The sequence below is a fragment of the Cynocephalus volans genome, chromosome 4 (assembly GCF_027409185.1).
Source record: "Cynocephalus volans isolate mCynVol1 chromosome 4, mCynVol1.pri, whole genome shotgun sequence".
Taxonomy (NCBI): domain Eukaryota; kingdom Metazoa; phylum Chordata; class Mammalia; order Dermoptera; family Cynocephalidae; genus Cynocephalus; species Cynocephalus volans.
In genome coordinates this window covers 4,247,674-4,319,762 of record NC_084463.1, presented here as the reverse complement: position 1 = coordinate 4,319,762, position 72,089 = coordinate 4,247,674, and the positions used below count along the sequence as shown (strand labels likewise).

Sequence of the window (72,089 nt, the reverse complement as noted above, 5' to 3'; positions counted from 1 at the left end):
AGTGATCTTTTTCCGACAAGACAACATGTACCTCCTCTCCTGGCCACTAGGCCTAAAACTAGGGCTAAGTCACAACAGAACTCAGTCAAGAATGTGCTAGGTCTGACAAGAGAGGAAAGAGACTGTATCCTCAAAGGAGCTACAAGTCTGCTAATATGTGCTGGGGAATTGTGCATGCTTTTGGTTTCTGAAGGTGCTTCATCAGCAGGACAGAATATAGAATAGGGGAAATTTTATTAATTTGGGAGCTCTCTCACAGTTTATTGGATTTAATACTCTGGCAAGAACCCCAGGAAATAATGCCAACTTTCTCCCAGGATGACTTCTAGAACATGGAAAAAGTGATGTCCACACTAAATGAAGTTTGAATGGTAGAATTTCCATGACATATAGTAGAAAAAAGGATTAAAAGTCTCAGAAGTGAGCATGCTGAAATGGATATACTATATAATGTAGGAAATTCTCCAGATGATTATGTTCCACAGAAAGGCCCAGAGGATACTTCATTTACCAAGGCAATAAGAAATGTCCTGGTAAGAAGGCCATTTGTGTCACTCACTAAGAAGGTCAGTTGTTGTTCTCCTCTGTGGGCCAGGGCCGATGGTAGGAGAAGTCATTACAGAACTAGGCTTCCTAATAGGAATGGCAACGATAGGACTCTAAAACAATACAGACTAGGTGGCAACATTGAATCATTAGAAACCATATGGACACAATTATCGTAACACATGTCAAGGTCAGAGAGTTATTTAGGGGCACCTGATCTGCAGAGAATTATAGAGATTGTTTTAGAACATGGTAACTGTGATGGCTAATTTTTAAAATTGAATATTAACAAATTATAATTGTATAAATTTCTGGGATATAAAGTGATGCTATCATACACACACACACACACACACACACACACACACACACACAAAATGTGGAATGATTGAATCATCAATCATTCCATCACCTCAAATACCCATCACCTCAAATACTTATTATTATTATTATTATTTTTTTTTTGGTGGATAGTTGGTTCAGGAGTCTGAACCCTTGACCTTGGTGTTATCAACACTATGCTCTAACCAAGTGAGCTAACTGGCCAGCCTTAAAAACTTCTATTTTATTCCTCCTGTCTAACTGAAACATTGTACCCTTTGGCCAACATCTCCCCATTCCCCCCACCCCCAGTCTCTGGTAATCGCCATTCTGCTCTCTGCTTCTATGGGTTTGATTATTTTAGATTCCACTTATCAGTGAGAACATGCATTATTTGTCTTTCTGTACCTGGCTTATTTCACTTAGCATAATGTCATTCAGGCTCATGTGATGGCTAATTTTATGTGTCAACATAGCTGGGCAGTGAGGTGTCAGATATTTGGTCAAACATCATTTTGGGTGCTTCTTTGATGGTGTGTCTTTGAATGAGACTAACATTTAAATCAGTGGACTTTTATTTTATTTATTTATTTTTTTAAAAGATGACCGGTAAGGGGATCTTAACCCTTGACTTGGTGTTGTCAGCACCAAGCTCACCCAGTGAGCAAACCAACCATCCCTATATGGGATCCGAACCCGTGGCCTTGGTGTTATCAGCACCGCACTCTCCCAAGTGAGCCACAGGCTGGCCCCGTAAATCAGTGGACTTTTAGTAAAGCAGATTACCCTTCATAATGTGGATGGGCCTCTTCCAATCAGTTGAAGGCCTGAATAGAACAAAACAAGTGGCCTCCCTGAGCAAAAGGGAGTTCTTCAGCAGACTGCCTTTGGACTTCACTTGCAACTTTGGCTCTTCCTGGTTCTACAGCAGATGGCCTTCAGATTCCTCCTGCAGCATCGGCTCTCCTGAGTCTCCAGCCTGCCAGCCCACCCAGTAGATTTTGGACTTGCCAGCCTCCATAATCAATTTCTAATAATAAATCTCTCTCTCTATGTATAGACATCCTATTGGTTTTGCTTCTCTGGAGAACCCTGACTAATATAGTGTCCCTGTGGTAGCACAGATGGGCAGCCAAACTGGTATATGCAATCTGTATCATAAAAAGAAATTGAGAGGCCTGGCTGGTTAGCTCAATACACTGCCTTGTAATACCAAGGTCACGGGTTTGGATTTCCATACTGGCCAGCTACCAGAAAAAAAAAAAAAAAAAAAAAAAAGAAAGAAAGAAAAGAAAAGAAAAAGGAAAAGAAATTGAGGATTTATGATCAGAAGGTTAAAGGAAGTCATCCCAATAAAAAGTCGTAATCCACTTGCCTGGTGTTTGAAATTCAATAAGTTTTTATGCCCAGAGACTATTGACTTGAGAAAAGGTAGGGCCCCCAGGAAGAAGGACCCTGCAACACCTCAAAATATGTACACAGTAAGTAATGTTTTCTTCTGTCCTTTCCCAAAGAGATCTGCCACCATTTACTTGGGTAACTATGCACTGGGGACAGGAGTATAACCAAATATTTCAAGGATCACTGGATACAGGGTCCAAGCTAATATTGATATTCAGAGACCTGAACTGCCATCATGGTCCCACTGTTAGAATGGGGTTATACAGAGACCAGGTAATAAAAGAAACCCTTGCTTAGGTCCAGCTCACAGTGGTTCCACTGAATCTACAGACTAACCCAGTGGTCATTTCCCCACTCCTCAAATGTATGTTCAAAATAGACATATCTGGTAGTTGGCACAACTCGCATAATGGATCATTGGCTTGTGGTGTAAAAGCTACATAGTGAGGAAGGCCAAGTAGTAGGTTCTGAATGGCCAAGACAATAAATTTTTTGTTTTGTTTCATTTCGGTGGCTGGCCAGTACAGGGAACTCAACCCTTTAACTTTGGTGTTATAACACTATGCTTTAACCAACTGAGCCAACCAGGCAGCCAAGACAATAAATATTATGTCCTGGGGCAGAGGGTGGAAATTAGGGCTATTCTTAGAAATTTTAGGATTCAGGGGTGCTAATCCTTACCATATCTTCATTTAATTCACAAGTCTTGCCCCTGAAAACACTACACAGATTTTGGAGAATGACAGCAGGCTACTGAACTCAACCAACTTCAGCACCAATAGCAACAATTGTAGCCTTGTCCTGGATATGGAATCTTTGCTAGAATAGATTAACATTTTCCTAGATGCATATGGCTTTTGATTTGGTGAATACGTTCTTTCTTATCCCTATCAGAAAACAAACAAACAAAAAATAAGATGGATCAGAAACAGTTTGCATTCACCTGGAATGGACAACAGCAAAAATTTAGTTTTACCCTAGGGCTATGTACTCTCCTGTCCTCTGTCATACTATTGTCCAAAGAGGTCTGGACTCTCTTAACATCCTGTTGATAAATGGCATCATACTAATCAGGTGGAATGAACAAGAGGTGGCTATTATGATGGAACCTTTGTAAAGACACATGCACTTCAGAGGTGTGAAATAAATCCTATGAGATTCAGAAACCTGCTGCAAGAGTGAAAAATTTTTTAGGGGTCAAATGATCAGGCGCATGCTTGGATATTCCATCTGAAGTAAAGAATAAATTGTTTCATCTTACACATCCTATCATGAAGAAGAAAGAACAAATCCTAGTATGTCTCTTTGGGTTCTGAAAGCAACTTAGTCCACATCAGATAATACTGCTCTGACCTGTACACCAGGTTTCTAAAAATAGGAAAGGGCTCTGTAGCAGGTCCAGATGGTGGTGCAAGAGACCCTGCTGCTTGGCCACCAGCAGACCCCATAGCATTAAACGTATCAGTGATGGGGAAAGACACCTTGTGGAGTTTATGGTGAGACCCAATGGGAGAACCACAGCAGCCCCAAGGTCCTGGATCAAAGTCATTTCATCTGTAGTGGAGAATTATATGCCTTTTTAAGAACAACTCCTGTCATGATACTGGGCAGTGGTAGAGATGAAGAGCCTAACAGTGAAGCACCAAGTGATTATATGGCGACAACTGCCCTTCCTCAGTTGGTTTCCATCGGAGCTGCCAAGCATAGCAAGACTATTTAATGAGATGAAAGTGGTACATCCACAATCAAGCATGAGCCAGACCAGACGCACAAGCACGCTGAGTAGGCAGGAAACTTGGAACCCTATATCATCCAATACTATTGCACCAGTAACTTTCCTGAGCTCATACCCATGGTCTTATGACCAGCTGATAAAGGAGAAAAAAGGCCAAGCTTGATCCATAATGGGTTGTCTCAGTATGTGTGTGCAGTCAAAAATGGACACCAGCTGCTCCAAAGTCTTGAAAGGCAGTTATCAGGGAAAATCCTCCCAGTAGGTAAAGCTTTCAGTGGTGTAATTCTATGTGAGGAGAACATAATAACCACTATGCTACGGAAACTCCCTTGGGTGGTGTACTTTTAATTCTCTCCTTGACCAAAGCCCTGTTCCTCTCTGTGTGACTAGGTCCCATCCTTGGGTATGTCTTAGAGCCCATTTTTAGAGAATCCTGCTAAGTCAGTTTAGCCAGAATCCCCCACCTTTGCTATCTGATCACTCTCCATATCTGATCAAATTCCTCCCCCCTTTATCCTCCCTCATCACCTATCATTCCCCAGACGATATCTGATCATTCTGGCCTGCCTTCAGCAAGAATTCTGTTAGGTCAGGTTAGCCACAATCTCCCTATCTCTGATGTTTTCTCTGAGTAATTTTCCATTCACTGACCCCCACACTGCTCCTTAACTATAAATTCCCACTTTTCTTTTTTGAATTTGGAATTAAGCCTAGTTCTACACTCAGGTCTCTTTCCCCCTATTGCAATAGTTCCTGAGTAAAATCTGTTTTTACCACTTTAACTACTGTCCAGCTCTGGTTTTTCTTTGACACCTTGGTCATTCAACTTGTGTGGAAAGAGAAATGGCACAAGGTTAGAGTATGTGTGCTCCTGGGCAGTGATGAATGTCTTGGCTATCTGATCAGGGGTCTGAAAGGATGACTATTGGGGACAAGTCTACATAGAGGTAGAGAATAAATATGAACACCATCCTCCAGGATGCAAGGTTTACTTTAAATTGAAGACCTGTATATAGTCTGTAAAGGGTGGAAACAGGAGTGGTGTCACTTACCATCATTCCCAGTGATTTACTTGAGGAATTTATCCTTCTCCATCTCTACAATTCTGGACTCTGATGTTAAGAGATCCTATCTCCAGACTTCCATCCCCACCAGGGGGCCATGGGTCTTAGCCCTGCCCCCACCCCACATCCGGGTCAGCAACAGAGCTGGAGCAGACAGCCCTGCCCCGGCCTGCAACCAGATCTTAGAATGTACTTATTACCACCTGTGTTTCTTTGGGGTGTGTGACTTATCTGCTCACGTCCTTCACCAAATTTCTGCTTAGATTTTTCTGATTCATTTTTAAGAGTTCTTTTTGCAATAAGGATGTTAATCTTTGTGTGTTTAAAAAAAAAAAAGTAGAGAGTAGAGTAATGTTTACCACAGGCTGGGAGGGGTGAGAATGGAGGAGAGGATGAGGGGTGAATTAATGGGGACAAAACTATGCTGTCTACCCTAAGTGAATCATTATGCAGTATATGCATGTATTGAAACAACACTCTGTACCCCACAAAAAATATAAATAAAATTGGGAAAAAAAAAAAAAAAGAGAGAGAGAGAGAGAGATCCTGATCTCCAAAGGGGAACACTTCTGCCAGGAGACACAGCAATCATCCTGTTAATTATGAGCTATGCCTGCAGTGGGCACTTTGGCATTTTATGGCAAGGAACCAGCAGGCAAGAAGGAGTCTTCATCCTGGTAAGGGTACTTGCATTTTGTCAGGAGAGGGCAAAGATGAGGTTATGCAGTGGAGCAGGAAACAGTATGTGGATCACTTGGGTGCCTTGTGGGACTCCCTTGTTCAGTTTCATGGTAAAGAGAGAAGTGCAGTGACCTTTATCTGAAAACAGCATATTCTATTAGTTTCCTATTGCTAATATAATAATTTGCTACAAACTCAGTGGCTTAAAATGACACAAGATTGTTATCTTGTAATTCTAGAGGTCAGAAGTTCAGAAATGGGTCATATGGGCTAAAATCAAGACATCAGCAGGGTTGTGTTCCTTTTGGAAGGTCTAGGAGAAAATTGGTTCCTTGCCTTTTCCAACTTCTAGAGGCTACCAGCATCCCTTGGCTTATGGCCCTGTTCCAACAATGATATCACTCTTCTGCTTCCATCGTCATAGCTTCTCTGACTCTCCTGCCTCCCTCTTTCCCTTGTGATAACACTGGACCCACCTGGGTAATCCAGGGTGATCTCCCCACCTCATCATCCTTAATTTAATCACATATTTGCAGGGGGACTGTGCAAAGTCCCTCTAGTCATGTAAGGTAACACAGTCATAGGTTCTGGGGATTCGGATGTAGGCATCATCAGGGATGAGGGTCTGTCTCACCCGACCAGACAAGCCAATGAAATGAGCAGAGGTGCTACATCATGGTGAGGGGAATTCGGATCGGATGGTAGAGGAAGAAGATGACATGTATCAGTTGTGGCCTTGAGACCAGTAGTTGCTGAAGAAACTCCTTTATTTTGTCCCACTAACCTTCCTCTTCTAAGGTTCCTCTACAAGGAGAGGTCCACAGGAATCCTGGAGTGTTGTTCCCAAACATACGTATATGAAGAAGTGGATTGGAGTATGTTTGTCAGTTGTCAATTGATGGCTTCTGGCACCAAATTCAACTCTTTGCGCTGTTTTGTGCTTGGACCCAACAACATGGGCCCCCACTTACCAAGTGGTATAGCTACTGCTACCACTAAATGTCCAATGAAAGAGACCAACATGGGGCCTCTGACTTATCACTGTTCCCGAGGGAGACTGTGTAGAAAAGAGCTAACATAGCAGGCCTGACTTCTATGCTTAGAAAGGCATTCTTACAAGGTCATCTCTGGGCTGGCATCTGGGAACTTGGATTTCAGGAGGGTTCCCACCGTTCCCAGAACTGGTAAGAATGGCTTATTGCCTGGCTACGACAAGGGCTACTGCCAGGCTAATGTCTCAAATCCTGCTCACAGCACCCATTGTCTAGCTCTTAATCCTGTTCGTGACGCCAGTTGTAAAGCTAGGCGACCACACTAGTTGTCGCGGCTCTTTTACCTGCCGGTAATCCTGCACCAACTGGGCCGATGGTTGAGCTAGGGCTGGGTCTGGAGCTCCCAGACCCCTCAAGCCCATTCACAGACTGGGTCACAAACCCTTCACATGCCAGGCTAGGTCACCAGACCCCTCCATGCCAGACTGGATCACCAGACCCCTTCACGCAGGTCGATAAGCTAGGCAACTGGCCACAGGGTCCTTGGAAGCTGCAGGTCTGGAAAAACATGGCTGCACAGGGTGGGCGCCTGAGGCAGTAAAACACCAGCCAAAGCGGCGCAGCCTTGCAGGTGCATTTACTCCGCCCATACACACAATTTTACCCAACCACCCTGAACCGACTCTAAGGCGAGGGGAGCCTGACCAAACTGTTCCATTTTCCCAACACTTATCATAACCAAACAGTACAAACAAATATGGTTTATGCCAAATTCCTGCTTTCCTTCAGGGAGTCTGGAATTTTGGTATGTGCCAGACAGAGACTGTCTATGTGACCAACCCCTAACAAAAACTCCGGGTACTGAGTCTCTAACAAGCTTCTCTAATAGATAACATTTCACAAGTGTTGTTACAACTTGTTGCTGGAAGGATTAAGCACATCCTTAATCTGTCACCTGGAGAGAACCCGTGGAAGTTTGAGTGTTTTCCTCAGACTTTGCCCCATACATATTTTTCCTTGGTGGATTTTGCATTGTGTGCTTTGCTATAACAAATCATACCTGTGAGTGCAGATATATGCTGAGTCCTGTGAATCCTTGTACTGAATCACTGAAACTGGGTGTGGCTTGGGGATCTTGGACACAGGATCAACCAGCCATCCAATGCAGGTTGGTTACATTGGATCTTTTCCACCATGCAAGGGTGGAAATGTGTCCTTACTGGAATAGATATATATTCTGGATGTGATTTCACCTTTGCTGTTTGCAATGCTCTTGGCAACAGTACCATCCTTGAACTTACAGAATTCCATATTGAGGTAATGGCATTACCCATGGCATTGTGTCTGATCAAGACACTCATCTCACAGTAAAGGAAGTGCAGCAGTGGGTCATGGCTTTAGAATTATTTGGTCTTACCACCTACCTCATTACCCAGAAGCAGCTGGCCTAATTGAAAGGTAAAATGTCTTACTAAAGACTCAGTTATGAAGTAATTTAGGAGACAAAGCCTGAAAGGGTGGAAGTATATGCTTTATATGCTTTGAACCAGAGAGATCATTCTATGCTACAGTCTCCCTATAGCCTGAATATATAGATCTGTGAATCATAGAAGTGTGAGTGACTCCTTTCACTAAACAGTGAATTTTTCTTAGTATTATTTTGAACTTACAGATTTTAAAATATTTAATGTTATTTTACACCACTATTATTCATTTTGATTCTCATATCATTCCAGCTTTGGCCTCTTCAGGTTTGCTTCCAAGTCTTTTTGGTATGTCCCTAATATTCTTTGATAGTTTCTTTATTTTCTGGTATGACAAATGTTCAGACTCATTTTATACCTTCTGCCCAGGACCAGGAATCAGCCATTTCACTGAAGAGCCCTGGTTCATTTTAGTGGCAAGTAGTATTTAGAGACCACAGTCTAGGTGCCGGTGGGCATGGGAGGGGCTTATAGCAACTGAATTAGTCATTATCAAACCATATTTTAAAGCTTCAGTAAATAAAAGTGTGGTATTAGCTAAACATTAAACTAATAATCAGTGGATTTGAATAGTCCAGAAACAGATTTTGTATGGACACACAGAGCTGTAAATATCTCTATGCAAATATAGTTTAAGATGGCAGATAAAGATAAATTATAGATAAAGATGGCAATTCAAATGTTTGGAGAAAAGAAGAAATGACATTGGAACTGGACTACTCACTCAGAAAAAATTTCTTATGCCATGCTGTATATAAATAAATTTTGGCACGTAAAGGTATAAACATAAAAAGCAAGATGTAGCAGAGTATTTTATAATTTGGGGCTAGGGAAAAAGTTTCTAATCAAGACATAAGTCCTAGAATACAGAAGGAAAAAAAATAGACTTGAAATTCCTGAAAATGAAAACTTTACAAACAAAAGATAGCATAAACAAAATAAATACACAAACGACTGGCGGAGGTGTAGGGAAGAAGACACAACAATCACAGTTCCTTGAACTTGTTAAGACAAGTGAACAGATACAATGTTGATGGGTGGGAGGGGGGAGAGGGAAGGGGGCGGGAAAAATCGGTAAAGGGACATGAAAATCAACTGCATTGTATATTGATAAAATAAAATTTTTAAAAAAAGTAAAAAAAAAAAGGCAAAAAAAAAAAAAAAAGATAGCATAAACAAGTCTTAAAAGACTGGAAGAAAATACTTTCAACATACAAAACAAAGCATTTCTGTCCATACTATAGAAAGTGTTCCTAAGAAACCAATAAGAAAAATTCTAACAATCCAATAGAAAATTGGAAAAGGATAAAAAATAGGCAATTCATCAAAGAAATACAAATGATCAGTAAATTTATGAAAGCTGATTAGACTCAAAACAGAAAAATGCAAACTAAAGTGAGAACAGTTTTTGCCCATCATTTGATAACATGTTAAATTTTGCCATTATTTAGTATTAATGAGAACCTGAGAAAAACAAATGTTCTCATAAATTCTTTTTGAGAATATTAATTGCCCTACTCTTTAAAAGAGAAATTTGGTGATGGCTACCAAAAAATGTGCAATGCCCTTTAACCCAGCAAGCCCACTTGTAGGAATCCATTATACAAAATTACTCATACTTTTGCCCAAAAATACGTGCACTAAGATGTTCATTGTAATATTGTGTATAATAGAAAAAAAAATTGGAAACAATCTAAATGTCAATTGCTTGAAGTAGTTAAATAAATGGCTTCCCCTCTGTTACAGTACTCTATAAAGATGTCAAAAAGAAAATCTATATATATATATATAGATAGATAGATAGATAGATAGATATGAAGAGATTTTCAAGACCCTATTATGTGCAAAAAGCAAGTTATAGAATGTTATAAACTGATCCAGTTTATGTACCCCCTATTAATAATCGCATACATATGCTATGTGTAAATACATGGGAAAAAGGCATGAATATATAAAACCGTGAGCAGTGTTTTTCTCTAGGAAGGGAATGGAATTGGGGTAGGGTAAAAGGGGGCTTTCACTTCTACTTTATGTATCTCTTATTGGGTTTTTTTCTTTTTACAACATGTCTGTGTTTACTAGGACATACATTAACTATTAAGAACAGTTCTTTTGGGGTGATGGGTCTAATGATGATTTCTCTCTCTATATATATACTTTTTAAAAGATGACTGGTAAGGGGATCTTAACCCTTAATTTGGTGTTGTCAGCACCATGCTCTCCTAAGTGAGCTAACCAGCCATCCCTATATAGGGATCCGAACCCATGCCCTTGGCGTTATCAGCACCACACTCTTCCAAGTGAGCCACGGACTGGCCCTATATTTTTTAATGTATATTTTTATATATCTTAATGATGATTTCTATATTTCTATATTTTTCTATATTTTCCAGATTTTGTACAAGCTAGTATTTATTACATAATAAGAAAAATTTAATTAAAATGATGCTACTGGCTTCTGGTCAGGATGGAGAATAGACAGTCCCTAGCGCCACTCTCTCACACAAATCAACCAATTTACAACTATTAAAAAGCAATGACAAAATGAATAGGGGCCAGCCCGTGGCTCACTTGGGAGAGTGAGGTGCTGATAAGAAACACCAAGTCAAGGGTTAAGATCCTCTTACCGGTCATCTTTAAAAAAAAAAAAAGCAATGAAAAAATGAAAAAAAAAGATTAAAAGAAAAAAAAAAAAAAGCAATGACTGCCAAGCTGGGGCCGCTGGAGCTGAGGGGAAGAGCTGGACAGACCTATGAAGTGCATGAAGGCAGGAGAAGCCATGATGAGAGAAAGAAAGAACCGTTCTGACCATTTTGAGTCCTGGCCACTTCAAGGCTGGAGCTGGTGAGTACTTGGAGCAGGAGTTGGCAAAAGCCACAGCTGTGTCCTCCTATGAAGTTGCTTGGAGACGACAGGGGAGAAGAGGGCCTTGTTGGCCCCCAGGCCAGCAATACCACTAACAGGATTCCTGTGGACCCACACAGGAGCGAGAAGCCACAACAACTGAAAGAAGGAGCCACTCAGAGGCCGGTGAGTCACTACAAGGGGCCTGCACATGGCCTGTCCCATGGGGAGTGTTTGGAGTATGGGGCAGTAGGGGAGATGGGCCCACCGGGGGAACATGGGGGCACAGCATGGACAGCTAATCTGCCCCCCAATCAGCACAGGACCACTCAGTGGAGACTGGTCAGGAATACAGATCTGCAGGGGGAGCACTTTGCTGAAAAGACCCAGGCCCAGACCAGAGTTTCCATACAACCCAGGTGTACCAGATCTCACGAGACCTGGAAGTCAACAATTAAAACCTGAGCTGCACAAAAAGCCTTCCCTAGCGAATCAGCAGCAAAGCAGCAATTTAGCTCAACTACAGGGCTCAAGTGCTGGTCCCCACAGGAAGTTCCTCCATTTCAGAAGTAAGTAAAGAACACCAAATTCGTCCCAGGCAGAGTTTAAGTGGTAGGAACAGCAAATAATCCAACATAAAACTGCAAGAAAAAACAAAATACCCACAGGTCAGAGATAAAGTTTGATATTACCTAGTAAAGCTCTCACATTACTGAAGAACACCTGTAAAACCTAGAAGGACTGGAAGCCCCCTGGACTCTCAAACCAGGTAGCAGCGAGGGGTGGGGGCCTCAGCCACACGCCCCTGACACCCGTAACAAGCCCAGTGACTACCATCGGTCTGCCACAGGAAGTGACCCAGGCTCCTGAGCCAGGGCAGTGGGGGGCTGAGGGCTTCAGCCACATCCCCCTGACATCTGCATCCAGCCCAGCAATGACAGAGCCACTGCTGGAAACCCCCTTGTCTCCCCTGCAGGAGTGAGGGGGGTGTCACAGGCCTCAATCATACCCCCACTCCTTCCTCCATTTCCCAGCCTATTTCCTTTCCCCTTCACCCCTCCCCCACCAACTGCTCCACAACATCTTAGAAGGTAAAAATATAATAATATTAATGAATAAACTTAAAAGAAAATAAAATGATGCTACTAATTTGAAAACATTCTGCTAATTGCAAAAAGTCAGTCATAAAAGGCCACATATTATATGATTCCATTTATATGAAATGCCCAGTATAGGCAAACACAGAGACACAGAAAGTAGATTAGTGGTTGTTTAGGACTTGGGTATCATGGGGAGGAGGGATGCTGGGGTGATAGTTATAGGGTGTGGGGATTTCTATTTGAGGTGATGAAAATGTTCTAAAATTGATTGTAGTGGCGGTTGTGCAACTGAATATATTAAAAACCATCAATTTTTCATTTTAAATGGTTGAATTGTATAACATGTAAATTATATGTCAATAAAGCTGTTACCAAAAAAGATTTTTTAAAATGATGCTACTGATAAATCATTGTATGTAAACTAAAAAAGCCCAATTCTCTGACCCACAGTCCTTACCACACTGGGGACACACACTAACTCTTCCTGGTCGTGACTGTTTCCAGCGCTGCTGTCGAGATGTGTTGGCCTACACTCATTCAAGCCCTGTCCATCCAGTCAGAGGTTGTTGTTGATCACCAGCAATATCCAAGGGCTGTATCATCCTCTCTATGTCCTTTAGGGTAATGCTAAAGCATTCTTCTCTGACTCAAAGAATCAGACCATTTCAAAGAGCCGTGACCATTTAAAATGAACTAGCAAGATGGCCATCATCAATAATTAGTTTCTGGCCGACTATGGAGATTAAAACTGTCTTCTGGAAAACTTGGTGGCTATAGAAAAATAATACTAAAAATAAAAACAAAAATAATAATAAAAGTTGTGTGCCACGCACTGCTGTAAAACATTTCATGTGTAACTGGTTATACATGCAAAAGGTATGAACATTTTCTGTGTAATTTAACAACTCAATTCAAAATTTAATAAGCTCCTACTTATGTGCAGGGCTGAAGAACAACAAAGATGAATCAAGTAAAGTTGCAAATTTTGAGATATCTGTTAAGGCATACTACATTGCCATGATCCCTTGTAAGAAAATAATCTAAGTGATTGATTTTCAGAAATGATTTATCTGAGGGTGTTTTAACTGATTCAGGCCCAGCCCAAAAGTTGTTTGACTGGTCCAGCCCATTCCTGGAGGGTCTCTGAACAGACAGAGCTCTCCTTGAAATGGTAATTGGTTACTAGCGCCCACTGTTTTCTTCATTCCTTGGTGTTTCTCCCTTCACAAGGCTTAAGCAGGCCTTTTTTGCAGGCTTGTCCTGAGCCCCCAGACAAAGGAATTCCTTGCAAGGGGGTAATAAATTTTAGATGTCGTTCAGGAAGATCGTGGCCCCCATAGTACTCTGCCAATGAGGAAGTGGGGGGAAGGACTTGCATACTAGGGAATGAATTGTGTGCTATAGCCCTTTTCCATGTGCCTGCCCTTCACACCTGAACCTTCTAAGGCCGTAATTAAAGTCTCACTTCACTGTACCTCATGTCTCTGAGTCCATCCTTTGGCATTGGATGGGTGAGGGCATTTCTCACCTCCCTTTTCTGCAATTCTGAAATCCAAAAAGCTCTGAAAATCTAAGATTCTTTTTATAACTTATTTGGCAGCAAAAATCTGACCTCAGTTGATGACAGATTAATTATTTTTAGACTTTATCTCTTTTAATGTGAATATTTATACATTTTTCTGTATAAATATTAATGTTTGATTATGGGGTTCTGCCTCACACTCCACCATGGCATAATGTAATAATATAATGGCTTGCAGTTCTCTAATTGATTCCTATTTGCACTTCATTTACGAACACACACAGACACCCACACACACAACTGCAGTTAAATAGTTTGAACTATTTTAAAATGTTTTATAAGCACCACTAAAGATGAATTGCTAAAGATGGATAATGTATCAATCCTGTGACAATCATAGTTCTTATTCTCATTCTTTTTATTTATTATTTAAAATCAACACTAATAACACACTTCAGAAAGTTTATACTGTATCTTACTCCCATTGGTTGTCATTCTGAAAAAAAAGAAGCCGAGAGATAATAGCAAAACATGTGTTTATTCCTCCATGGAATGTAAAAATTAAAACCAAGTATGTGGAACCCACATTTAACAGGATTAATTCAACATAATAACCATCAATTAGTAGTCACTGAATATCACATAAATAAGACAATGTTTTAGGCACTATTAAAAAAAAAAGAAAAAATTTATTTAGAGAGATAACGTCAAGGTACACTAATCTTTAAAATACATTTAAAAATGTTCTTATTTATTTTCTACTGTGATTATGTGCAGTAAGTGAACTAGAATGTGTAATGATTGATATAGATTGTCACAGCTCATCACTCATGTGTCTACTTGCATCAGTTATTAACATTTTAGAAGTACCAGGTCATGCAGCAGTTTGTTTAGGTTCAGAATAGTTTGTTAGTTATTTTAAGATCAGGTGAAGATTGGTTACTCAAGAAAGTTTGGTGAAAACATTGAGATTTAGAAAGATTATAAAGCAGAGATGGCTATTTATCAGCTGCAGAATTTCCAGGAGTTAGCTTCTGGTTGGGAATGTATTCTACTGTTTTAAAATACAAAGAATCTAACTTTAAAGCCTTTAAACAGTCTTTCCCCACCACCCCCTTAAAGTTTACATGTCTCCTTTGCATTTTCAAACTAAATCTTTTCAGGCAGTTGCTAGAAAACAAATGAGTTGGCTTATGAAATGGGTCTTTAGTCTTGCTAGTCCTTCTAACTATATCAGACCTAAGAACATTACTCAAATGCAGGGCATTCTTTGAAGTTAATAAAAGCTTTGTTCTTAATTGAACCAAGGGCAGTATAAAATCTGACAGAAATACTTTAAAAATGATTTTATTAATGCACAGATTTAGTTTCTTAACGATGTAAAGTTGGATAAATAGACTTTGTTCTGGTAAATTACAACAATATAAAAGATTCTTTTAGTGCTCCAAAAAAAAAAAGTCACAGAGTGCTTGAGGCTTTTGGAAACCTACAGTAATTAAGTCTCCAGTCTCAAAAAATCTTGCTTGCTACTATTATGCATATAAAGGCCACATTTAAAGCATTCTTGTTACTTCAACATTTGGCTTAAACTTCCCATTTAACAAATTATCACATCACTACATGCATTGAAAGTGTAAATGCAGCTCAAGATGAACAATTTCTGTCTGGGACAAATTTATTATATGATTGGACAGTTTTCCATTTCCTTTTTTTTTTTTTTTTAAAAAAAGATGACCGGTAAGGGGATCTTAATCCTTGTCTTGGTGTTGTCAGCACCACGCTCAGCCAGTGAGCAAACCGGCCATTGGGATCCGAACCTGGGGCCTTGGTGTTATCAGCACCACACTCTCCCGAGTGAGCCACGGGCTGGCCCTCCATTTCTTTTTAAAAATCATATTTACTCAAACTGTTTAGTAATAAGCTACATCATTCATTAGTTTAAAATTTAAATAAGGTTTAAATTTAAATTAAACAAATTTTAAATAAAAGTAATTTTAATAAAAAATCAAGTATATCTGATTTCTAAGAAACAGTCAAAATGTTTTGTACCTGGAGCAAGCATTTTTACTATTTCGGCATTATTATCCACATTCTCTATAATGATTTGTAAGAAAATATTTTAGCTATTTTACATATACATATAAATGAATAAAGATATCTGGCTAAGGTTATATAGACATTTGGCAATCTTGCATATGAACTCCTATCTTTGCAGTCATTGCTCACTTTACTATTGTTTTTCCACAAACAGCTCCTCTATGATAGAAAAATTATTTAGCTCAATTTTAGTATTTTGTGGATTCAGTTATATTTCCCCTTTCCTTTGTCCTCCCCCACCAACATACACACACAGCACAGCATGGTAATCAAGGTATGAAGAGACCAGAGTTCTAGGTTTGCTTCTGTTCATGTATCAACTTTTTTAGGCCCTGCCCTGTCTCTTCTAGTTCCTTATTTCTATTTTAAATCTTGGAACTATGATATCCTTCAGCTTGAATATTAGTCTCACTCAACATTAGTATTATAAAGGGTGTCCATGAGAAGATATCACATTTTACATTTTAGCTATTTAACTTTACAAGCAGGCACGGGTGACTGTACTTTTAAACTGTTGTTAGAGATTGAATATTTGAGTTTATGACATTTTGGACTGATGGAAAATGTAATATAGGATTTAAAATTGTAACAGTAAAAATAGACTACTTCACATTTAGGGGACAGATATTTTCTCATCTGGTCAATTACAGTTTGAATTTATTCATGTGAAATTAACCTAAGGATATCAAGAAATGTTGACAATAGAAATATTCAAAACTTTTATAATGATGTTATAATCTATATTCTTCTCTCCATAAGCACTATTAAAAATATTTACATGAATTTAGAAAATGTACAGGTATTTGAAAATATAATTAAATATCTACTTCAAAGATGCACATAAAACACGTTCAGACATGACTTTTGATTGAATGAAGTCTCTGGGGACTTCCCTCCCTATCATTTCCACTTTGGAGGAGCAGTGGTTCAGGGTAAACGGTCAGAGGATAACCATCAACCAAGAATTCCCATAGGCCCATGAAAACATGCACTTTCTGCTCCCTCTGCATAGGAATGAAAAAAACATGAGAAAACAAAATTCTCATCCATTGTAAATATAATAGTATGCCTATGAGCAGCTGATATCAATCTCACATTTATATAATGCTTTCTTCATTTACAAAGCTTTTTTATGTGATTTACTTGATTCTCAAAATCATTCATGAAACACAATGAATGGGGTTATTAGCCTTATTTTACAGATGAGAAAAATGTGTAGAGAGGTCAAATGAATTACTCATGGTCAAACATTGGTACAGTAAATGCAAGCTTAGAACCAAGACTTCTGATTTCTTGTTAAATATTCCTTCTACAATACAACTTTGATTTTCAAATAAATAAACCAACTATAGTTTAAAGTAAAAACCTTAAGATTCCAAAAAGGCAGCTTCATTTGGTACCCCTTTGTGACTAGGAATAGTGTACAGAACAGAATAGAAATTTATGTTATAAAATATTTGACACATGATAAAAACGTCCCTTCCAGGAAAAGAGGTTAATCAACAAGTTAAAAATTAGGAAACTCAAAAATCATTTCACTGCCTTACCTGATTATTCTATCTTCACTTGTACTGATGAGATTGTAAAATGCAACTTGAATGCTAAATGTATCAAACATCTAACCAATTTTCCTTGCCCAGAAAAATCTTTTCTAAACTCTTGTACTAGAAATGGGGGGGACATCAGGAAGTTTACCTGGACAAAAATGTTATTACTGAAAACATTCTATATTTACCTCTGTTGATCATTTTGACAATAGTTTGAGGTAAGTTGCGTTTACTTTCTTTGAAAATGTCAGTATATAAATGAATTTTTTCCAGTCTAAATACTGACAATATACTATAACATCAAAATATTTGCTATTGATTGGTGCTTTGTTTTTATTTTTACAAGTATTTGCTTAAAATATTTTGCTTGGATCCTTAGACATTTTAATAAAACATAAAATTTTCAGGAGCAATAAATCAGGAAACAAAAATGAGTATAAAACTTATTTTCTTACGTTCAGGCAAATCTAAGAAAGGATAAATACTTCAGAAAATGGTAAAAAACCTTGTACCTCAAGCAAGGAACTACTATTTAAGTCCTAGTCGATACTTTTGAGATTGTTTACTTTGCAACTGACCAGTACGCTTTTAAATGCACTTTGCTATTCAATAGTAATTAACTCAAGAGAATGTAATTCCTGATAAAATCTTTTCAATCAGATTATATGTGTACAAAAAATCCATTTTGAACTGTCAAGAAAAATGAGTAATAATGACATAGCTGGACATTAAGGTTGACTATATGCTGACAAAGTGAGAATGGAGGTAATTAGTTAGATACTCCAGTTTCAAGAAAAAGTTGTCTGCTTTGCCTAATAATTTAACAAAATACCCAATCTGGTAGCGTAACAAGTAAGCATAGTGCTCTGAATCAAATACCTTATACGGAGCAGCGTTAGTATGGGCTACTAACTTTTTTTCAATGCTTTCATTGCATCATTCTGCTGTTAATGTTGGTATTTATCCTGAAATGACACCCAATCTGTTCTTGTTAGTTCTTTGGCATGTTTGAAGTCAGCAGAAGCACTCTTTCCTGGGCTTGACTGCTTCCTCAGAAGAATGCACAGTATTTGGAACAAAACCACTCTTAACCCCTTCCCAGCCATCCTGAATACAAATTTCTCCCTTTTTAATAAGTTCATATATGTCTCTTGTCAAGATTGTAAAGGATTCCTCAACATTTGTAGCATCTCTTGCAGAGGTTTCTATATACTTCATGCCACAGTCTGCTGACAGTTTTTCAGCTTCTTCCCTTGTAACTTGACGTTGTGAAGCTAAATCACACTTATGTCCCACTAGCAGAAATACAATCCGAAATGGCTGTACATGTAGTTTTGCTTCTTCTAGCCAATCTTTCACATGTTCAAAAGATCGTCGGTTAGTAATGTCAAACACTAAAAATCCACCAACTGAGTTGCGGTAGTAAGATCGAGTTATGGATCTGAAAAATAAAGAGAAGAAAGGTTGTATAAGGACACCTTGTTCTTTTTCCCTCCTTCATACACTGTAGCAGCATAATAAAATCTGAAGAAATCTTTAATATGATTTAACTAGAATTTATAAATCACATACGAGTCTTGTCTTAAGTGAACATAAATATTCTATGAGACTAATATGCAAGTGTCATACACTGACTGCACATTAAAGTAGGAGTTATTTTTAGATAGACAAATAAGCACTTACATGGCATATAATCTTGTATTGTCTTATGATTATTTGTTTTTGTTTTAAAATATCTGCTAGAATAACTATTACATCATTATGGTTAAAAATAAGCATATACAAAGATTGGGTGAAGGGCAGAGGTTACATAGCAAACCAGATCTTAAGAATCTCTTCCTGTTATGTAATGAGCCCATCCATCAATTTAGTAAGAAACAAGGGCAATATTATGGACTGAATGTTTGTGTCCCCCCAAAATTCTTATGTTGAAATCCTAACCCCTAATATGATAGTATCAGGAGGTGGGGCCTTTAGGATGCAGTTTAGGCCTTGAGGGTAAAGCCGTCGTGAATGACATCAGTGCCCTTATAAAAGAGATCCCAGAAGCTCTCTAGTCCTCTTTCCACCATGTGAGGACACAAGAAGATGGCTGGCTGCAACCCAGAAGAGGGCCCTCGCCAGAACCTGACCATGCTGGCACCGTGACCTCAAACTTCCAGCCTCCAGAACAGTGAGAAATAAATTGTATAAATCCTTCCATTCTATGATAATTTGTTATAGCAGCCTGAACTAAGACAGCAGACTTGTTACAGTATTAGTTACAGATAGAGTCCTGTACTATACCTATTCAAGAAACAGGAGATTGTTTGGACATGGGATATGAATTTCAGGTGTGCTAAGGATTCTCTGTTTGCCCCTCCAGATCTATGCTCTTCTCTAGGCCTCAGGAAGATGGCCTTTCTTTAGAGAAAGCTTTTCTAAACTCCCTTACCCTCTGGTTTGCAGTGGGGTTCAGCCAATAGGAGGTGCCTGCTGAGACTGGAGGAAAGAGAAATCAGGGTATTTATCCCTCTCTTTGTCGCCGCTGGGTTGTGGCTTGGCAGTGGTTGTATTCTCTGCTTCTAGTCAAGGTTCCTGTTGGGTAGTTCCTCTCCCTTGGCTACAGCTATCACCAGGTTCTTGTAGTCAGATGGTTAATGGCTTCCCACTGTTGCTATCCCTGAATGATTCACCATCTTTGCTGGCACCTTGACCTTGACCACATCTCTGGAAATAGTCACTTCATTAAACTCTTAAGTTAATCTACAATTATGCCATCTGTTTCCTGGCTGAAACATGACACAAGATGACAAGGCCACACTGTTCTGTGTTTCTTGCCCTTGCATATGTTGTTTTCTCTGCCTAGAATGTCTACTTTTTCTGTCTAACAAACTCCTATTTCTCCTTCAACAGTCAGCTCAGGAGTCATGTCATCTGAGATGCCTTCCCTGATACTCAATTCAAAACTCAACTCAATTCCCATTCAATTCGAAACTCCTTGAGTGTTGTTGGGAAAATATAAGGAAACTGGTCAGGGCCCTGGGGATGTTCGGAGGCTTGCTGAGCATCTGAGTGGGTATGTGTGTGAGCACGTGGGTATGTGTGTGAGCACCTTGTCCTAATGTGATTGAGCTTGTGCATCTGGTTTTTTTTTTGGATTATGGACTTGAGTATAAAGGAGTAACAGCGCAGATGCATGAAGCTTTGAGAGGACAATCCGGGGAGCCATATTGGGTTGGCGGCTCCCAGCTCTAAATGAAGCCTATTATTTCTCCACCCATGGCTCCCAGGACCTTTTCCTATTATTTAGCTTGTGGACCTGCGTGTGGAGGGTTTGTGACCCAGTCTGGACACCGGGCTTGAGGGGTCTGTGAGCCCTAGCCCTAGCTCTACAAGGGTCGAACATTTTTCATCTATGTATCTAACAGTCATAATGGTTGGCAAATGATAGATGTCACTAAATGTCTGTTATATTGAATTAATTAATCATATTAGAGAGGAAAATGTATGAGCCAGAGATCCCATGTGTCTCAGTTTTCAAGTTGTCAGTGATCCTCAGGCAAACTCATCTGACTACTTGCCTGGGACACCAAGATCTTTGTGAAGGGCCAGTGGGTTGTCTGGTATCCTTGTACTCTTCAGTTTTCACATATCGTCACTGTCCTCATTGCTGAAACCAAAGCTCAGTTCAGTGGCCTGATACAAATACCTTTGTGTGAGAGTGTGAAGAAAGTATTTTACCTCCCCTTTCTTTCTGTTTCACCTGCTTCTCTGTTTCTCCTCAGAATTTCTAGCAGAGAGATTCCTAAGTGACTATTTCTAAAAAAATCTTTTCTCAAGGACTGTCGCACCATACAGACATTGACGATAAGAAAAATCTCCCATCATCTTTGGCAGGCTATGAATAATGCAGTTCCATTTAAGTTATTGCTGTTTTTTTTTTAAAGCGATAATTAATTTGTTATTTTTTGCCACTCATCTTTATATGTGAGAATTTAGGCAGATATGCAGTGTCTTAAGAGAAACCTAATTAAGGCTATGTTATTAGACTGAAAGCTTTAATTTGCTCAGCACCAACTCTGCATTATTCTCCCCTCCCTTTTTAATTTAACATTAGTATAATTTTTTAAAAAAGTCTTTTATAGTTGAAACCTCAATGTTGAAATGCTTGTATATTATGCAGAGGCATTACACTGTAGGAAATACAATGTGTTCTAGAACCTTGTATTTAATTTTGAAAACACATTTGGAATACAGTTGGAAAATCATCTTATACAATAAAATTATAGCCAAGTGTATGTAATACACTCTATAAAACAACTCTTATAATAATTAGTTGGAATAAAAGGTCTCAACATGACTTCTGTCATTTTCTATATATTAATTTGATCTCCAGTTTTTGTGTGGGGGTTTGAATATTAGTTTTAGGATTCTGGTCTGTTAGCCTTCAGATTCAGATACAGTTGTCCTGAGGGTAGGGTCTTCCATAAAACAATTGGGCATCCCTGCTGTCAATCATTTGGAGAAAGAGACAGGCTTTCAGATGAAAACTTGAACTTGAAAAGCAGGTCTTACAGAGACGATGAGAGAACATCTATCTTTCTTTGGACCTTCCTTCTCTGAGTTGGGAAACTTAGGTCTCTAGAAGTTCTTGAAGGTATTATGAGAAGACAGGGAACAAACCCTAAAAGAACTAGGTAGGAGGTCTCCCTGTAAAGAACTGGCATTGATAATAAGTGACAATTCTTTACAAGCAACGATATCTCGTTGCATGCTACTTTATATCTATTTCTTTCTGAGCTTTAAAAGTCTTATTGAAGGAAAGGATGATTTAAAGAAAGGAAAAAAATGAGCGTAGGGGAATGGTAGGAAGGGAAGAACAGAAGTAAGGAACAGAGAGAGAGAAATAAATGAATGGACGGCAATCTGGTCTCTTGTGTGTTATGGGGGAATATAGAGTTGTGAGACTCTCTTCTGGCAAGAATGGTCAAGGGGATACAGCATTACCTCAATACAGTATAATGGTGATGTGATGCGGAAGGTGAATTACGGAGGACAAGGATGAGGGTTATAACCTCTTAGCAGTCCCTTTTCACTCCAAAGTGGAAGATCAGGTTTTGATTATAAAAGAAACCTATGGATTCTTTATAACCTTGGAGACTACACTATCAGCAACTCTCATCCTGTTTGCAAAGGAATAGTCTCCTCTCAGAATGTTTTTTGGTGGGGTTACCTCAGGGGGCAGCAGGGTCATGGGCAGCTGCAACTGCCTCCCTTATGTCTGTGTGTCCCCAGTAGCTCAATCCACATCAAAATACCAGTGACATTATTCACAGAAATAGAAAAAAAACCCCAAACAATCCTAACATTCATATGGAACGACAAAAGATCCAAAGTAGCCAAAGCAATCCTGAGCATAAATAAATAAATAAATAAATAAATAAATAAATAAATAAATAAATAAATAAAGCTGGAGACATACTACTACCTGACTTCAAATTACACTACAAAGCTATAGCAAACAAAACAGCATCGTACTGACATAAGAATAGACACTCAGACCAATGGAGCAGAATAGAGAACTCAGAAATCAACCCACAAACTTATAGCCAACTGATTCTCAACAAAGAAAGGAAACATACAAGAACATACACTGGGGAAAAGACTGCCTCCCAATAAATGTTGCTGGGAAACAAGGCATCCATATGTATAGGAATGAAACTAGACCTGTACCTCTTGCCATATACCAAAATCAACTAAAATGGATTAAAGAGTTAAATATAAGACCTGAAACTATAAAACTCCTAAAAGAAAACATAAGAGAAACACTTCAGGAAGTAGGACTGGGCAAAGACTTCATGAATATGACCCCAAAAGCATAGATAACAAAAGGAAAAATTAGCAAATGGGATTATATCAAACTAAAAAGCTTCTGCATAGCAAAAGAAACAATTAATAGAATGCTAAGACAACCTAAGAGTGGGAGAAAATATTTGTAAACTATGTATCCAATAAAGGATTAATATCCAGAATATACAAGGAACTCAAGCAACTTAACAGTAAAAAACCAAATAACCCAATTAAAAAATGGGCAAAGGAGCTGACTAGGCATTTCTCAAAGAGGATATACAAATGGCCAACAGACACATGAAAAAATGCTCAACATCACTCAGTGTCAGGGAAATGTAAATGAAAACCACACTGAGATATCACTTCACCCCTATTAGACTGCCTATTATCAAAAAGATGGAGAATAACAAAAACTGGTGAGGATGCAGAGAAAGGGGAACCATCCTACACCATTTTCGTGACTGGAAATTGGTGCAGCCATTATGGAAAACGGTATGGAGTTTCCTCAAACAACTACAGATAGAACTGCCATATGATCCAGCTATTCCACTGCTCAGTATATACCCAAAGGAATGGAAATCCTCATGTTGAAGGGATACCTGCACCCCCATGTTTATCACAGCTCTATTTGCAATAGCCAAGAGTTAGAACCAACCTCAACATCCATCGCTGCACAGCTGGATAAGGAAAATGTGGTATATTTACACAACAGAATATTACTCTCCCATAAAAAGAATGAAATACTGCCATTTGCAGCAACATGGATGAACTTAGAAAAAATCATGTTAAGTGAAATAAACCAGGCACAGAAAGAGAAATGCCACGTCCTCACTCAAAAGTAGAAGCTAAAAAATAAATTAAAAAAGAAAAAGAAAGAAAGGAAGAAAGATACAACAATCACAATAATATGTTGATCTTTCAGAAGGAGAGAACAGAACTGAGGTTATGAGAGATGAGGAAGAAGGAGGGAAAAGGAGAGTAAAGGAGGAATTGGTAAAGGGCCACAAAAAACAACTGCATTGTATAATGCTGAATATACTAATCATTCTGATTTGAGCATCACATATTGCACGCAGGTATTGATATTCAACTCTATACTGCGCAGATATATATAACCAACTATGTTACAATAAAAATAAATAAAGAAAGAAAAGAAACTTAAAAAAAATAAACAAAGAAAAGAAACTTAAAAAAAATAAACAAATAAAAAGACATCTAAATCATGGAAATATTGTCAATTTAGTAAGAGTAAAGTTCTGACTTCAGGGGCAATTATTTGCTGTAAGCCCATATTGAACTTTATGAGAATTAGAAAATAAAAATAAAACGAGTACTTAATTACAAGCATATTTGAAGGAAAAAAAGAGAATGTTTTCTCTACCTCCTATTCTTAACAAAAACCTACTGGTCCCTGAGAATACTGCTTCCCCTGTAGCACACTTGTGTTGCTCATTCTGAGGAACAGGAGATGGCTTCTGCTTCCCCAGCACTGCTTCCAGATAATTCTCTCCCCACGCCTGTTGCAAAGAAATCCCCTGCTCCTTTGAGGCTTATGCCATCTGGCTCTATCATCTGCTGTCATCTGCCAACTGCTTGGTCATTCTCCATGTACTAAAGATTTTAGCACTTTGTTTTTCTATCTCAATTTCTGTTATTTTGCTCACTGATTTCAACATCTGTTTGGATGATCTGTCCGATGTTACTTCTCAGTTTCCTGACTTCCTCATTTCTGATGAACTTTCTCTCCATTCTTCATTTCCTGTCCACTTCCTTTTCATCATCAGAAACATTCACTGCCTCCAAAGCTGCAAATTACACAGTCCTCTTTTTAATCAAAATCTCACAGCCTGTCAGCATATTTTTACTGTGATAACTAATTGCATCAAAATTTATAATCCACTGACCAACTTTCTGTCCATGAATACTCTCCTATTTTTACTTTCTTCTCTATCTTAGGTTCTATGAGACATAATTATAATTGCTCTCTTGGAAATATCTCAATTCCCAAGCTCCTCTCCCTGTGTCATATTCATCTGGGAAAACTATCTCTGGATCAGGCCTGCATGCAGCTGAATGTTTCTGGGGAAAATCACTCAACCAGGCAGGATGGTGTAAGTATGACTTAATTATAACTAATCTCAAGTGGGCACCCAGCACTGCCAAGGAATACTGCTAGTATCAAGAGAAACTCTTCTCCCTCTTTCCTCAAATTTAGGCTTCTACTATACAAAGAAATGGAAGTTCCATTCAACCTTCCTTTCCCCACAAAAGAGAACTGGAGGAACACTTTACCCCTCTTAATTCCTCCATAGAAGAAAAAAATGGCTGCTCTCTTTGGTCAGTCTGTTTCTCGGGTTGGTGGGCAGGATCATTGTGTGTTACAGGTCAGTACTCTTACAAAGCACCCTTTTCCCTTCCTTTCCACATTCTGGATCCATGCTGCTGGCTTGCTAATTGTGAGGGGCATGCAGGTGTCAAGTCTGTTTTGCTTTCTGCTGAATATCCATTGGTTTTCAAGTGCCTGGCACATGGTGGTCACTCAGTACATATGAGCGGTCTTCAAAACATTCATGTAAAGATTCATATCAGCTTTTAATTCTAATTTTCCATGAACTTTTTGAAGTACAATCGTATTAGTGAAAGAATGAATAGTTGATTTGGTCAGAGCCATGTACATTGCAATTGGGAAAACAGGAGGCACAGCAGAGATAGAGAGGAAATTTGAGGGAAAGAGATACTAGCAGTGCAAAAAAAAAAAAAAAAAAAAAAAAAAGAAAGGTGCCTAACATTAGATACATTAGTAGTGTGGTCTTATTTTCTCACACTGAGGTCACTGAGTTGCTATGAGCATATGAGTGTTGGAGGAGGGAGGATAAATTAAATATTTAGAAACACAAGTATCCTAAACATATATCCCATGAAAATACAGTAGCCAGCAATCTCTGTGAAGTTTCTTAGGGTAAGGGTCCCCCTTAATCAGGGGCATGTTTGGTGAAACCTCTCCAAAGAAGGCATGTTGTGGCATCTCATGCCCTCTACCAAGAAGAAAGAAGTATAACAATAATGTGCTTCTCTGACCCATTAGGTGGGAAACCAAAAAGATTACCAGCTTAAATAGGGATGAAAGCAAGAGAAGTCCCTTCAGCTGGTCCAAGCTACAGTGCAAGCAACTTTGCCACTTGGCTCATGGTCCATCAGATCTAATGGTGCTTACCTGAAGTGTCTATAGCAGACTGAGATGCTCTATCAAGCCCAGGGATATCTCCACTGGACAATTATAGGAACGGCATTTTGGAATAAAGGAATGCCCTCTCTGTCAAAGGCTACTACACTTCTGAAAAAGGCTTATAACCTGGCTTTGATACATATTAAATGATAGAGATTAAATGCCTGTCTGTGAAACACCAAGTGACTGTGCAAAATGAATGCCCATCATGAGCTGGCAGTTCCCTGATTCATGAAGCTAGAACTTTGTCACCAAGCAGAAGTCATGTATATATGAGCAGGAATATGGGGCAGGACCCAAGTGTACCTGGAGTAACAAAGCTCACACACCAGCATGCCTACTCCTGCAGCACTGTCTTAACCCATTGCCTTATGTGGACTTCCCTACAATTAAAGTGGAAAAAATTCAAATATGCCTTATAAATGGCTCTAAACAATATGCTAGCATGAATCAGCCCCACTCAATGGTGAACTTGAAGGTCTGTGGAAAAGAGAAACTTTTGTGGAACTTATAGTAGTACATCTCCTTGTCTATGTTTTCCAGAGGAAGAGATGGAGAGATGTAGGTAAGGATCCACACCAGTTCGTGAACAAAGGAGGATTGGTAATAAGGTTTGAAGGAGAAGCATGCTGATGGGTACAAAATCTGTGAATACTTGTGTGTTATGTGAATGATCACTAAAAGTCCCCTCCACAGAGGAGTTCTTAATAATTAGAGAAACAAAATGCCTGTCCTACAGTTATCAGTCAGTATTTTTACTCCAGTTGGAACTCAAACAAAGTGGTCCATGGTAGAATGATGGATGCTGTGTCGGGGCTCAATAGAGATTTTCTATTACCTAGGGTGGCCTGGACTGTTACTTACTACCCAGTTTTCCAGCAGCTATGATACCTAGGATATGGCACCTTACTCGGGGGGACCATCATGTCCTCACTGTAAAATATTTAATCTGGATTCAGGCAATGCTAGCACCACCATCTCTGAACTTACAGAATGCCTTATCCATAGTCATGGTATCCTACACACTGTTCACACCAAAGAGTTCACTTAATGGTGGCAGAGAAAGAGAAACGGGTTGATGCCATGGGATTCATTGATCTTATCATGTCATAACACCTACAGAATAACCCATACCTATAAAGCTTTGGTATGGGTTATTAAGATTTCGTTATGCCCATGTCCAGGACATGATACCTTGTAAGATTTGGCATGATCCTTTGGGTGTGTACTAAACTAGTTCTAAATTAGTGAGCAATATAAGGGGTGGTGTTTTTCCCATAAACAGAACCTGTTGTATCGAAAACAAAGGGTGAAAGTGGGGTGATGGTGCCTCTCACAATTACACCTAGTGAGTTACTAAAATTTTTGTTGCTTCTAATCTCTGTGACTCTGAACTTTGCTGAGATAGACGTTTTAGTATTCTAGGGAGAAATGCTTTCACTAGAGAATCCCATGATGCTTCTGGTGAATTAGCAGCTGAGGCTCCTAACTGGCCAGTGGGGGCTTCTTATGGCAGTGGGTAAGCAGGCAGAAAAGGGGCAACAGCATCATGGGGACCACACTGGCTTCCTGTGGTTCTTGTGCCTGCAACTCCTGGGATCGTTTGATTCATTCCAAGCCTGGTCCTCCAGCTTCCCATAAAGCATCTGTGCCTCAAACATGCTTCTAGTAACTTTCTTTTTCTTTTTCTTTTTTTGGTGGCTGGCCAGTATAGAGATCCAAACCCTTGACCCTGGTGTTATCAGCATAATAGCTTTCGTTCTGAGTAAGGTCCTCAAATTGGTTTTGCTGCTGACAACAAGTATCTGACTGAAAGAGTTGTCATAGACTTTGTAAGAAAGAAATGGTACAAAACAAGGTCACAAATATTTATAGTTTCCAACATAGTTTTACAAGACCAAAAGATCATTCTTTTTTTTTTAAAGTTGAGATAAAAAACACATAATATGAACTTTACCCTCTTAACAAAACTTTAAGTGTACAGTACAGTATTGTTAACTATAAGCACAATGTTGTACAGCAGATCTCTAGAAATTTTTCATCTTGCACAAGTAAAACTCTATACCCATTGAACAGCAGCTCCTCATTTCCCCACCTAGCCCGACAACCACTCTTTTACTTTCTGCTTCTATGAGTTTGACTACTTTAGATGCCTTATATAAGTGGAATCATGCAGTATTTGTCCTTCTGACTTGCTTATTTCACTTTGTATAATGTCCTCAAGGTTCATCCGTGTTGTAATGTATAACAGTATTTCCTTCTTTTTTTATGGCCAAATAATATTCCATTGTATGTATATACCATATTTTCTTTATCTTTTCATCCACGAAGTTCATTCTTGCACATATATTTACTTAAGAATAATAGGGAAAAATGGTTGCCTTGTTTATGTAAACATTTTTAACTGTTTAATTTTCCTCTTTTTAGTTTTTTTCCTTTTATAATAATATGGGCAAGTGATTATTTGACAGCACCAGAGTTTGCTTACATTTACAAAGAATTACTTCATATATGATTAATGCAGTCAAGTGTGAATGATGTGCCTTGAGGGATCTGGAATCTTTTTGACACAATGACAAGATTACTGAGGTTCTAAAAAATGTAAATGATACCTCAAATTAGACAGTTATCTAGTTTCCTGGAAGGCACTGAAAATAAGATGCTGTTGTCATATGAAGGACAAAATTCCACATGCCCTGGAATACTCAGGATTATTTAGAGTAGATAGTTACTTATATATAAAATTTTCCATGAAAGCAGCAATATTATATAGATCTTATATGTTATTAGTATGAACTTTGTTAAATGTGCATAGGCCTCTTAAAAAAATAACAAAATATTGCGCACTTGCTGACTTAGGTAAAACGCACCAGATGTTACATCCTGGAAATGCCGTTCTTGTAGCTTTGCCAGTTGCAGAATAGGCATTTAGAGGATAAAAGTACTTTGATGCCAAAGGCTGTTGGCAGCAAGTAGCCTGCGAATGCATTAGCCGTGGGAGTGCCTCTATTTCACCATGACATTACATTCCTACTCTCCTTCTGGGAATAGTTATTGTGTTGATGCTTTATTTACCTGCTTTACTTGCCTTGTAATGCTGGCCCTTAGGACTGATTTCAAGAGTCAAAAACACAAGTCTCCCTACTCCTTTTTTTATTACTGACTCTAATAGTCCCTGCCCTTGCCTAAGATTCCAAAACTTGGCACTTTTAACTTAGGATATTCTTTCCTCACACAAAGAAACAACAATAAAATTCAACAATAAAATTCTTTTTCTTTGTATAATTCCACGGTCTGTCCATCAAAAATTAAGTCTGTGGTTATAGAGGCTACATATAATAGTGACAAGACCTAATGGGCCATATTTTCCCTTTGAATATGTCAATCAATTGCCCTGTGGCCACCTTTTATTTTTCTTTCATGACAGAACATCACTTTATGATAGTGATGCCTTCTTACCACCACCAGCACTCTCTATTCACCTTTCATACTCTACTTTCCTCTGAAGCAATTACATTCTGACATCCTATGTAATTTTTCCAGCTTATTTGGTTATAGCCTGTCTCCCCACGTTAGAAGGAAAGCTTCATGAAAGCAAGGATTTTTGTCTGGTTTTTTTTTTTTTTTTGGATGCTGAACTACTAGTGTTTAATATTGAACTGGGTATGCACGAGTCCTGCCAATATTTGTCTATGAATAAATAAACAACTGTATTAATAAGTTCATGTCCTGTCAGATTGTGCCCATGCAGCATTCAAATATTGAGGAAATGGGAGAATAAAAGAGAGAAATACAAAAAAGCTTATCTCCTTTTGATATTTATACTAGGGATTTATAAAGTCAAAGGGGGAGAAGTGGGATGAGTAACTTGCATACACTATAAACACATGGGTGAAATATCCACATTTTCTAAAGAACTACTGTATTAAAATTGGTAGTAATTCAGATTGTACATTGCAGTGGATTCTAGAAGGCAGAATAAATTGTGTGTGAAAATCAAAATAGTTTATTTGGAAATTGATGAGAAATGTCTCTAGCTTCACTAATTATCTTCAAGATGATAATGAAAGGATGCTAATTTTCTATTTGATATAAAAGACTAGAGCACTTATTCCAATGTTTTCTGGTATCATTTTGCAGAACAATAATGAGACAATGACCGGCTTCTCAAGATTATTTTATTTTCCATATAACATAGAGGCCTATTTGATCTAACATAATTAAAGAATACATTTTCTTGGGCTATAATTCTCCCACCATTTCTGTGACTGCTGTCTGTTTCCATAAAGTTTCTATACTGCTTTGTTTCATATAATATCATATATCTCTCCACATCCTGAAATACATAATTGATGTTTATCTTTTTCTCATTTCATTCTATTTCATTCTATCTCTGCAATTATTCGGCTTTTCTTTTTTTTTTTTTTGTTTATCATATATCTCTCCACATCCTGAAATACATAATTGATGTTTATCTTTTTCTCATTTCATTCTATTTCATTCTATCTCTGCAATTATTCGGCTTTTCTTTTTTTTGTTTTTGGGTTTTTTTGTTTTTTATTTTTGTAAGCTTTTATTTTCAAGTCAATTGAATAGATGGTGTTCTTTTCCTTCTTTTTTTTAAAGTTGTGTTTTTATCAGTCACCTGTGCATTTACACACATCCTCACTTTTCCCATTCCTCCAACTTGCCAATATTGTTATACCATAACTTTAGTAAGATCATTTCTTAGCATTTGTGTTATTCTGACCATGTAAATACTTTTCACTGCTGAGCCCTGGAGTAAACTATGACTTTTTCCCTTTTCCTGCACAACTTTTTCTTTTTTCTTTGTAAAAACGTAACAGCTTTATAGCACAATCTTTTCGTTTTCTTAGAATAAATTATCTTGCATATTAGTCAAGACAGTCTAGGTTATGATATAGTAACAAACAACAGACCTCTCAATAGAAAGAATGGTAAAGAATTTAGGCTGTGTTTTAAAACTACCACATGCAACTTCTGCTGAAATCTACTGGCCAGAATTAGTCATGTGATTCTGTCTGGAGGAAAATATATTCGTCCCGTCTGTCTAGAAGAAAAGCATCAGATATGAATCAGCACTAAAAGTCTCTACCACATCCCCTTTATTCTTCTTTTTTTTCCTTTTTGCTAAATTTTCCATGTAGTAGTCAATAATTCAATCTCAAACTCTCTGCCAGTTGCCTTATTTTAAGTTTGTTTCCATTAGCTTTTCTGTCAATTCCATTTTCCTGAGGATGTCTCTCCTAAAACCTTTCTGCCTTGCTCCTATCTGGTCTGGTTGTCCTTGGTATCTGCAGCAGAGATGTGATCCTAAGATCTTCCTTCACCATCTCCCTGGGCATTTCCTTTGCCTTTCTTCAGAGGTAGATCTGTTCCTTGTATCCCATATCTTTTTCACTCCTGGTTTGCTCCTTTATGTGTGTGTGAGTGTGCATGTAGCACATCTTCAAGCAGCTTCTTAAAAAAAGATGCATGAGGTAATATTTTGAAATCTCACATTTGGTTTATTCTGCTCTCACAGCTAATGACAGTATGCCAGATAAAGAATTCTCTGAGAATTCTGAAGTTATTTCTCCGTTGCCTCCTAGCTTCCATGGTTTTGGGGAAACCTGAAACCAATCTGATTCCTGATCCTTTTTCATGTGACCTGTTTTTTCTCTCTGGAAGTTTGCAGTCACTTCTCTGTGGTTCCAGTGTTCGGAAATGTCATGATGATGTGCCCTAGTGTCTACTTTCATCTATTGTGTTGGGCCCGTCCAATCTGAAACCTCAAGTTTCTAAATTTTGGAAAATTTTCTTGAATTGCTTCACTGATGACCTCTTCCCTCTGTTTTTTCTGTTCTATCTTTCTGGAATGCCTGGTACTCGTTTATTGAACCTTTAGACTAGTTCTCTATTTTTTTTATAAATCCTTTATTTCCTATTTTCTAAGTCTTTGTCTTTTTGTCCTACTTTTTGAGAGATTTTTTTCAGCTTTATATTGTTTTGTTTTTTCTATTGTGTTTCTAAAAGTTTTGTTGTCAGAATATTCTTTTTCTTTCTTTCTTTCTTTTTTTAAAAAAGCATCCTGTTCTTGTATGATTGCATTTTTCCTTACTATCTCTCTGAGGAAATTAAGAACAGGGTCTTTTTTTAAAAAACATTCCTTCCTCCCTTATTAAGTTTCTGTTCCTCTGATTACTGTTTTCTGTTTGTTTTGGTCTCCAGGTTTCAAATTACAGATTTCCTAATCTTGCTTGTAATCTTTCATTGACACTAAAGGCCCCACTGTAAGATAATCAGGCTGGATCATTTAGTTCAGAAACTCTAATGTTGGTATCTTTAAGTCTCTCCTCTTGGCCTGGTCAGAAACCACTTCACCAGTGTCCTGTTTGAAGGGTGAAGGCTTGACTGCCAGCACTATGGGAGCTGAGTGGGGTAAGAGCCTAGAAAGTCTTAGAATCTGACATACATACATTTACTTAAAACCCTTACTTTTTTTGTGTGTCTCGCCAGTAAAGGGATCTGAACCCTTGACCTTGGTGTTATCAACACTGAGCTCTAACCAACTGAGCTAACTGCACAGCCCCTTAAAACCCTTACCTTTAATAAGAGACCCCAACCTTAATTATGCCTGGTGCTTCCAGTCAAAAACCCTATGTTTAATTCTTTTCAAAGAATAAATTTCCAATAAATTAAATAATTTTTTCCAATGTGGGGGGAGAGGAAGTCAGCTGGTGTGTGTGGGGGTGTGAGGATCCAATCTTTCTTAAACAGATTGGCAATCAATAATCCTTATTTTACTTTATTTTCTTTTTTATTTTATTTGTTGTGGGGGGTGGCTGGTCAGTAAGGGGATCCAAACCCTTGACCTTTCAGTGTTATCAGCATCACGCTCTAACCAAGTGAGCTAACTGGACAGCCCAATAATTCTTATTTTACCATGCACACTTTTAGAAGTACCTGGTGTCACCATTTCCTGAGTCTTTAGAGGATTCAATGGTATATATTGGGTTGATTTTTAGCTTTGTTTAACCATTAGCTTAGAAGTCAGTTTTCTTGAATCTGCTAATTCATTTACTATTTCTCATCATCTTTCCTGCTTCCAAAATTTTACTGCTGTTGTCTCCTTACCTGTTTTCCTTGTTTGGGGGTTTATGATTTTAAAAAATACTATTGTCATTTTAGTAAAGTTTCAGGGAAAAAGCTAAAATAGATACAGGTGTTCATTCTGCTGTCTTCACAAGAAGCCACTTCATTTTCTATTGTTAATTTTTTCTATTGTTTTTCTCTTACTTCTGACATATCCATCATGTCAAGCACCACCTTTGGGATACATCCTCTGATAATGGCCCGCACCCTAGGCAGAGATGACAGTTCTTCCCTCTGTTCTGCCAGTGGAACTTAGTTTAGTACTTACCAGCCTTTACTAAAATTACAATCATGTGTCAGTTAACAACGGGGATACATTCTGAGAAATGCATTGTTAGGCGATTTTGTCATTGTGTGAACATCATACAGTGTACTTACACAAACCTACAACACACCTAGGCTATATGGTATCACCTATTACTCCGACCACCATCATATATGTGGTCGGTTGTTCACCAAAACATTGTTACACAGCACATGATTGTATTTGGTTCTCTTTCTTTTGCTATGAATCTGTGAAAAAGACCTCTAACTTTCCCCAATATCTATTCTCCCTGCCTTCCTTTAGTAATAGAACTCCAAGAATTTTGGCTGGTATATACCAACCCATATAGAAACTATTTTCCCCAGCTCCTCTTGCAGTTAGTTGTGGCCATGTCACTAAGTTTGGATCAATGGGATATGAGAAGTTATGTGTACAGTCTGAGGTTACTCTACTTGAAGAAGCCAGTTGCCCTAGGCTTCCACTTTCCCCTTCCTGCTTGCTAAGGAATGGCAATGGCTGGAGAACTCTGGAAACTGATGTTGAGGCCAAGCCACGCTGATTACCCAGAACTCCTCATTCTGGACTGTTATTACAGGAGAAAGAATTAATTCTCTAAGTTGCTATATTTCAGCGGTCTCTTTGTTATAGCACTGTAGCCTGTATTCTACCCAGTACAGAGAGTGCATGGACCTTGAATGTGAGACTATATCTTTGTTATTTTTATATCTCTAGTGCATGGCATAAGAGATATGTTAAGCTAAATAAATGCATGGATTTCCACAAGTAAATCACTGTCCTGGTTATATTTGGCTTCTCTAGAAAAAAAAAAAAAAAAATGGGGCATCATTTACAGCCTGGAAAGCTACTCCACAGTACTTATGAAACTTTGAGACACCATACCCAGTATTTGCGTGTAGCTTTGCCCAATACCCAAGGCAAAACACTTCATACAAGTTTTTCTACTTCAGTATGAGGGTTCATTGCTATTACTAAATGTCCTGCAGTCACTGACTGCTGCATAGAGGGGAAGATTGGTTGATTGTCTGTCACTGATGCCACAGGTGTTTGCTGTCAGTCATCAGTACTGCTAATATTGTGTAAAGCTATTTCCCCACTTGTTTTTGGAATGTAGCAGCAAAATCATGGTTTGGGTGGACAAAGTAATTAACACGAGTCTACAAGGACACAGAGGAAGGTTGTGTGCAAATAGAAATACTTTTCAGAAAAAAAAAAGAAATACTATTCAGGACAGGAACTGCAAAACATGACATTAAAACTCATTTCAACCATGACAAGAGGTCTGGCAAAGCAGAAAGAGCACTGAATACAACGTTAAGAGAACTGGACTCTTGTGCAAATCACTAATGAGCAGGCCTTGGGCAAGTCAAAGTTTTTCCGGACATTATGTTATTTTAAAAATGGGACTGTTGTGGGCCAGCCCGTGGCTCACTCGGGAGAGTGTGGTGCTGACAACACCAAGTAAAGAGTTAAGATCCCCTTACTGGTCATCTTAAAAAAAAAAAAAAAAGGGACTGTTGTATCAGATCGTCTCTTTGCTCCTTCCTAATCTTATGGCTGCAGTTACTTATCTACCAAGATAGCCAGAATGTTAACCACAGTGTGGTTCTGCAGCTTTTTTTTTTTTTTTTTTCTTAAAAGATGACCGGTAAGGGGATCTTAACCCTTGACTTGGTGTTGTCAGCACCACGCTCAGCCAGTGAGCGAACCGGCCATCCCTATATGGGATCCGAACCCGGGGCTTTGGTGTTATCAGCACCGCACTCTCCCGAGTGAGCCACAGGCCGGCCCCTGCAGCTTTTTTCACATGTCTTTCCCCCCTCACTTTCTTGGACTTTGTTTTCAATTTATCTCTCATTAATTTTCTTCTCCTCTAATAATCCTCTGCTATACAATTGATTAAACTTCCCTCCATTTTTTTTTTGGGGGGGGGCGCAGCTGGCCAGCACAGGGATTGAACCTTTGACCATGGTGTTACAAGCACACACTCTAACCAACTAAGCTAACCAGCCAGCGCTACCCCCTTTGATTCTCTTTTTAGCAGCTATCCATCTGTTCTAGCAAACCTCAGTCTTAAATTTCATCTCATATTTGCTTTGTAAACTTTTGCTTTCCTGATCCCATAGCCTTTCTGTAGCCCTTTTATATCCAAGAAATCTAAAATTATGAATGTTCATCTACTTGCTCCTTTATCTTTCTTCCAGGTTTCCTAGTGATACTTATTGGAAGGTTTTGTGCTTAAATCAAGTGCTAATGATTAGAATTTGATCTGTGTAAAAGTGTGCTAAGTGGCTAGAAGTCAGACAAGGAGATAAATCTTTTAATTTTGAATGAGGAGACAAAAATCAAGGGACTTTCAAGACCTACTAGATTTCTCCCTAAAATACAGTAATCAAGTATTAAAAAGAGAGACTTGATGAAATCATCCAGAATCAAAAAGAAAAAAGACATAAGAATCATATGAGAGAAGAAACTGTGAGAGGTCCTCAAACATATTCCTAAAATTTAAGGAACTGCCTATACTTTTTCTTTAAAATATCAGTCTTAAATTGTGTTTTACAGAACATTAGTACTGTAAAATACTCTGTGTGAAAGGACTCTGGTTTGGGAAACACCACATCTGCCTTGGGAGTTCACATGTGTATTAATATATTAAAAGCTCTGAAAAGTCCTGCAATGACCCAGCATTTCCCAAACTATATGATCAAGAAATCCTTTTCTCACATTACACCTCTTAATACCATACTGAAAAATGCTATTGCAAAGAAAAATGATAGGCATTGCCTATAATTTGAGAATCTATAATCTTTCTACATTATGCCTTCTCTTAGAGCTGGGAAGTTGTTAACATCTACCTAACTCCTTTTTGTAGGATTCTCTCTTGATCTCTTCTTAGAGAAAAGGTTTCAATTTGGGCGACACATTATTCTTTTCAAATTCTGCAGCAGGAGTCTGTCATTAAGGTCTTACCTTTTTGAGGCCATATCACACTAAGTCCTATGAAAAGGAAACACATTTGGAAAGGCTAAAGAATCAGAAGAAAAACTACTTTAATATTCCTGGTAGAGAAAGATAATTTGAAAAGAGATTATGACCAATCACACAAACAGTAGGAAAAAAATAGGCATAGAGAAGACACAAAACATTTTGCCAAGAATAGTCACTGATGACCTTTTGGACATGTCTCAATAAAGACCTTTCTCATGTGACTTTCGACTCACCCCATAGTGGAGCAAAAACAAGACTAAGAGAGAAGTCTTCATCTTCTTCCCTCAATATTTTTTGGCACTGAGCTATTTCTGATGGATCCATTATGTCATAGCTTTGATATCAGTGAATGGCCTTAAAGACTTACTGCCAATAATATAACATTTTGATTTAGCAAGGTGTTCTTAAATTAAAAATGAATCATTACCATAAGAATGAAAATAAGAATAACCACTACATTTCAAGAATGTTCAAGAAAACACTGTTAAGATTTTAAATGAAACTAATACGCCAGCTAGCCATCAACATTTATTCAGTAATGCCTATGTACAGAACTACTATGTGTATTTTGAAACTCTTTCACAGCTTAAGCTAAAAGTATCCTTTTAAATTTAAAATATACTTTGACCTCCACTCCACATTTTTCTGGGACCCCTGTAGGTTAGTACATTACATTATTATATATTTCATAATAGGCCAGGCAGATTGTATGAGGTGGCAGTTTTTAAAGTGAACTTTCCTGAATCATATACAATTATTATCAGAATTGATTAAAAGTTACTGACATTTAGAACAGATTTATAAAAATCATAAAGTATAGGCTTTGTAGGTATTTTGCTTTAGAAAGAATTAAAATGTCTTATTAAAGTTATATCTGATGTTCCCTGCTATATATGTGTGTATATGTGTGAACATATCATTAGTGGGGCTCACCTTTCTTTTCCACTGCTTGACAGATAGAGCAAGCTGGAAGAAAGCAAATTTCCTCTAACTCAGTTACGATAAGAATAACTGGCTCTAAATACACTAAAATAAATATTTTTGGACAATTCCGAGGAGTTCCTCTTCAATCTTCTAAAGTAACGTGACTATGGAAGATAAATTGTTAAAAAATCTTTGCATGCTAGCCAAATTAACTGACAATGGCCGGCTGGAAATTTCCTTTCTCTCTCAGACTGAGCAAAGCGCGTTTCTTCATGTGAAAACTTCACTGCAGTGATCCATGTACACACAACATCATCTTTAACTTTTCTCCTAGCGCCTGCTTTGAGAGCTAAATGTGGAGCCAGGGAGCCAGGGGGCTGGGCTGAGTTAGGCGGCCGCAGCCGGGCTCAGCCCCGCGAGCCCCTGATGGCTGCGGTCTTTCCGGTACCGCTCTATGAGTACTCGCCGCTTTTCTACATCGCGGTGGTCTTTACCTGCTTCATCGTGACCACCGGCCTGGTACTAGGATGGTTTGGTTGGGATGTTCCAGTAATTCTGAGAAATTCAGAAGAGACCCAGTTCAGCACAAGAGTTTTCAAAAAGCAAATGAGACAAGTCAAGAATCCTTTTGGTTTAGAGATCACGAATCCATCTTCAGCTTCAGTTACAGCGGGCATAACCTTGACAACAGATTGCCTTGAAGATAGCTTCCTTACATGCTACTGAGGGTGCAGTGTTCAAAAATTACATGAAGCTCTGCAGAAGCATGTTTATTGCTTCAGAATAAGTACTCCTCAAGCATTAGAAGATGCTTTGTATAGCGAATATCTCTATCAAGAGCAGTATTTTATTAAGAAGGACAGCAAAGAAGAAATATATTGCCAATTACCAAGAGATACTAAAATTGAAGACTTTGGTACAGTGCCCAGATCTCACTATCCATTGGTAGCGCTGTTGACCTTAGCTGATGAAGATGACCGGGAAATTTATGATATTATTTCCATGGTGTCAGTAATTCATATTCCTGATAAAACTTATAAACTTTCCTGCAGAATATTGTATCAATATTTACTCCTGGCTCAAGGTCAATTCCATGATCTTAAGCAATTCCTCTCCAGAAGAGAAAAACACAGACAGAAGTTTGTTGGAAAGGGCTGGACTGTCTGAAAGTGAAGTGGAGCCATCTGAGGAGAACAGTAAGGACTGTGTTGTTTGCCAGAAAGGGACCGTGAACTGGGTGCTCTTGCCATGTAGACACACGTGCTTGTGTAATGGCTGCGTTAAGTATTTTCAGCAGTGCCCAATGTGCAGGCAGTTTGTTCAGGAATCTTTTGCACTGTTCAGTCAAAAAGAGCAAGATAAAGAAAAACCAAAAACTCTTTGAAGATAAAGACAACTGAAAAGTACACTTCCTACTGAAGACACAGAAATTTGTGCTCTTAGAATTAATCATAACATGGAATCTACCGTGTGGACCATCCGTGAAAATTCTATTTTAACTTCTGATTTGTACGGTACATGGATAATGAAAATATCCTTTCCTGTTCAGAGTGCTGAATACTGGAATACCATCTGTGTTAATATATAAAAGTTCATTCAACTCTTGAGAAGAATGCAAATGTTTGGCCTTTTGTTAGTTAGAAGATTTCCTATAAAGTTGATTAGAAAAATCATCCTGAAATGCAATCCATCTAAAATTTGAGGAAGTAAAAGTCTCAAGATTGTTTAATGTTTTCTCTTTTACATAATCTGGAGTATAATTAGGAAAGAACTTAATTCTTTTTAAAGTAATTATAAGTTCCCCAGTTTACAAAGGAGTTGGAAGGGGCTTTTTACTTTAAATCCTTTACTGAAATAATCAGCTTTTATAAATATTCATCTGTTTGGTTTGTAATTTCCCTTATCATAGTTACATAAATACAAGTTTTAATTTTTAAACATAAGTCCTTAAATCATAAATGCAAGATACTATTCTTGACTGTTCTCAGTGTATCACAGATTTACTCATCTATAGGAGGCAGATACATAAAACTTGGATAATAAAATCTCTTGGATTATTAAATTTATTAAATTGTCAAATGTGATTAGATCAGCAGAATGTTATCTGTCAGGGAAGATCTGTGAGACTCTTCATGCCTTACCTTAGATTTCCTCCTGCATAGTATATCCATCCAAAACTGGAGGGGTTTTAGAAAAATCACTAAAAGAAACAAATAACTAATTTTTTAGTGTATTTTTATTCCAAATAAACCCAATATCCTTTTGTATTCAAAAAGTATTACTTTTTCATCTCTTGTTATATCCTTAAATGTAGCAACTTGAGGAACTTGATAGGAAAAAAGCCTATCCCCTACTCTTCCCAAGATGACTAAGAGGAAAAAGGTAAATCAGAGCTTCTTGTGCCTTCCATGAAAATTACCTTCAACTCACCAAGAAAGTAGATTATGGCAAATAAATTGTGACATTCAGGGAAAAAAAAAAAAAATGTGGAGCCAGTGAGTCACAATAGGTGGTGATCATTGTGGCATGATGAAAGGAAATTCAATACCCATCAGACACGTATCCACAACTCTGCCAATAGGCTGAAGTTACATCAAGATGAGGTATTACCTCTCCGGCTAGTCATCCTTTTTTAGAATCTACACATTTCTGGCAGGACCCTTATTAAGTTGTTTTCAACTATTAATACTTTTGTGTGTGGTCTTCCAGCTACGTCTCTCTCTGAAACTAATATAGAGCATTAAGAGATGGTGTTTTGATTGAGATGTGAGGGAGAATAGAAGGGAAGGATAAGGTCTCACTACCCAAAAACATAAAGAAGAAAGGTGGAAAGGCCTGAAATGCCCCAAGAATGAGCTTTACCTACTTCACAATTTTACCAGGCCCAGGACCCATTTGGAATAGAATATTTAGTTTATTTCGGGGTGTGTAATCACTTTCATATACCAATGCAACATTGAGGTTGTGGTTATATATACTCAGCTCAGGGGAGCTGAGTCACTGGCGAGTTAAATAGCCAATGTGATTTTTTCTTTCAAGGATTTGAATAAGAGGCTTAGAAACTGAGAGTTAGGAGCCAACAGAGTTGGAGAACGAAACTTTTGTTGGAGTTTCCATACTTCTTTTTTTTTTTAAGAAATAGCAATCTTTAATGTGTATGCATATAGAAACAAAGCATTGGGAGAGCACGACCTGAAAGACTGCCATTCCAAACTCCATCATGGTGCCTCAAGAATACAAACCAGTGAGCCTCTCCATGCCTGAGCCTTCCCTGGGGCCATTCAACAGTCTAGGTAGAGAGTTTTTGCTCCCAGGAACAGGCAGGGACAACTGCCCCGACCCAGCAGGAAGCAGCTAGTGGATTGAGATCTATGCCCCTCTGCACCCCGAAAGATTTATGGGAGCAAATTTTCTCAGGGAGGAATTGAGACAGGACAGATTAGAGACACAATGTCAAGGGTGGAAGGTCATATAGTGGTCGTCTGCACTTTTGTTCCTTCTAGTGCACAGGTGAGGCGATTTTTGTAAACTCAAAGCTCCAGGCATAGCATGCTGATTGGTAGGGTGGTTAAACTGTCATCAGCTCATTATGCATTCATTAACTGCTGGTGCCTGTCCAGTCTAAATATTTATAAGCAGCCTCCCTGGGGTGTGTTCCTATTCTGTCCTGCCTCATAATTATGAACTCACCAATCCGGGAACAGAAAATCTATTTTTTGAAGACCACAAAACCTCAGTAAGGAGGGTGGGGATACAAATAAGCACCTTAAAAAAACAAAAAACAAAAAAACCCCCCCAAAACTATTTAATTTAGGGATTTAAAAAAATCTCTTAAGGAGAAATTTAAAATATTGGTGTTGCTTGCTTTTAAAATTAAGAACAGAGAACATAAATTAAACCACTTTGAAACATTACCTTCATGTGAATGTTTCAAACAGGCAGAGGAGAAAACAGACATAAGGGAGCCAGATGGATAAGAGTAGATAAGCTAAAAGGAAATGAGAGAATAAGAGACACATTAAAATAAAAATGAGGGAGAGAAAAAGACAGAGGGTGAGAGTAAACTATGAGTAGGGACAGGCAGATGAAAGGAGTAAAGGAAAAATAAAAATAAGCTGGAGAAAGGATAATACACATGACAAAGAAAAATACACAGCAGAAGAGAAACTAAAGAAAAAGAGCTTGAAAAGCAAGGAGAGGTTTAGAGAGAGGCCCAGTAGATTTAGTGGTATTAGTTAGGGGCCACCCCAGATTTTGGGGGGGGGATATGACTGTCCCTTACAATGCACTTACTGCCTATAGCCATTTGATAAGTTAATTAGCTGATTAACTTATGTCTGGAAGTTTTGCATTGCTCCAAACCTTAATTGTTCAGTGGTTCTGCTCAAAGAATGTGACTAAAGCAACTCATCAATGGAGGCTTTCCCAAATTACACTCCTTAAAACACTAGTTATCATAGATTTTCATATTTAAAAAATAGCCCCTCAAATAAATTTGAGAAATGCTACTTTGAGCAAAGTTAAACAGGAATCGTTGCTGCAATACTTCGTAGAGCCTCTTAATATAAACTTTAAGAGAATGCTGTATGGGAATACAGGGATTTCCAAACTTATTTGATCACAGAACTGATCATTTAAAAAGAATCACAAGGGATGAGTGTTCTGCAGAATATACCTTGAAAGCACTACTTGAGGAGGACATTATTCTCTGAGCTTTTAAACCAGTGGCTATAACTATAACACCCTAAAGGCCAGACAATGTGAAACAAAAGGCCAAATCTGTCTTTAAGCCTAGAGGTTTCCTGTTCCTGCAGCCAACACTGCTATTTCTTTATCTCACTTTATATTCATATTACTTTAAATGCTTTTTATGGGAAAAGTTCAAAATACTTATTCTTACATTTAATGCTCTCCATACCTCTAATATATTTATCTTTATTAACACTGTATTAAACATTATTCTTGTTTCCTTTATTGCTAACCTTCTTCCACTATGATGATTAAAAACTATAAAAAGTGGTCATTGCTAATCTCCTGCAACCCTACTCACAATGCCAAATTCATCTTCCCTACCTCCTGGGCACATGGTGGTTCAGTCTAAGTGTGGCCTTGTAACTATGTTCACCCAGTAGATTGAGAGCTGAAGTGATCTGTACCATGTTGGCCTCACTTGCTTAAAAGAATATTGCTTGGTTTAAATCTTCTCTTTCCCCTTCCCCTGAGCTGACACACAGTGTGTCTGTAGCCCAGCTTTGTCCACGCAGATGATGATAATGTCCTAGGGATGGCAGAAAACTTAGAAGGTACCTGCTTGGTGCCTGGGGAAGAACCACTCCACCAAATTGAACCACTCATCTTCAGACTATTACACCAGAGAAATGAACTTCTATCATTTTGTTTGTTTGTTTGTTTTTTGCAGCTGGTAGGGGGATCCGAACCTGGACCTTGGTGTCACAAGGCTGTGCTCCAACCAACTGATAAACTCCTATCTTTAATGAAAGCACTGTAATTCTGAGTTTCCTTAACATGGAAATTTAACATTTATGCTCACTAAAACATAGTGTGTATTAGTCCATTTTTGTTGCTATAACAGAGTACCTGAAACTAGGTGATTTATAAAGAAAAATGACATTTATTGCTTACAGTTTCTAAGGCTGGGAAGTCCAAAGTCCATGTGGTGGTACATTGCAAGATGGTGGAAACAGAGAGCAGAGAGAGAAAGACAGACTCTTCTCTTCTTTTAAAGCCCTCAGAACCATGCCCTTGACCACCATTTTTAATCCATTCACTACTGCAGGGTCCTACAACCCAATCACCTCTTCAAGGCTCCACCTTTTAATTACCGTAATAGGATTTCCCACCCGCTTAACAGTCACAGTGGGGGCTAAGTTTCTAATACATAAAACTAGGGGAACACAGTTCAAGCTCCAATGAGTTCTAGGGGTACATAACTCAAACCACTAGATTCTGCCCCTGACCCCACAAAATTCATGTCTTTTCACATACAGATACATTAATTTCATCTCCAAAGTCTTAACTTGTTTCAATTCAAGAGTCCGAAGTTCAAAGTCCCATCTGTGAAATCAACGTAAGTTATCTACTTCCAAGATACAATGGTGGGACAAATGTAAGGTACACATTCCCATTCCAAAAGGGAAAATAGGCCAAAGAAAGGAGAAACAGGTCCCAAACAAGTCCGAAACCCAGCAGGACAGGCATTAAATCTCAAAGATGGCGAATCATGTACCTTGACTCCATGTTCAATGTCCTCTGCATGCTGGTATGGAGGTTGGGTCCCCAAGTCCTCTGGAAGCTCCACTTCTATGGCTTTCCTGGTCCCAGGCGATGCTTTAGCTCTCACAGCCTGGTGTTGCATGCTGGTAGCTCCACAAGTCTGGGGTCTCCATGGTGGTCCCGCTCTCACAGCTCCACTAGACATGGTGCGGGTGGGGTTTCTCTGCTGAAACTCTGACCCCACGTTTCCACTTGGCATTGCTCCAGCAAAGGCTGTATGTGGTGAATCCACCCCTGCGACAGATCTCTTCCTGGGCCCCCAAACTTTTCCATACATCCTTTGAAATCTGGGTGGAGGCTCCCAAGCCTCCACAGTTCTGGCATTCTGTGAGCCTGCAGACCTAACACCACGTGGATGCCACCAAGGCTTCTGGCTTATATTTTCCAAAGCTGCATGTCTAGCCACACCTAGGGCCAATTTAGCCACGGTTGGAGCAGCCAAAGCTGCTGGGATGCCAGTGCTAGAAGCAGCTTCCTGAGGTGGCCCTGAGCAATGAGCTTTTTGAGGGTGCCTCAGACCTGTTCCTCAAGACCATTCTGCCTCCCTAGGCCTTTGGGCCTGAAATGGAAGGGTTGACCCCAGAGGTTTCTGCAATGCCTTCAAGGCCTTTCCCCCCTTCTCTTGATAATCACTTTCCTTTGTACTAATATTCTTAGCACCATTGGATTTTTCCTCTGAAAATGCTCTCTGCTTCTCTACCACATGGCCAGGCTGCAAATTTTCCAAATCTTTACACTCTGCTTCTCTTTTAAATTCTAGCTTTATGTCATGCCTTTGCCACCATAACTCAGCATAGGCTGTTGCAAGTAGCCGTGCAGCTTCCTTAATGCTTTGCTGCTTAGAAATTTCTTCTGCCAAACATTCTGATTCACAACTCCTATGTTCCAACTTCCACAAAGTCCTAGGGCATGGACAGAATGCAGCCAATTTCCTTGCCAGTTCATAGCAAGGATGATCTTTGCCCCAGTTTCCAATAAATTCCTTCTTATTTCTATCTGAGACCTCCTTAGAATGGTCTTCACAGTCCATATTTCTATCAGCATTCTGCTTGCCACCATGTAATAGGTCTCTAAGACAGTACAACTTTCCCTTGTCTTTTTGTCTTCCTCCAAACTCCTCCAACCTTTGCCTAACACCCAGTTCCAAAGCCACATCCACATTTGCAAGTATTTATTATAAACAACACCCCACTTCTCTGGTACCAATTTTCTGTATTAGTCTGTTTTTGTTGCTATAACAGAGTACCTGAGACTGGGTGATTTATAAAGAAAAATGACATTTATTGCTTACAATTTCTAAGGCTGGGAAGTCCAAAGTCCATGTGGTAGTACATTGCAAGATGGTAGAAACAGAGAGCAGAGAGAGAAAGACAGACTCTTCTCTTCTTTTAAAGCCCTCAGAACCATGCCCTTGACCACCATTTTTAATCCATTCACTACTGCAGGGTCCTACAACCCAATCACCTCTTCAAGGCTCCACCTTTCAATTACCGTAATAGGATTTCCCACCCTCTTAACAGTCACAGTGGGGGACAAGTTTCTAATGCATAAAACTTGGGGAACACAGTTCAAGCTCCAATGAGTTCAGGGGGGACATAATTCAACCCACTACATAGTGTTAATAATAAAAACTTAACTTCTGAGTGCTGTATTAGTTTATAGTATACTCACATATATACTGTTTTTAAAAAACATTTTCACTTTGATTTTGTTCTTTTTTATTTTATGCAAGTAGTTATCATCTACTATCAATGTTAATCTGAACAAATGAAAACTAAGGCTAATCATGATCATAATTTTCATCTTACTATGTTATTGCTCTGTAACATATTTGTTTATGCTCTCAAGATAATTTACGAGCTGTCTAAAGTAGGTTCCTTTTTTTAGTTTATGTCTAATCACTAATAAACCTCCAAATATGACATTTCCCACAAATTCCTCATGGTATGATTATGACTAATGATAGGAATATATCTTCATGACTTATAACACCTTGCTGTGAAACAAAATGTGCAAGAATATCTATTATTCAAAATAAGTACCCTATATTTTCTTTCTTTCTTTCTTTCTTTTTGGCAGCTGACCAGTATGGGGATCCAAACCCTTGACCCTGGCGTTATTAGCACCATGCTCTACCAAGTGAGCTAACCAGCCAGCCCCACATATCTGTATTTTCTTCAAGAAAAATACAGAATGATTGAACAGTAGTCATTTCAAAAGCAATTTTATGGTGAAACATTCTGTTAAATGAGAGAAAAGCAAGTATTTGGAGGTAGCTACTGAAATATTTCTATGTTTATGAATGTATCCTTGGTAAAGAGCCAAACAAAATAAAGTATGACTCATTGTCAGTAAACATTCCCTAGATGCCCTTGCATTATTATGAGAGAGATACTGTCTGGTTTTAATAATGTATATAAAATAAATGACTATTTACATTCTTCTTACAGGCATTAAAAAACAATTGTCTATTTAGCAGAAAGGTCTTTAAAATCTAACATATTAATTATTTTTTATTTTCTTGTCAATAAGTTGAGGAGCTATTTTTAAGGAAATAATTAGACACAAAAATATTTTACTACCTTTGTTTCCTTAGTAGCAATTTTAAGTAGTTGCTAGAAGTTTAAGGCATAAAGAACATGGTTTTATTGTATCCACTTTAGAGGGTAAAGAGCCATTAGTATATGCTTTTTTTCTGGCTGAAATATCTGAATGCTCATCTCTGATTGAGATCAGAAGTGAAGGAATTTGCAATTAGCCTTAGAAAGGAATCTTAGCAATCATAGTGACTCCTTCATTTTACAGATGAGGAATCAGACGTTTTAAAAATTATTTTATTTACATTTTTTATTAAAATAAATTTTTTTGGCAGCTTGCTGGTAACAGGAATGGAACCCTGGACCTTGATGTTATTAACACCACACTCAAACCAACTGAGCCAACAGGCCAGCCCCTGAAAAATTATTTTAATTAAAGGAGACTTCTCGAAAAGGAAAAAAATTGATTCATTTAATTCTAAATATTGTACAAATCAAATCAGTAACCTTTAACACCTCTCTGAAGGGCTGGCCTTACTGTAATTTCCACTATACACACAGGAAAACTAAGACATACACAAGCTAAGCAGTTCACTTATCTCTCTGATTCAGTGTCATATCTGCGAATGGAAGCCAAAACTTTGACTGTTGGACCATTTTCACAGATGTAGGCTGATCTCATTCGGAATGGATGCTGGCTGGGGGCTAGGAAAAGCCCTGTTTGGGAAGTCCCCTGGTGGAGTACTGTATTTCACAAGCAGATACTTGCTGACCAATGCAAAATACTTGCTTAAATGAGTCTCAATTTACAATGCCATCTTTAAGAAACAAAATGCTACAAAATATCAGCTTCCCTGCCTTCGTCTAAAAGTGTCCTTGAATCCTAGAAATTTAAAATGTGCTTTAAATCTGTTTCAATCTCTAATATACAGGAAATGCATACAATCTCATTTACTTTTTATTTACATAATGAGTCGCCTTTGTGAACTCCTAGTGGATATTTAGAATGATACTATTCATTTGGATCCCTCCTCTATTTAGAAATGTATTTTCCATGCTATTATCACTCCGGAACGTTTAGTACAGACCAGAAGTAAAATAAAGGAAAAGTTACTGGCAAATCTCAATATATATCTTTTTCCCACCAAAGCACCGATGATGACAAACTTCTAAAGGCAACTCAACCCTTAAAAAAAAAAAAAACACTCACACACACACACAAAATCGCCCAGCTTTGCCAGTGTCCCTGATGTTGCATCTAGTTGCCCTACAAGACCCAATCCTACGGGTCATGGCCCAGTATTTCTGATAACCACATTCGGTGCTGTAAGTTGTTCAAACCATTACCGCATCCATCTGCCTGTGAACCATCCCAGTGAGCTCATGCTGTAACCTGGGTTGGAGCATTGCTTGCAGTGAAGCTAAAGGATCAATCACGATTCTGGGAACCCTACTTCGCAGTTCTCCCGGGCCACATAGAGGGGAGCTTGGTTAGGGCAGGAAAGGGGGCGCTTGGAGCTGAACCTAACAGGGTCAGGGTGCGTGCAGCGAGGGAAGCCGACTTTGGGGAGAAGGCAGCGGGGGAGCCGAAGGGGATCAAAATACCAGCAGGGGCAGAAAGAGCTGGGGAAGAGGGGGGCGGCGAGGGTGACCCTGGTTGAGGCGGGAAAGGAAAGACGGAAAGGGGGTGCAGGAAATGGGCGCCAAAGAAAGAAGTGAACAATTGCGGAGGAGGAAGTCGTCCCTGGAAGAGGAGGGGCAAAGGGGAAGCGAGAATGGAGTATATGCAATTTCGAGAGAGAAGGGCCGGGTGCTTGGGGAAGGGGTGCCCGGGCGGGCGGAGGGGGCGGCGCAGTCCCCCAGGTCCGGGCGCGGCGGCCCTACCTGAACCGCTCCTGTCCCGCTGTGTCCCAGAGCTGCAGCTTGATCCTCTTGCCCGGTTCGATCTCCAAGAGGCGGGAGAAGAAGTCCACGCCGACGGTGGGGTCGCAAGCGGGGGAGCGCAGCCCGGGGAAGCGGCCCTGGGTGAAGCGGTGCAGAAGGCACGACTTGCCCACGGTGGAGTCCCCTATCACGATGAGGCGGAACTGGTAGATCCAGATGGTCTCCATCGCTCACGTGCCCCGTGGGCTGCCGACCGCCCCACCCAGGGACCAAGTTCCGCGGCGGGAACTGTCCCTTCAGCACCTCCCGGGTGCTCGCACGCCGGCTTCCAGCATATTCCTGCGGCTGCAGCCGCCGCCTGGTCCCCGCCCTCTCGGGAGGGAGAGGCGGGGCCCGGCCCATCTGGGGGCGGGGCCTCGGGCCGGGGGGCGGGGTGGGGGCCGCGGCACGGAGGGAGGGGGAAACCGGCTAGCCGCGCGCTAACTCCCGCCCCCGGCCGCTGTAAATCACTGTCCCCCAAAGCTCACTGGGCCCTGACGGAAAAGCGGGGGTGGAGAAAGGACGTGACGGCAGCAACAACCAATGAAAATGAAGCAAGGGCTCAACTTTGGGCGGGTCAGCCAATGAAAAGTGAGAGTCGTTTCTTACAGGCGTCAGGGCGGGCTGGGCAGATGAGGGCTCTGATTTCGGAAGTCGCGGAGGCCATAACTGGCGTCACTGCTGTCGCTGCTTGTTTGGTCCGTGTTTTTACTTACCAGTTCTGAAGATCTTCGTTGGCGGCTTCCTGCTTCCTAGCCTCCTAGAGCGGCCCTTTTGAGGCGTTCTAAAGTGAAGGAGTTGAGAACGGTTTCTAAATAAATTTACAAAACTAGCTCTATATCCTTCTACCACGGGCTCTGGCCATCGCTGCTGCCGCGAACCTCTTCTTCACCGCTTTCAATACTTCAGAAGATTGAGAAAAAACGCCGAGTATCATCTCCATACTCTCTGGGGATCTCCAGCCCGGGGAATGTTGGAGAGAAAAAAAAGTGAAACGTTGAGATGCTCATAAAAGCTTTAAAGCCTACAGGTGGTCTCTGCTTAGCTTGTGTCTGGGCAATGATCTAAGTAAACAAAGCAGAACTTATATTCTGGTTAGATCTTACTACTTTCTCGTGCCTTTCCTCAAATTGAATAATAGTGAATTCAAGATTTATCTTTAAAAGGTCAAACAGTTTTAAAGAGTCTGTGTGCCAAAATAAAATTTTCAACAATTCCACTTTTTTTCTTGCACACACCCAAACTTCTGCTGTCATTTTTTCCTTTCTTGTTTTGGAGAAAGATGTGTCTCCTTCCAGGATGTGTATAATCCCCTGCCTGGATTAGGGCCCACCCTAATGACCTCATCTTAACTTGACTACATCTGTTTCCAAATAAAGGTCACATTCTGAGGTGTTAGGGGTTAGTACTTCAAAATAGCTTTTCGAGGGGACACAATTCAACCCATAACAGTGTCCCATTTAGTTTCTACATTGCTTCCAGTTTACTTTATTATAAACACCTTTCATGGCTCTGCATTTGCTCTAGGATAAAGTCTGAGTACCTAATCATGTCATTACTACCAGTCGCAATAAGGAGTCTACGATCTAGTCAGGCGATTCCTCTATGTGACATGCTTTTCACACTATACTTTTTCTTTTTTTCATGCTGTTCCCTCCTCTCCTTATGCCCCTTTCACTCTTCATCTGGTCAGCACATTTCTATTCATGTTTCAAGGCTCAGAACAAATATTGCCTCCCCTTTGTAGTTTTTCTGAACCATCTATATCCCCAAGGAGAGTCAATTTCTTCCTCATCTGTGTTCTTACAGCAGTTAAGCAAAGAGTACTCTGTACTTCTATAATGTCTATTATATCTTTTATAACATATCTCATATTGAATTATGGCTATTGGTTTGACTATAACCTGCTAGACTGTAAATTCCTTAAGGCCAGAGGGACTTATTAATTGATTATTTTCTCAGCACATACACAACTAACACATAGGAAATGTTCTATAAATGCGCATTGAGTTGAAATGAACTATGTTAACCATAATTCTGTATTTACTTGAACTTCTGTATATGTGCAGTATGCACACAACCTCATGAGCTTCACCATGAATTAAAATTTGATTAATTTTATTACTAAAATTTGCCTTTGAATAATCCATGAATAACTTTAAGTGTATTTGTATTATGAATGTTGAGTATAAATAATTTAATATTTTAATTAAAATGTGATGGCATATTTGTGTTTATAAAAGTTTAAGATTAAGAAATAAGGCAAGTAGGTAGGGCACATTTAAGAAAGCTATTAAAGCTATTATTCAGGAAATTCTGTTTTGATATATATTTTTAAAAGAAAGTGAAAATATTGGAAGTACTGGACAGGAGAATCTAGCCTCGTTTTGTTCTGCAAAGCCCTGAACCAGGAGTCAGGCGACCTGGGTTCTAGTCCAGCATCGTTACTAACTTTGGGGGACTTTTTTTTTTTTTTAAAGAAATGACCGGTAAGGGGATCTTAACCCTTGACTTGGTGTTGTCAGCACCACGCTCTCCCAACTGAGCTAACTGGCCATCCCTATATGGGGATCTGAACCTTTGGCCTTGGTGTTATCAGCACCACACACTCCAAAGTGAGCCACGGGCCGGCCCCTGGAGGACTTTTGATATCACTCTGAGTCTCTGCTTCCTCATCTGGACACTGAAAGGGTTGAGTATTTCCCAAAATGGGGTTGTAAAATCTATTTGGTGTTGGGGCCGGCCCGTGGCTCACTCGGTAGAGTGCGGTGCTGATGACACCAAGGCCCCGGGTTCGGATCCCATATACGGATGGCTGGTTCACTCACTGGCTGAGTGTGGTGCTGACAACACCAAGTCAAGGGTTAAGATCCCCTTACCGGTCATCTTTAAAAAAAAAAAAAAAAAAAAAAAAATCTATTTGGTGTGTAACTCCAGAATTCAAAACAAAACATCACAGTACAGCACACATTATAATAAAGATGATTGTTTCATGAATTTTTTGTTTCAGTGATATGTGTGAATGCGTGTGTGTGTGTGTGTGTGTGTGTGTATGCACACATGTGTGTACTGGGTCCAGATGTAAAATTTTTGGTTAGAGCATGGTGCTAATCACACCAAGGCTCAGGGTTCGATCCCTGTACTGGTCAGCTCCCCCGCCCCCCGCAAAAAGATGTAAAATTTATTTATTTTGTATCAAAGTAAAAATTTCAGGGCCGGCCTGTTGCTCACTCAGGAGAGTGTGGTGCTTGATAACACCAAGGCCACAGTTTCGGATCCCGTATAGGGATGGCCAGTTAGCTCAACGGTGCTGACAACACCAAGTCAAGGGTTAAGATCCCCTTACTGCTCTTCTTTTAAAAGAAAAAAAAATTTTCAAAAGCTAGTGAGTTATCTCTTAATATGCTAAGAAATCCTCCATGTGCTCTTTATGATAGCTATGTTTAACACTAAGAAGTGCTTTATATGCTCAATGTGGGTGCTATGATTTACAAGTGAGAAAACATCAAAAGTAATCTGCTCTTCTCTCAATTTTCATCACCTTAGTAAATGGAAATATCATTCTTCTAGTTAGGGCAATAGTCTCAGCCTTTAACTCCACTCTTTTTCATTCCCCCGAAGTATTTCATCAGCAAATTCTGTAGGCTGTACATTCCAGTTATACCCAGATTGTAACCATTGCTCACTACCTCCACCTCTGCCACCAAGTTACCATCATCTCTAGTCTGGCTCAGTGTAATAGTCTCTAACTAGGCCTTGCCCTGCTGTTACCACTGCTCTTCTCAACCTAGCAGCTAGAATGATCCTGCAAAAATGAAGGTCAGATCGCATTCTTTGCTCAAGAACTTCGAATGGCTCCTTTCCTCACAGCAAAAGCCAAAATCCTTGATCTCTCATTACCTCTTGGGTCTCATCTTCTACCTTTCCCTTAATGTCTCCACAACAACCATAATGGCTTCCTTGATGGTCCTCAAACATGCCAGACAGGCTGCCACCCCAGAGCCTTTGCACTTGCTGCTTCCTCTGGATCAGCTCCTTCCCCTTCATTACATGGCATGCTTTCTCACCTCATTCGGTCTTCACTCACATATCTCCATGAAGCCTTCTCTCCCTACTTTGTGTAAAATTGTACCTCCATGCCTTTCTCTGCTTTATTTTTCTTCTTTGCACTTATCACCATGTGACATAATATATATTTTACTTATTAATTTTGTCTATTTTCTGTCTCCCCTAAGATAATGTGAACTCCATGACTGTAGAAATTTTTTTGTGGTCTGTTTTATTCACAGATGTTCCTAGCGCAGTATCTGGAATACTGTAGAAACTCAATAAATATTTGTTGAATAAAGTTAAAGTTTCCATAAGTTTCCCTCTAGAAGTCAAAATCAGGATAATTGACCTTTAAGTAAAAAAGATACTGATATTTGATTTCAGACATGAACATTGAAGGCTTTGGATGGGAATTAAAGAAAAAATTTTATGGCTATGAAGAGCAAAGATAGGGTGTTATCAGTTACAAGTTTTGTATTTATGAACTGAATGTTTCATAACTTTTTCCTACCAAGGATTAATTTGATAATAAACTTGATGTCAGAACTGGGTGTTTTTCTAGTGGCTCCACTTGACTTCATTTTGTTTTTCTGTTTTTGTTGGCTGGTTGGTATAGAGATCTGAACCCTTGACCTTGGTGTTACAAGCCTGCACTCTAACCAACTAAGCTAGTTGGCCAGGCCTCTAGTAGCTCTACTTGAGAATCATGAGATAGACTATTGAGGGATCCATATGAAGTGATTAATATCCTCGATATCCCTAATACCCAGATCCTCACATTCAGGAACTGATTAAACTAGAACCAAAGTTCCAATTTGAATTGGTTAGCTAGTCTCATCCAGCTAGCTAATAGGACTGATTGAGAGAGGGTTTTTCCAGAGTTCATGAATAGAGTGAACCGATATATGATTTCATAAAATTCGAAGTCAGGGCCGGCCCGTGGCTTACTCAGGAGAGTGTGGTGCTTATAGCACCAAGGCCATGGGTTCGGATCCTATATAAGGACGGCCAGTTCACTCACTGGCTGAGCATAGTGCTGACAATACCAAGCCAAGGGTTAAGATCCCCTTACCGGTCACCTTTAAAAATAAAATAAAATAGGGCCGAGCCCATGGTGCACTTGGTAGAGTGCGGCGCTGGGAGCGTGGTGATGCTCCTGCCGCGGGTTCGGATCCTATATAGGAATGACCGGTGCACTCACTGGCTGAGTGCTGGTCACGAAAAAACGACAAAATAAATAAATAAATTAAAAAATAATAATAATAATAAAATAAAATAAAATAAAATAAAATGAAATTAGAAGTCAGGTTGGAAAATATGACATTCTCAGTACTCTAAAATATTACCATTTGTGTCTTTACAATTATTTCCTGAATAGGACAGATTATCAGAAATGAATCAGGGCTGGCTGGTTAGCTCAGCTGGTTAAAGAGCAATCAAAGGTTTGGATCCCCATACACCAAAACCCCCCCCCCCCAAAATATTAATAATTTTCTAACATGTGTAGCCATTATTTTATTTGTTATATTTGCAGTGAGAGGCATCTGATTGGTGATATTTCCTCTATATACACCTCTGTGCTTAAAAAATAAGACCCTACAGCCATTGCATTAGTGAAGGCCTTTGTCATCTCTCAATTGGACCAATGTCCGATTCCACTCCCACCTACGATCCAATGAGCCCATATAAACATCCAGGTGTTTAAATGACCTGAACAAATGTGAAGAGAGGGATAAAAATCCTGAATCGACAGAGTTTAAATCTATAATGACTAGGAAAAATATCTTAAACAAGTAGATTATATCCTTAGGTGGAATGGAGGCTCAAGATAAGGACTAAGTTGAGTTGTAGAAAGATAAAGTTACAGATCGTTTGCATTCCTGAGGCAGTAGATTGAAAATATCTTGCTTGCTGCAAGAGGAAGAACTGATCCAAATGGCGACTAACATGTAATAGCGATTTAAATAACTGTGTACTCCAATAAACTATACACATTCATTCAGATACGACACACATATGAAATCTCCAAACTTTTGTGAGAACTATATACGGGAGTGATAAATGAAAAATTTACAGCATGGGTAACTGCATTTTTTTTTTTTAATGTCACCTCTCTGGAATGCCACTTTTAATATCAGCTGGTTGTAGTCTTGTAATAGTGCCTGTCTTCCTCTATTGCTTCAAAGGTCATTCATTCTGACCACATTCTGGTCAATTCTACTTTGTATATGTATATTTTTCAAATCTTTCTCCTCTTTGCCTTCTCTAATGCTGTAGCCCTGATTTTGACCCTTACCAACACTTGCTAGACTGTTACAAGCTCAATTCCTCTGGTCTTGCCCACCTTCAAAATATTCTTATTACGTGAAGACTCTTTGTAATATATAAAATATCTAATAATATTACTCCTTGCTCAAAATATTTCAAAGTCCCCCTGAATGTTCACACACATTGCTTAAAGAATAAAATTTAAATTGATTAGACATGCTTTAGTCACCATTGGATGGATTTACCTTCACCTACTTTTTTTTATTTATACTATATGTGGCTCCTAAAATAGCACTGTCTATCTTGATGCCATGCAATTTGGCATTAGTTAGGATTAGATTAGGCTGTGAGTGACAGAAAAACCAAAATAACAGTGGCTTAAAAAAGATGGAAATTGGGTCGGCCCGTGGCTCACTCAGGAGAGTGTGGTGCTGATAACACCAAGGCCCCGGGTTCGGATCCCATATAGGGATGGCTGGTTCGCTCACTGGCTGAGCGTGGTACTGACAACACCAAGTCAAGGGTTAAGATCCCCTACCAGTCATCTTTAAAAAAAAAAAAAAAAAAAGATGGAAATTTATTTCTCTTTTATTTAAAAGAAGTATAAAATTGGGCTATCCAGGGCTAACAGGGCAGCTTTGCAAAGGTAGGGACCCAGGCTCTGTCTATATTGCTGTTCTGCCATGTTCTAGAAGCATCTTTCACCTCCAAAGTGGCTGCTTAAGCACCAGCTGTCATATCTACATTCTAGTAAGCTAGAGGAGGAAAGAGTGAAGTATGTATCTTGTTAGTGATTCTTAGTGAATCACAGGACTTAAATAAAAACTATTAAAAAAGAGAGTCTCTCTTTTGGTTGGATTTGGAGGTTTCATTTATTTATTTTTTTGTGGCTGGCCAGGTCCAGGATCCAGGCCTGTGACCTTGGTTTTATAGGGCTGCATTCTAACCAACTGAGCTAATCGGTCAGCCCAAATTTGGAGTTTTGAGGCTGAGTGCAGCCTCCTTGCCATGAGAATGGAACCAGCTTAGAGGAAGCAGAGCTCTTAAACCCAGAAAAGAATCTGGGTTCTTGTGACATTGTCTGATCTCCTGCACCAAACTATAGCCAAAGCAAGATGTACCCTTGAATTTTTAAATTACGTGAGTGATTATAAATTTAAGCCTTGACACCTAAGATGGATAAGGAAGGCGAAGACAAGAAAACTGTGAAAGTGAAGACAAGAAAACTGTGGTAGACTGAAAGTGGTAGTGGTGGGTTGTCAGTGGACAGGTGCTCTGAATGAGGATAAAGAATTATGGTAGTGGGCTACTTGGGTAAAGGATCTGGATGCACAGCAAAGAGGCTGAGATAGATTTGTGATTTTGGAAGTGGTACAGTTTCTGGTGATGGTGATGGCAATTCCAGGATGTGCCTCTGGAAAGTGGGTACCTCAGGTGGTGTATATGAAAAATGTCTATGAAGACGAGGAAGTCAAGGAACTGAAGGGCAGTGAGTTTGACTGCTTCATGTAGATGCCCTCAGTGAAGGCCAATGGCGTCATGTCTGAGAGTAATGCAGGAAGAATAGATGATGAGAGTCTGAGGTCCAGCTCTCTTCTGGTTTGGTCTTTCCTAGGGATAGGTCTTCAGCATAAACTATGGGAATAAACCACTTAGTTAAACTACCGTAAGTATAATTTGCCTTACTTTGGACAAGTATTGTGAATTCAATATTATTTCCAATTGTAGGGACATAAATTTTATAGTCAACTGGGCTGGAGGTAAAATTGACAACCTTGTTCTAAAGCAGAAAAGACTTAGAAGGGTATGGAGGCAGGCTGAGGGATCACCCTTGGGTAGGGCCTAGATTCTCCTCAGGAAGTACTTTAGGATTCATTACAGTACACAGATGAAAGGGTCTTCAAGACCCCAAAGTTCTATCTAGTGGAGCATGACTTTTTAAATTTAACCTGAGAAAATTTTCTTTTTTTTATTTAAAAAGATGACTGGTGAGGAGATCTTAACCCTTGACTTGGTGTTGTCAGCACCAAGCTCTCTGAAGTGAGCTAACCGGCCATCCCTATATAGGGATCTGAACCCACGGCCATGGTGTTATCAGCACCACACTCTCCCAAGTGAGCCACTGGCTGGCTGTAACCTGAGAAAATTTTCAATCAGGTAAAACTAATGCCTATCTCAACCATTCAAAGTGAAAATACAAAGAGAAAACAAAAGCAAAATGAGAAAAAAGGAAACAAAACAAAACAAAGCAACAACAAAAAGAAAATACACATAGGCAACCCAATGGGTTAACTTGTATAAGTTTATAATTGATAAGCAGATTAAACTTTGGTGTCTGTCTTTCAAAAGTAGGAATTAATTTTTAGAACAGTTGGCTTTTTAAATGCATTTCTTATATAAAAATAGAGAGCAGATCATTTATAATGACACATTATAATAATAATAGTGATTCACATTTATGTTGAAAGCTGGTTTTTGTTTATTTTCAGGCTAGAAGACTGTAATCTATTCATCCAAGAGTGGTATATTGTCATTAAGGTGCAATTAAGAAGGAAAGGGGTCAGAGTGTAGTTGTTTTTATACCATTGGAAATTGCTATTTGATTTCTCAAAGGACCATTTCTACCTATGAACAGGTTATTCACAAATGAAGAAATATAAATGCCCATTAAGCATTGAAAAAATAACCAAACTCACTAGTAATCAAAAAGATGCAAATTAAATCAATGATATGCAAGTTTTACCTATCAAATTGACAGTTTTGCTGAGGGTGACTAACTTATGATTGATCACCCTAGTTTTATCTAACCTTACTTTTCCTATCATTGGAAATTAAATGACTTAAAGTTTAGGGTATAAATCATCACAATGAATTTCAAGATCATTAAAGAAAGCAATTTCGATGGAATTTCTGATCTGTGAAAGTAGGTTTGAGTTTAGTTCCAAACTTAAAACATTTAGAAAATTTTGCTTCACAAAGAAGCTCAGAAATCAACACTACTGAAGGAGAGGAAAGAGAAAGAGTCAGCTCTCTTCCAATTCTAAGCCTTTTTAGATGCCAGTTATTTCTGATTGGAAGTCTACCGAAAAGTATTTAGGACCCACCTTATCAGAGCTAAATGCTTGGATTCTGATTTTTCCTTAAGAAATGATTTCACTTTTACTACATTTCCTATCAAGCAGCATTTCATTAGGAATAGGCAACCTGAATGTAGCCTTCATTCTTCAATAATGCATTCATGGAGTTACTGCAAAAGAGTGCCCATTTATTTTTATTAAAAACATAGAGAGCTGGTATATTATAAAAGAGTCACTATTATGGTCCTTCCTAAAGTTAAATATATTGAACTGTATTTCCCTAACATACTAAAGATCTCAAAATGGAGAAGATAAAAGGTTCTTTGCTTTCCTGAATCACTTTCTTCAGGTCTCTTCAAATGATGGTGTCTGGCCAATAGTTCTTTGAAGTCTTGTGAGGTCATCCTTTTGGCTAGATCCTCCTTGTCCTCCAAGGCTTTCTTGGGTAGTGTATAAATCCATTTTGTGTTGCTCTAACAGAATGCCTGGAACTGGGTAATTTATAAAGAAAATGAAATTTATTGCTTACAATTTCTGAGGCTGGGAAGTCCAAAGTCCATCTGGTGGTGGTGACAGTGACCCGGGGTCTCATGTTGCAGGATGGTGGAAGCAGAGAGAGCAGAGAGAGAGAGAAAGACACACTCTCTTCTTTTAAAGCCCTCAGAACCACGCCCTGACCACCATTTTTAATCCATTCACTACTGCACGGTCCTATAATCCAATCACCTCTTCAAGGCTCCACCTTTCAATTACCGTAATAGGATTTCCCACATTCTTAATAGTTACAGTGGGGGCTAAGTTTCTAATACATAGAACTTGGGGGACACAATTCAAGCTCCAGTTGAGTGTTGGGAGGGCATAATTCAATCTACTACAGGTAGTAACAGAAAATGAAGCATTGCTGGCTGCCACAGTCCTCCCTGACCACATCACACCACACACATACATGACTGCTCCTTTCCCTTCCCTGCCTTTCCCTGCTCTTCTCTCTTCTCTTCTCTTTTGTCTTTTTAGTGCCTTCACTGTTAGCATTTTGCTCTTCTCTTCAACTACACACCCCCCAGCCCACACCATAGTTTTTAGAACTGTAGGAGATCTTAGAGAAGATATACTCTAGTGAAAGCCCATCATTTGAATTTTTATCTTTGCCAAAGTGTAACAAGATATAATGGAAGTGTCAACTGAATCCTTTGTACAACAGAGAACATTCCAAACTAAGCGTTCAGATCAAGATATAAAAATTTCAAAGGAGATCTCTCAAACTGGCCATTCAGCTCATAAGCTCCTACCTATAGAGAAAATATAAAAAGTCACCTATATAGAGGATATACAAAGCCATGGATTGCTGGGGATGAGGAGCGGGTTTTGGAGAGAGCTGGTAGTGTTCCGTGAGTTTTTTCTCCCTTCTCCCAGGATGCCTGCCCCTTGTCTCTAGCCCAGGGAAAATGCCTCAACAGGACCATTCACTAAACTCAATATGTTTGGAGTGTGTTTAGCTCCACTTGAGAAATCTAAGATGAGGTCCTCCCTGGCTATCCTTTCCAAGGGAGGAGCAAAGGAGAGGTTGCTGGTGTGTTGTAACTAAATTGCAGTTTTCATTCATTGGGGCAAAGGATGAGTGAGTGTTTTCTATGGACACGAAGGAAGTCATGCATGTGAGAGAGACAACACAGAACCATCTTTGAGTCCATTCAATAAGACTCCCTGGAGGTGTACCACTGCATGCCTGTGGGCTGCAGAAGGAGGAGCAACCAACCAACCAGAGTACAGTTGCTTGCACCCATGGCAAGTCACTTGCAAGTGAAAGCTTCCTAGTGCTGTGCGATTTATGAAATCTACCACGAAATCTACCAAAGTGCCTATGAAATAAAGAGCCGGTTCAAAACCTTCTCTGGGGAAAAAAAAAAAAAAAGGAATAAAACCTTCTCTGAGTCCAGAGAACGTGAATGCCACATCACCATGACAGTGCCAGGTAGGTATGAACTTTCTTGCTTCCCTTTCCTCTTCCTTTTCCACTTAGACCCAAGAGTGGTCAGAAACCAGGATTAGCAAGATGAGGGAGGAGGAGCAGCATTAGGTGAAGACAGAGATCAGAAACTGCCTTTCTGGGTCGGCCCGTGGCTCACTCGGGAGAGTGCGGTGCTGATAACAGCAAGGCCATGGGTTCGGGTCCTATATAGGGATGGCCGGTTAGCTCACTGGGTGAGCGTGGTGCTGACAACACCAAGCCAAGGGTTAAGATCCCCTTACTGGTCATCTTTAAAAAAAACAAAAAAACCCAAACTGCCTTTTTCCCCTTCCCTAATTTCAGGCTTCTCGTTGCAACAGGTCAGAGCTGGGGACGGAGATGGGAGTGGGGGAGAAGCCAATTTTGAATCATGGTACTGGAGATTTTTACTATTTAATTCAGTGTGTGTTGTGTGACCTGAAGTGACTAAAAGGACTTTTTCTTATCTAAGAATGGCCCCCAAAATCTGAACACTGGCCTGAATTTTTATCCAGAAATGGGGGAAAAATGAATAATCACAGAGTGGATTTAAAGGGACTGTGGGAGGGAGAAATAACCTGAACCTCTCATATCCTTTTGCAAAATCTCCAATTTTGTTAGAAATAGTAATCTCATCCCACAGTCCTTATATTCCTTATGCATGTCATTCTGTGCTATAATTCAGCTACTCAGTTCACCAAAGCTGTGCCTACCAAAGAGACTTCATTTCAGTTCACATGTGATAATTTAAGTAACTTCATCACTGGTGGCATGGACTATCAGTATCCCATCTTTTAATGGTAATGAATCTCCACTACTTTCAAATCAATCCAGGTCACATAATCCCAGATTCCTATCCTTGAATGTCTGTTGTCTGCAACGCTGTAAGGTATAGATAGACAATACAAACCACTCCAGCTATTTTAAGCAGAAAATGATTTGATACAGGAATTCAGTGGGGAAAATAATTGCTGAGAGGGCCACAGGAGCAGGCTCTAGGTGGGGACTCCAGGGATGACTCTCAGATCAACAAGACCAGCTACCTGGGTGCTGCTGCGATGCTGGGGAATCAGAAAACCATGGTACAACTCTTGTCTCCAGGAATACACTTTGATATAGGAATCAGGAAGCTGCTACTGCAACGTCTGGCTCCAGAGCCACCTCATGCTTGCTATACGCACAGCAGCAAAAACATATACACAGTATATGCAGGCCGTATACCACTCCCCACTTAAGCCATTTCTGAATTCAAGTCTTGTGTGCATGCATCTGGTTAACAAAACTGAAGTCCTAGCTTCAAGAGAATTGGGCAATGTAGTTTTTAGCTTTCTAGACTACACAAACAGGAGGTTAGAATAGTTATTTAGTGAGCCAGTCCACTAAATAATCACATTCTCCAACAGTTTCAAAAAAAAAGGAGTACATAGCAAATCATTTTTCCAAGAACTTTTGTGCCTAAAATGTCTTTATTTGACCTTCATATTTACTTAATGCTTTGCCCAGAATTTTGTAGACATTCTTGTATTGTCTGCTAGATTTCAGTATCGAGTATTGAGTACTGAGATCCCGAAGTACAATGTTATTCTCCCGCCTACACACTTGTGTGCAACCTACTTGCTTTTTTCCTCTCTGGAAGCTTTTAGGATCCTTTCTTTATGTCTGGTTTTATCAAATTTTACAATAAATATCTTTTTTTCCCTTGTGGGCCCTTTCATTATGAAGACTCTCACTTTTCAATTCTAGGATTTTTTTTTTTTTTTGAGAATTTCCTTTTGTCAATTTCTTTGTTCTCTTCCCCAAATGCCTAAAAGTTAGATGTAATATCTTTTGGATATAACTTCTGATTTTCTTATTATCTCCTGTTTTCTATCTCTTTGTATTTTGGTTTTACTTTTTGGTAAGTTTCCTCAACTTTATCTTTCAGTCCTTCTGTTGAATTTTTTATTTTTGCTATCGTACTTTAATTTTCAATAATTTTTTTCTTGTTTCTGTTGTTGCTCTCTGATTATTTTCTTTTTACAGATTGCTGTTCATGTTTCATGGATACATTATTGTATTATCTGTAAAATGAATTTCATTTGATGTGTGAAGAACTAAGACACAGGAGAGTGAAGTGCTTTGGCCAAGGATCAAGCACTATTGTGTGGCAAAGCTAAGGTAGCTCTTAGTTCTCCAGACTTCAAGTTCAGGGGTGTTACCAATTTCTGCCTTCCCACTCCTTCCCTCCCACTGCTAGCACTTATAGCTGTCTGATATTCTTCTTGTGTAATATTTATTTGCTCATTTCCCCACCCCATATTCCATGCGATATATATGTAGTACTAAAACAATGCCAAGCACAGAGTTAAACACTCAGTACTTAATTGTTGAATGAATAAATAAGAAGGTAAGTGGCTTGTACCTTAGATTTCCCCTCACTTAGAATTATACTTTTGGGGAAGACAATTTGTTCAGGTGATGGCTGATGAAAGGCAGGCAGACATTTTGACTTGAGGTTTTGGAAGACCGTGCTTAACCTTTGTTATTGAAAGGCAGAAAACAGGGTGATCAAAAGTATGGAATTTGAAGACAGAGGTAGGTTTTGGTACTTGGCTTCAAATCTCTGCTACCTCCCTTACAATCTGTGCAACTTTTCATCCTTTTCAAATCTCAGAAGGTAAGAGAATGTGACTTTTAAAGCCCTGGATTAGTGAACTCTTTACATTTCACCCTTTTCCCTCCACATGATCATTCTTCCCTTTTGGATTTATGTGGTGTCTCTTTTTGAAGAAAGGAGGCATTTCCTTCTCTGTCTGCATGGGAAAGTGCTAACTATATTCTGTAGAACTTGTGCGAGTCTGCTCTCCCAAAGGTTAGAAAAATCATTCTGTATTGTTTTGGTGGTTTTCTCTAATCTTCAGAATATGCTGACTATAATGCTTAACAGTGCTTTTATTTTTATTAATACTAGAAGAAATTTAAACTTTTAGTGCTTTTAGCTAAAGACCACAGGAAGATAGTAGAGCAAGTAATGATATTTTACTTCTAGACCTTATTTCTGTTTGGCTCATGACTTCTTGGTAACTTAAAAAAGCTAAGAATAAAGTCCTTTAAGATTACTGAATAGCTGTTTTTTATGTCATACAGAAATTATTATTGTTAGTTAAAATTTTATTCTGGCAGTACCAGTAGAGCCTCCAAAAAGTTTCCCAAAAGCTTACATAAACTAAAGATCTGTTTCATTGGAATACTTTTGTCTTCCAAGCGTTTAAAAATGTATAATGTTGTCTAAAACTATGAAGTAGTTGATTTAATTTTCCATCTGCTATTACAACTTGGGTACACATGGAGGCAGTACAGTCTAATGGATAGATCCAAGGTTGGGAGTCAGGCCGCTATTCCCAGCCAGGATCTGTTGTTGACTAGTTGTGTGATTGTGGCCACTGGCGTAAGCTATTAAATCATATATAATATATATATTTTTGGCGGCTGGCTGTGTGGGGATCTAAACCCTTGACTTCGGTGTTATAACACCATGCTCTAACCAAGTGAGCTATTAAATCTATATCTCTCTTTCTGCATGTATCAAGGGATGTTTGTGAATTAATAAAAGAATATTGTACATTTGGAAGTGCTAAATTAATTTGACATTAGTAGATATTAGGAAAGCACTTCTGAATGGTAGACACATATATTTTTACAACCTTGCTATACATCTCCATATGGATGTCTTACAGGCTTCCAAATGTTGTGGGGCAAATGCACGAGGAATCCAAGACCGGCATCAGTGTTGTAGTTTTATAGCTCTTTATTTTAGTGTTGCAGTGTTACAGCACCTCTTTTTGCTTGCAAGCAAGGAGAGCACTGGGGAGCAAGAAACTCCTAAACCAGTGTCTCCTAGAACAAAGGAAAAGACCCCCTTATATTGCCTAAATTCCCACCCTTTTCCCTCCCAGGTTCCCATTCAAGTCCTCTTATGTAAATGAGGGATGGTGTCCTGCTAATTTGGATTGGCTGATTGTGAGACACTGTCTGTTGGTCACTTTAGAAGCCTAATTTGCCTCTGGCCCCTGGGGTGTGTGAGACTGCTGTTATCTCATAGAGGGTGGGCCCAGGAAGCAAGCAGGCTAAATCGCAGAGGCCAGAGTCTACAGTGGAGCATAGAGTTTCTAAAACAGTTTCTCAAGTGGAAAAAGGAAAGGCTTACAATTAGAAAATGTGTAGGGTTCCCTGCGACACAAACACAAAAAGTCCAATGTAAAATTCATTATTTTCCATTACAGACCCACTCCTCTCCCTAGTCTTTAAAGGGAATAAGTCATCTTTGATGCAGTTGCCTTAGTCAGAAGCCAGGGACTTAGCCTAGGCTCCTCCATTGCCTCTACCAATGCCATCTGATCAGTACTAAACTTTGTTGATTCTACTTTCTAAATATGTTCAAACTCTGTCCCCTGCCCTCCATCCTTAGTTCAGGCTGTCATAATATTTCGCCTGGACTGTTACCATTGCCTCCTAACTAGGGTTCCTGCCCCCTCCTATGTATTGCACACATTAATGACAAAATGATTGTGACAATCCCATGCTTCCTGGTGCCTCAGAAGGCCTCAAGCTCCTATGGCATGTCCCTGCTGACTTTTCTGACCTCTTCTTTGAGCACAGCTCCATGTGCCCTTGTGAACCAGCCACATCGTGTGTGTTCAAAGCTCCTGTTCTTTTGCTTATAATGTCCTGTCTCCTTGACTGTCTACCAAATTCCTACTTTTTAAGGAGCTGTCTTTGCCACCTTGTCAGCAAAGTCATTCTTGATCCCTTTTTACTCTCTCTGTGCTGTCTCTTGACTTTTGGCACCAAGAGCTTCTTCCTTTCTACTTTCTACCTTCTATTCAGCTCTATCTGGAGATTGTATACAACTCTTTAAGAGCACAGACTCTGGAGTCAGCAAATATGGGTTTGAATCTATTACTTATTAACTATGTGATGTTGGGCAATTATTATGAACTCTCTAAGTCTCAGTTCTTGTTCTATAAAATGGGGATAATATTTGACATATGGTAAGCACTTAATAATGATAATAATAATAATAATAAAGTGTAACTGTGTGATCAACTTGACTGAGTCTATTGTTTAACCATTGCTTAAGCCTTCTTGCAGATGGAGCAGAGCCATAATTTGCAAGTCATGAAGCCCAGGCATGCGCAGTAAAAAAAAGCCTTGACCACCAAGTAACACCCAGAACCAGTATTCCTCCCCTGCAGAACCAAGGAGGCTAGGACATGACCAAAACCTGAACCCCAGAGCCCGTGTAGAAGCAAGGGGTCCATTGTCCATGCAATTCTGGTGCTGAAACTCACCAATCAGAGCAAGCCTCGCCAGTGCTCCACATAGCGACTTGTTACCCTAACCCATAAAAGTTTAACCAAATCCTGGATCAGAGAGACAGATTTGAGTTTGCTCTTGTCTTCTTGCTGGCTGGCCATGCAATAAAGCTCTTTCATCACAGAATTTGGCTTTCTGTGCGCCCATTGCTTGGTAACATAAGTATTTTTATTATTGCATTATTTTATTTTATTTTAATTGGTGATTTATATGTCTGGCTTTCTATGCTGACAGTGAGCATCTAAGGTCAGATGTTCCTTAACTAATTATCCGACAACATTAATTGAACTTTTATTAGGTGCTGTCGGTCTGGATCACAGACCCCTCTGCCCTGTCCTGTGCGGGTCCTGAGTCAGGTAAGCGAAAGAAAAACCGAGTAGCCACCTGCAAAGTGGACATGCTTTATTTCATTTTCTTTCTTTCTTTTTTTTTTTTTTTTTTTTTTTTTTTTTTAACAAGAATGTCTATTTATTTTATTTTTTTTTTTATTATTATTTTTTTTTAAATTTTATTTTGTCGATATACATTGTAGCTGATTAATGCTCCCCATCACCAAAACCTCCCTCCCTTCTCCCTCCCCCCTCCCCCCCAACAATGTCCTTTCTGTTTGCTTGTTGTATCAACCTCAAATAATTGTTGTTGTTATATCTTCTTCCCTCCCCCCCCGGTTTGTGTGTGTGTGTGTGTATGTGTGTGTGTGTGAATTTATATATTAATTTTTAGCTCCCTCCAATAAGTGAGAACATGTGGTATTTCTCTTTCTGTGCCTGACTTGTTTCACTTAATATAATTCTCTCAAGGTCCATCCATGTTGTTGCAAATGGCAGTATTTCATTCGTTTTTATAGCTGAGTAGTATTCCATTGTGTAGATGTACCACATTTTCCGTATCCACTCATCTGATGATGGGCATTTGGGCTGGTTCCAACTCTTGGCTATTGTAAAGAGTGCTGCGATGAACATTGGGGAACAGGTATACCTTCGACTTGATGATTTCCATTCCTCTGGGTATATTCCCAGCAGTGGGATGGCTGGGTCGTATGGTAGATCTATTTGCAATTGTTTAAGGAACCTCCATACCATTTTCCATAGAGGCTGCACCATTTTGCAGTCCCACCAACAATGTATGAGAGTTCCTTTTTCTCCGCAGCCTCGCCAGCATTTATCGTTCATAGTCTTTTGGATTTTAGCCATCCTAACTGGGGTTAGATGGTATCTCAATGTGGTTTTTATTTGCATTTCCCGGATGCTGAGTGATGTTGAGCATCTTTTCATATGTCTGTTGGCCATTTGGATATCTTCCTTAGAGAAATGCCTACTTAGCTCTTTTGCCCATTTTTTAATTGGGTTGCTTGTTTTCTTCTTGTAAAGTTGTTTGAGTTCCTTATATATTCTGGATATTAATCCTTTGTCAGATGTATATTTTGCAAATATTTTCTCCCACTCTGTTGGTTGTCTTTTAACTCTTTTAATTGTTTCTTTTGCTGTGCAGAAGCTTTTTAGTTTGATATAATCCCATTTGTTTATTTTTCCTTTGGTTGCCCGTGCTTTTGGGGTCGTATTCATGAAGTCTGTGCCCAGTCCTATTTCCTGAAGTGTTTCCCCTATGTTTTCTTTAAGAAGTTTTATTGTCTCAGGGTGTATATTTAAATCCTTAATCCATTTTGAGTTGATTTTAGTATACGGTGAGAGGTATGGATCTAGTTTCATTCTCCTGCATATGGATATCCAGTTATCCCAGCACCACTTGCTGAAGAGGCAGTCCCTTCCCCAGTGAATAGGCTTGGTGCCTTTGTCAAAGATCAGATGGCAGTAAGTGTGTGGGTTGATTTCTGGATTCTCTATTCTATTCCATTGGTCAGTGTGTCTGTTTTTATGCCAGTACCATACTGTTTTGGTTATTATAGCTTTGTAGTATAGCTTAAAGTCAGGTAGTGTTATGCCTCCAGCTTTATTTTTTTTGCTGAGCATTGCTTTGGCTATTCGTGGTCTTTTATTGTTCCATATAAATGTCTGAATAGTTTTTTCCATTTCTGAGAAAAATGTCTTTGGAATTTTGATGGGGATTGCATTGAATTTGTATATCACTTTGGGTAGTATGGACATTTTCACTATGTTGATTCTTCCAATCCAAGAGCATGGAATATCTTTCCATCTTCTTGTATCCTCTCTAATTTCTCTCAGCAGTGGTTTGTAGTTCTCATTATAGAGATTTTTCACCTCCTTGGTTAACTCAATTCCTAAGTATTTTATTTTTTTGGTGGCTATTGTAAATGGGCAGGCTTTCTTGATTTCTCCTTCTGCATGTTCACTATTGGAGAAAATAAATGCTACTGATTTTTGTGTGTTGATTTTGTATCCTGCTACTGTGCTGAAATCATTTATCAATTCCAACAGTTTTTTTGTAGAGGTTTTAGGCTGTTCGATATATAGGATCATGTCATCTGCAAACAGGGACAGTTTGACTTCATCTTTTCCAATCTGGATGCCCTTTATTTCCTTCTCTTCTCTGATTGCTCTGGCTAGTACTTCCAACACTATGTTGAATAGGAGTGGTGAGAGTGGGCATCCTTGTCTAGTGCCTGTTCTTAAAGGAAAAGCTTTCAGCTTTTCCCCATTCAGGATGATATTGGCAGTGGGTTTGTCATATATGGCTTTAATTATGTTGAGATACTTTCCCTCTATACCTAACTTATAGAGGGTCTTTGTCATGAATGAGTGCTGAACTTTATCAAATGCTTTTTCAGCGTCTATAGAGATGATCATATGGTCCTTGTGTTTGAGTTTATTAATATGGTGTATCACATTTATTGATTTGCGTATGTTGAACCAACCTTGCATCCCTGGGATGAATCCCACTTGATCGTGATGAATAATTTTTCGTATGTGTTGCTGTATTCTGTTTGCTAGTATTTTAGTGAGGATTTTTGCATCTATATTCATCAAGGATATCGGCCTGTAGTTTTCTTTTTTGGTTATATCTTTACCTGGTTTTGGTATCAGGATGATGTTTGCTTCATAGAATGAGTTTGGGAGATTTGCGTCCGTTTCAATCTTTTGGAATAGTTTGTAAAGAATCGGTGTCAATTCCTCTTTGAATGTTTGGTAAAATTCTGCTGTGAATCCATCTGGTCCTGGGCTTTTCTTTGTTGGGAGCCTTCTGATAACAGCTTCAATCTCCTTTATTGTTATTGGTCTGTTCAAATTTTCTACGTCTTCACGGTTCAGTTTTGGGAGCTTGTGTGTGTCCAGAAATTTATCCATTTCCTCCAGATTTTCAAATTTGTTGGCGTATAGTTGTTTATAGTAGTCTCGAATGATTCCTTGTATTTCAGATGAATCAGTTGTAATATCGCCTTTTTCATTTCTAATTTTTGTTATTTGAGTCTTCTCTCTTCTTTTTTTTGTTAGCCAAGCTAATGGTTTGTCAATTTTATTTATCTTTTCAAAAAACCAACTTTTTGATTCGTTGATCTTTTGAATTGTTTTTTGGTTTTCAATTTCATTCAGTTCTGCTCTGATCTTAATGATTTCTTTCCGTCTGCTAACTTTAGGATTGGATTGTTCTTGTTTTTCTAGTTCTTTAAGGTGAAGTGTTAGGTTGTTCACTTGCCATCTTTCCATTCTTCTGAAGTGAGCATTTAATGCAATAAATTTTCCCCTCAATACTGCTTTTGCAGTATCCCACAGGTTTTGGTATGATGTATCATTGTTTTCATTAGTTTCAATAAACTTTTTGATTTCCTGCTTGATTTCTTCTTGGACCCATATGTCATTAAGTAGAATGCTGTTTAATTTCCATGTGTTTGTATAGTTTCCAGAGTTTTGTTTGTTATTAATTTCTAGTTTTAATCCATTGTGGTCTGAGAAGATACATGGGATAATTCCAATTTTTTTGAATTTATTGAGACTTGATTTGTGACCTAATATGTGATCTATCCTGGAGAATGATCCATGTGCTGATGAGAAGAATGAATATTCTGAGGTTGTTGGGTGGAATGTTCTGTAGATATCTGCCAATTCCAATTGGTCTAGAGTCTTGTTTAGATCTTGTGTTTCTCTACTGATTCTTTGCCTAGATGATCTGTCTAATATTGACAGTGGAGTGTTCAGGTCCCCTGCTATTATGGTATTAGTGTCTATTTCCTTCTTTAGGTCTAATAGAGTTTGTTTTATAAATCTGGCTGCTCCAACATTGGGTGCGTACATATTTATGATTGTTATGTCTTCTTGATGGATCAGTCCTTTTATCATTAAGTAGTGTCCCTCATTGTCTCTTTTTATGGTTTTTAGTTTAAAGTCTATTTTGTCAGATATAAGAATAGCCACTCCAGCTCGTTTTTCTTTTCTGTTTGCATGGTAAATCTTTTTCCATCCTTTCACTCTTAGTCTGTGTGAATCTTTATGGGTGAGGTGGGTCTCTTGTAGGCAGCATATAGTTGGGTCCTGCTTTTTGATCCAGTCAGCCAGTCTGTGTCTTTTAATTGGGGAATTTAAGCCTTTAACATTAAGAGTTGTTATTGAAAGGTGTTGATTTATTCCTAGCATTTTATTGGTTGTTTGGTTGTCTTAGGTGTCTTTTGTTCCTTGCTTTCTGATTTACTGTTTGGTTTCTTTGTTTGTTGGTTCCTTAGGTTGTAGATAGTGTTTTTGTTAGCTTGTTTTCTCTTCATGAATGCCATTTTTATTGTACTAGCGGGTTTTGATTTTTCTTGGGTTTTTATGGCAGTGGTAGTTATTTTTCAGGAACCAAACCCAGTACTCCCTTGAGGATTTCTTGTAAGGGTGGTCTTGTGGTAGTGAACTCCCGCAGTTTTTGTTTGTCTGAGAAATATACTATTTGCCCCTCATTTCGGAAGGATAGCCTTGCAGGGTAGAGTATTCTTGGCTGGCAATCATTGTCTTTTAGTATTTTGAAAATATCATCCCATTCCTTTCTAGCTTTTAGGGTTTGTGATGAAAAGTCTGATGTTAACCTGATTGGGGCTCCCTTATAGGTGATTTGACGCTTCTCTCTTGCAGCTTTTAAGATTCTCTCTTTGTCTCTGAGTTTTGCCAATTTGACTATGACATGTCTTGGAGAAGGCCTTTTTGGGTTGAATACGTTTGGAGATCGTTGAGCTTCCTGGATCTGAAGATCAGTGATTTTTCCTATACCTGGGAAGTTTTCTGCCACTATTTTGTTGAATATGTTTTCAATGGAATCTCCATTTTCCTCCCCTTCTGGAATACCCATGACTCGGATATTTGAGCGCTTGAGGTTGTCTGATATCTCTCTCAGATTTTCTTCCATGTCCTTGATTCTTTTCTCTTTCTTTTTGTCTGCTTGTGTTATTTCAAACAGCCCATCTTCAAGTTCAGAGGTTCTCTCTTCAACTTCGACAAGCCTGCTGGTTAAACTCTCCGTTGTGTTTTTTATTTCGCTGAATAATTTCTTCAGTTCAGCAAGTTCTGCTACATTTTTTTTCAGGAAATTGATTTCCTTGTATATTTCCTCTTTCAGATCCTGTATACTTTTCCTCATTTCATCATGATGTCTAGCTGAGTTTTCTTGTATCTCATTCAGTTTCCTTAGAATTATCACTCGAAATTCCTTGTCAGTTATTTCAAGGGCTTCTTGTTCTATAGGATCTAGAGTATGAGATTTATTAACTTTTGGTGGTGTACTTTCTTGATTTTTTGTATTTCTGGTGTCTTTTTTTTGGTGTTTATTCATTGTGGCAGGGGGTTTCACAGTCCACCGGTTTAAGACTAATGACTAACTAGGATGTTGCTGTGGTTGCCAATTTGGTATGGCTCCCGCCGTGACTGCTCAGTTGGCCTCTAGTGTCTTGTGTGTGTGGTTGCCTCGGGTCTTGGGCTTCTCCGGGGAGCCACCTTTCTGGTCAGCTTGTACTCTGCTGGGCTGGTGGATCACGTACCACAGGGTGTGTGATCTCTGTTGAGCTTTCACTTTCTGTACAGGACTTCTCCCCGTTCCGTGTGCTCTGGCCCAGGCTGTTAGATCGTGCAGTGGCGACCCCACCGGGTGTGTGGTTCCTGTCGAGTCTCCGCCTCCCTGGCCGCACGTCTCCCCCCTCTGTGCACACTGTGCTGGGCTGGGGCGTGTCTTCTGCACCCCTCGTCTATCAGCTGGGCCTTCAAGACCCTGCTCAGCACCGCCTCGCCCAGGAAGTCTACCAGGTTTCTGCTAGGCACAGACGACCGGTCTCTCTGGGTGCCTTTGTAGCACTGTGTAGATCTTTTTCGGGTCTTGTTCACCTTTGTATCCCCCCGGTATAAACCGAGTCTAGTGCCCGCCTGCAGCCTGCTCTCCGGCAGGTTCAAGCGGACCTGGGAACTCTCCTACCACACTATTCCCAACCAGAAATTCGTTAGGCTTTTTTCCAAACTGGTGGTCGCAGAGATGGTATCTGCCTCCCAGTAACAGGAAGTTTACCGGGGCGGAGTCCAGGGTGTGGTGGAGTGACAGTCGGCCCTCCCGTACTTCCTAGCCCTCCCAAAACTGGTCGGGACGCCCCACACCCACAGCCCTGCCAGAGAACCGCGGAGGGAGTGGGAGAGGAGGTCGGCCCGCAGGGTCCGGAAAGCCCCGCGCCAGGCCAAGCAAATGGGCTCAGTGATGGCCGAGCAGGGCGGAGCTGCCCGCACCTGGGAAAATGGAGGCAGCACCGGGGCAGTGAGTGGCCTGGTGGTGCAGGCGGAAGCCGCGTGGGCAACCACCCCCCGAACAGAGCTGTGCCAGGGATCACTCACAGTGCTGTGCCAGGTCGGGCGCTCGCTCTGTCTCTGGTTTGTTGCCTTCCGTGTTCTCGGCGCTGCCGCCTCGGGCTGTTCAGTCGCGGCGCCGCTCGGGC

General features: G+C 39.3%; 2 protein-coding genes and 1 non-coding gene across 3 annotated transcripts; 1 reads left to right on the top strand and 2 right to left on the bottom strand.

Moving 5' to 3' along the window:
• Nucleotides 1-18,348: 18,348 nt before the first annotated feature.
• On the bottom strand, nucleotides 18,349-48,684 carry RAB39A (RAB39A, member RAS oncogene family). Its single transcript, XM_063092394.1, has 2 exons — nucleotides 48,458-48,684; nucleotides 18,349-18,775 (listed from the first exon to the last, which is right to left on the bottom strand). Exons 1-2 carry the CDS (start codon nucleotides 48,682-48,684, stop codon nucleotides 18,349-18,351), a joined length of 654 nt encoding a protein of 217 aa, XP_062948464.1.
• LOC134376978 (cell growth regulator with RING finger domain protein 1-like) lies at nucleotides 38,169-39,355 on the top strand. The gene is given in 2 exon segments (XM_063095586.1): nucleotides 38,169-38,845; nucleotides 38,847-39,355. Coding segments are annotated over 2 exon segments (957 nt in total). The 3' UTR covers nucleotides 39,127-39,355.
• A 2,295-nt stretch (nucleotides 48,685-50,979) lies between the features above and the next one.
• TRNAV-GAC (transfer RNA valine (anticodon GAC)) lies at nucleotides 50,980-51,052 on the bottom strand. The gene has a single exon. It is a non-coding gene; the product is annotated as a tRNA-Val (tRNA).
• Nucleotides 51,053-72,089: the final 21,037 nt, after the last annotated feature.

Coding starts and splice junctions, on each gene's coding strand:
- RAB39A (XM_063092394.1), bottom strand. CDS start 48,684: ATGGAGACCATCTGGATCTACCAGTTCCGCCTCATCGTGATAGGGGAC. Junction 18,776..48,457: donor GCGGGACAGGAGCGGTTCAG/GTAGGGCCGCCG, acceptor TTTATTTTTCAG/ATCCATAACTCGATCTTACT.